At 29.5% G+C, this 72,089-nt stretch overlaps 5 protein-coding genes and 1 pseudogene across 5 annotated transcripts; 2 read left to right on the forward strand and 4 right to left on the reverse strand.

Annotated features, from left to right (window-relative positions):
• The first annotated feature begins 1,825 nt into the window (after positions 1 to 1,825).
• Positions 1,826 to 6,001, forward strand: LOC113849434 (isoprene synthase, chloroplastic-like). Its single transcript, XM_027479346.1, has 7 exons — positions 1,826 to 2,074; positions 2,523 to 2,781; positions 3,863 to 4,238; positions 4,337 to 4,555; positions 4,839 to 4,977; positions 5,331 to 5,579; positions 5,696 to 6,001. Exons 1-7 carry the CDS (start codon positions 1,826 to 1,828, stop codon positions 5,999 to 6,001), a joined length of 1,797 nt encoding a protein of 598 aa, XP_027335147.1.
• Positions 6,002 to 12,896: 6,895 nt separating this feature from the next.
• LOC113849435 (serine/threonine-protein kinase OXI1-like) lies at positions 12,897 to 14,929 on the reverse strand. Its single transcript, XM_027479347.1, has 2 exons — positions 14,397 to 14,929; positions 12,897 to 13,803 (listed from the first exon to the last, which is right to left on the reverse strand). Exons 1-2 carry the CDS (start codon positions 14,927 to 14,929, stop codon positions 12,897 to 12,899), a joined length of 1,440 nt encoding a protein of 479 aa, XP_027335148.1.
• Positions 14,930 to 19,039: 4,110 nt separating this feature from the next.
• On the reverse strand, positions 19,040 to 37,813 carry LOC113849436. Its single transcript, XM_027479348.1, is given in 5 exon segments — positions 19,040 to 19,086; positions 19,089 to 19,220; positions 19,223 to 19,332; positions 19,583 to 19,688; positions 37,606 to 37,813. Coding segments are annotated over 5 exon segments (603 nt in total).
• On the forward strand, positions 37,647 to 42,918 carry LOC113849549 (adenylylsulfatase HINT3). The gene is made up of 7 exons (XM_027479535.1): positions 37,647 to 38,035; positions 39,322 to 39,377; positions 40,627 to 40,684; positions 41,773 to 41,839; positions 42,219 to 42,274; positions 42,391 to 42,444; positions 42,514 to 42,918. The coding sequence occupies exons 1-7, from the start codon at positions 37,841 to 37,843 to the stop codon at positions 42,646 to 42,648; spliced, it is 621 nt and encodes a 206-aa protein (XP_027335336.1). The 5' UTR covers positions 37,647 to 37,840; the 3' UTR covers positions 42,649 to 42,918.
• A 3,238-nt stretch (positions 42,919 to 46,156) lies between these two features.
• Positions 46,157 to 47,316, reverse strand: LOC113849437 (annotated as a pseudogene).
• Positions 47,317 to 56,350: 9,034 nt separating this feature from the next.
• LOC113849438 (pentatricopeptide repeat-containing protein At1g74600, chloroplastic) lies at positions 56,351 to 58,843 on the reverse strand. The gene has a single exon (XM_027479349.1). It carries the CDS (start codon positions 58,841 to 58,843, stop codon positions 56,351 to 56,353), a length of 2,493 nt encoding a protein of 830 aa, XP_027335150.1.
• Between the last annotated feature and the right edge of the window lie 13,246 nt (positions 58,844 to 72,089).

The following is a 72,089-nucleotide window of genomic DNA, read 5'->3' on the forward strand; positions in this document are numbered from 1 at the left end:
GTTAATTTTTTGAGTTATTAATATTGTTTAGTTGTATTTAAAAGACTGTTGTTTAATTGTAGTTACCATTTTTTCTGTAAAAAAATATATAGATTAATAATTTTATCATTTAACAAAATCTAATGATTAATATTGTGTTTAGTTGTATTTAGAATACTATTGTTTAGTTGCAAATATATTATATGATATATTAATAGTGTGTAAATGTTAATTAAGTTTCGAAGCTATTATTAACAGTTATAAATTGAGACGTGGCAGAAATATGTAAAATAAGCAATAAGTTTAGGCACTTGTCCCTAGCCATTTACTTTGCTGTTTTTCTATAATAAGTTTTTATTCGGATAAGAGAACTTCTTCATATCTTAGACACGTGTTTTGTATTTCAAAAAATGTCAAATATTTTACGCAAAATTTAGACTTTGGGAAAAAGAGATCAATAAGCACGTTATCTCAATTAAAGTTGTAATTTCTTTTAATTAAAATTTATTTTATTAAAATTTTTTCTTAGCATTTTTTATTTTATTGGGATGTTCTTTGTAATTGTCTTTCCATTCAAATGTTAATCATTTCATTTTTATTAATTTTATTAGAAACATACTAATAAAAGTTTATTAAGATGATCTTTAATTTAATTATAATTTTTTTTGAATTTATTTATTTATTGAAAAAAAATTACTATAAACAGTAGCATCTCATCATAGCAAGTGAGAAAGTGAAGGTGAGGTAAAAATAACGGAGACGAGAGCATTAAAAGTTAAGAGAAATAAAAAAAATTCTAAATCTAAGACTAAGAGCATATTTAAATTTTTTTAAATAGTCTTTTATTTTAAAAATAAAGAAAAATATAATTTTAGTTTTAAAAACAATTTAAAAAAATCATATTCTAATAATGTTGTGAGAATGATGGTTTAAAAGTGGTAAAGCATTAACATTATTATAAACTTGAAGAGTCGCTAGGATGTTGTAAGGTAGCGAATTCTAACTCACTTTATTTGTATGTTTTATTTAATTTATAAAAATATTATTAATGAAAATTAAGTTTTCCGCATCTTGCAAATTTTGAGAAAAGAAATAAAAAAATTTTAAAATTAGTTTTTAAAATTTAAATTAACAAATAAGTTTTTAAATTTTTTAGTTTTAAAAACTGTAAACTATATTTAAAAAGAAAAATAAATACTCCTTTGACGTCTTAGTGAATTTTTTTTTTTGGAGTCCAAAAGTCCATCACATATGACAAAATAATTAAATAAATTGTATCCTCGGACGTCTTCTCTTATTTAAACAGACATTACGAATATAAACATAAATTCAATGCAATAATGCATTATATAACGTTAAAATAATGCATGAAGATGAATCTTTGAAATAATGTATTAGTGTTTAAAATTTTTTTAGAAAATAATTAATTTATTGTTAAGTTTTATGAATAACATTTAAGAAAATAGTGGTTTTAAAAATAAATTAAGAGTTTTGTTAACTTTTATTTTTAAGATTGAACTTAAGTATTTTAAATAAAAAATGTTTATTATATTAAAATTATAAAGTTATAATAAATATTTTTTGAGACTTAAATCTTACTAATTTTAACGTATAGTTACAACAAATTTCGCCGCCACCTGTATTAAGTCAATCAAATCAAACAGGACGTTGCGTTGGTTCAATTGCTGATTTAGATTTAAAATATTACGATTTTGTAAGGATATTCATGTTTCATTCAACGTTCCCGTATCAACCTTGATCCTCATTTCAATATAAAAGGAGAGGAGTTGTACTAATCTTAACTACAAAAGTTCAGTGATAAAGATCAGAAAATCATCGCAACACCATGGCGGCTCACTTTCTAGGCTTGCCAAGCCAATTGTCGTTTACCACACCAATAATAACAACAGCTTCATCACTTCCACCAAAGAGAAGCTCCATGCAAACACCTTCTCTTCTCAAATGCAAACCTTGGCGAGTCCCTTGCGCAGTTAGCACAGAACATACCCAAACAACAGAAAATAACAGACGTACCGCCAATTACCAGCCCAACCACTGGAATTTTGATGCCCTGTCTCTGAGAAATAACACTCAGGTGATTATAGATATGAGTTTTGTTATATATTTTTTTTACCTTTTCTTTTATTTTCTTATAAAATGATAAAAAATAATATTTTTATTTAATATTTAAGAAAATTTATAGATATAAAAAAAAATACAAAAATTAGATTTATTTTATCAATTTTGTCAATATCATACTTTAGAACTGAATTTAAACATTTAAAATTAACTAGTAATTTTTTATTAAAAAATATTCCATTCTTTAATAAAAGAATTATTAATTTTAGATTGTTAAAATCAATTCTAAGGCTAACAAAATCGTTGTTCGTATATACCCATGTTGATTTTGCATCTTTTTTTCTTTAATTTGCCGCTATCTTGTAAAATCTTCCACAAGGGCAAAAACAGACGCTATTATTGTTCTTATAACCTTCGGAACGATTTGGCTTTGCATTATCATAAACATAATAATCCAAGCACAGGTTGAAGCAGTGCAAGAGAGGGCTACAAAGCTTGAGGAGGAGGTACGAGGCATGATCAACAGCTTAGAGATAGAGCCACGAAGCTTACTCGATTTAGTTGACAAAGTCAAGCGCTTGGGATTGAATTACAAGTTTGAAGAAGACATTGAGAAAGCCCTTGAAATGATTGTTTCAGTGAATGATACACACAAAAGTGGGTTGCATTTTACTGCTCTTAGTTTCCGTCTACTTAGAGAACACGGCTTTCATGTGTCCCAAGGTATCTTATCTAGCTGTAGTTCTTGTTAGTGTCGGTCAAACTCAAAAGTCCAAAATTTCAATACACGTTAGGAAAGTATGCTATCTAACACCACTTAAAATTTTACTTGTGTAGCCATCATTTTTAGTGTGGATATTCACTTACACATACATTCCATTTTCTTTTAGTAGTAGTGTAACCACAGTTATAATAATCATAATTGAAAGTTACAAACCATACTCATAATATAAATACACTTCCGCCTAATAATTCTTTATAATTATTATATTTTATCCATATAGTTTATATTGAAAGTTTGAAAATGTATAAGATGTTAAAATAAAATCATCAATTAACTATTAATTAATTTTGATTTTTATTCTTTATATAAATTTTATTCACTTTAAAAGAAATTTTAATTTAATAGTTGGATTGATGAAACTTAATATTTATAAAATTATTAAATATAATATCAAGTTACTTTGCTTAATAATTCTTTGTAAACATTGAATTTTATTAATTGAATTATTATTTTTAAATATATAAGTGTACAAAAAATCATAAAAATAAAAAATTAATAAAAATTTTATTTTTCAATTTTATTTTAACATCTAATATATATTCTTAAAATACAAATAAATGTTGAATATAAAATTACATACCTAAATTAAAATATACTTACCCGTATGACTTTTTTAAAATGATTATATAACTATTAATTAATTTTTTCATATTCACCATATGGGTAAGAGAGAGAGATGGAGAGAAGGAATCAATGTGTAGGGCGAGTTATTAATTATTATACAGGCAATAACTACTTAATATATTTTTTATCAATTTAATTGTTAAATTATCATTATATATTATTTTTAATTATTTATATTAAACTTTATCAAAATTTATTAATCAGCCATAATAATTTAATAATAAAGTTTTATTTTCATATATCTTATATTCCACTAATTTTGATAATTAAATGAATAATATATCAAATTATTTAAAATTAATATAAAATTTAATAAAAATAATTTACATTGATAAAAAAACTTCTAATCCAACAATTAATATATCCGATCATATTGACGATATGTGTGAACTGCAGATGTGTTTGGGAGTTTCAAGGATAAAGAGGGAAGTTTCAAGGCTGAAATTAGCAATGATGTGCAGGGTTTGTTAAGTTTATACGATGCATCATATCTTGCCTTTGAGGGTGAAACTCTCTTGGATGAGGCAAGGGAATTTTCAAGAACTCATCTCAACAACAAACTAAAAGAAGCAACGGCGACCAAAATGGCAAAACAAGTGAGTCATGCATTGGAACTTCCTTATCATCGAAGATTGCAGAGACTAGAGGCTCGATGGTTCATTGACAATTATGAAGAAAAGACACCCCACGACCATTTACTACTAGAGCTTGCAAAATTGGATTTCAACATGGTACAATCATTAATGCAAAACGAACTGCAAGAACTGTCAAGGTGATAGAAATCGTTAACTTCAATCACCATATGAAATGTAACTGCGATAGGATACGATTATATGATCTATTTATCTTATATTAATTTTTTTGTCATAGGTGGTGGAGGGAGATTGGACTTGCTAGCAAACTGGACTTTGTTCGTGACCGATTAATGGAGGTGTACTTTTGGGCACTAGGAATGGCCCCTCATCCTCAATTAAGCAATTGTCGAAAAGTTGTCACTAAAATGTTTGGACTGGTCACCATCATTGATGATGTATATGATGTCTATGGTACTTTGGATGACCTACAACTCTTCACAGATGCTGTTGAGAGGTTTATTCTGCAGCACAATTTAACTTTGATTATTTGTTTTAAGTTTTTTGAAACTGATTAATTAATTGATAGTATATATAGAAGAAAAATGTTAGTTATGCACTACTTTTAACATTCTCTATTATCTGGTAAAACTCATAAGGATGAGGATCTAACTTTTTATATATGGTGTAATTTATTATATGAATCTTATCTAATTATAAAGAATAATTGCGATGTTATTTTTAAATATAAATGTTGCGTATCTCACAGTTACGTACTTTTTGTATGTACACGCTTACAGATGGGATGTGCATGTCATAAATGCACTTCCAGAATACATGAAGCTGTGCTTCTTAGCCCTATATAATACTGTTAATGACACGGCGTATACCATCCTTAAAGAGAAGGAAGAGAACAACCTTCCTTGTCTAGCAAAATCTGTAAGTACATTTAATTAGTTTTCTCTCATTCGTGTTTCATACAGTAAATAGAGAGCTCTAGGCCAATAAAATAGAAACACCTTACTAATAAAATTAATGATGTTATAATATTTTATTAACCATCAAATATTAATAAAATAATGAATTTAAAATTTTAACACCTTACTTTTCATATATACCTGCTTATATCTTTTTCTCTTCCCTCTTAAGATATGTATATACAACTCAAAGCGGGTAATTTTTTGTAATAAAATAAATATAACTTAATGATGTTTTATTATTTTACTAGTTGCCAAAGTTCAATAAAATTAAATTAGTAACTTTAATTGGATCACTTTCATGTTAATCCTCAGTGGTCTAACTTGTGCAAAGCATTCCTCCAAGAAGCAAAATGGTCGAACAACAAAATCATTCCGGCATTCGATGAGTACTTGGAAAATGCATTAGTTTCCTCTTCTGGTGGGGCATTACTTGCTCCTTCTTACTTCTTGGTCAGCCCAAACAACACAAACCAAGCACTTGATTCTTTAACTAATTGCTTTGGCCTTGTGCGCTCCTCATGCACCATATTTAGGCTGTGCAACGATTTGGCTACTTCGGAGGTAATCTCAACAATTCTAATTCTAAATTTGAACCAAGAAGAATTTTGGGCAGCACTTCCCCACCAAATTGGACACTTTGATCGATGTGTTCTGTTTTGTTGGAAAATACATTGCAGGCTGAGTTGGAGAGGGGTGAAACTACAAATTCTATCACATCTTACATGCATGAGACTTGGACTTCTGAGGAGCAAGCACGTCAAAATCTTAGAATTTTGATCGACACAGAGTGGAAGAAGATGAACGAAGAGCAGTTTTTGGATTCAAAATTTCCAAAAGCTTTTATGGAAATAGCTATTAACATGGCCCGGGTTTCCCATTGCACATACCAATTTGGAGATGGACTTGGAAGGCCTGATAATACAGCACAGAACAGAATCAAGTTGTTACTAATAGAACCCATTCCAATTAGTGTAACAACATGATGCTTCATAATTTGTTGTATACTGTTGAAGATTACCTTTTAGTACACTTGTAATCCATTAAATAATATTGTTAGAGTTGCTTTAAGTTACTTTGAGTTAATAAAGTCTATAAGGTTCTATGTAACTCCTTCTTCCAAGTGCTCATTAATCTATAATTTAATGTGTATGTGCTACTACTATTATGTGAGATAAATGATAAATTTCATGTCCAAAAGCTATTTTCCTTCCTTCAAATTCTACAAAATTATGTTGTACAATAGCATTACCTCAGATATGCTATATTTGCTTGAGTGATGTAGTTGAAACTTACCGCATCAAATACCACTATGTGTACCTTCCACGTGTGTGTCTATTTATTTTATTTAATTATTTTGTTTAAAATTAATTAAAATTAAATATATTTTAAATATAAAAATATTATAAATAAAAATCATAAATTTATTATTTATTAAATTATAATAAAATTTAATCATAAAAAATAATATTAAATGTAAACATTAGCAAACATATAAAATATTTCATTATGTTGTTAATTTAGCTTTTTTATTTATTCATTTTTAACTAAATTTAATATGATTTATTAATTCATTATGATTTTAATTAAAAATTAATAATAAAATATTTAGTTATACAACAATTAAATAATAAAATATCAACAATAATTAAATTTTAAACATAAGTAAGAAAAATGTATTATTTTACTATTGTCATAATTTTTTTAAAAAAAATACCAAATATTATCTAATATGAATAATAAAAAAATTATATGCTAAAAAGTACAAATAAAACAATTTATTTTTTAATTAAATATTATATATATTATAATAGATACAAATATGAGACATACTAAAGAAAGAAATATATATTTAAAATTGCATAAATCAACAATTAAAAGTCCAAAGAGAATTGCATTAAATTTGCGGACCATAACATATTTGTCTTTGTGAATTTTTTTGCAATCAATCTCATGTCATAGATGTACTATTCCATCTAGATAATATTCCAACAGTCACACGTAATAATGCTTTTAATTTGGAGCAGCCTATAACAAAAGAAGAGGTCTCACTAACTTTACATGCTATGCACCCTTACAAGGCTCCTAGGTCTGATATGTTCCAAGCAATCTTCTACCTATGTTATTGACGTGTAGTGAGTAGTCATATAAGCAAACTAGTTAGTGATATTTTTGAAAAAGACACTTTTGATAACAAGCTCTCGAAGACTTTTATCTCTCTCATTCCAAAAGTGAACCATCTTAGCAATTTCAAGAAATTATGGCCTATTAGCTTTTGTAATGTCTTGTACAAAATCATTATAAAGGTACTTGTTAATAGGTTGATACCTATTCTTAATAACTTTATTATTCTTCTCCAAAGTAGTTCCTTCTAGGTTGGGGTACTATAGACAACACAATTATTTTGCAAGAAATCTATTATATGATGCACAAGTCCAAGAGAAAAAAGAGGGATGTTGCCTTTAAATTAAACCTAGAAAAGACTTATGATCACATTGATTGGAAATTCTTAATGTGTACCTTCCTAAACTTTGGGTTTCTAAATAAAGTAGTGGCTCTTATTATGCATTGTGTTACTACCTCATCCATGAGTGTTTTATGGAATGAGAATAAACTTCCTTTACTTTCTCCAAATTACAGCTTCTGCAAAGTGATCCACTTTCTTCGTATCTTTTATTTTTGTGTATGTAGACGTTGACTCTTACTATATAAAATTCTATGAGGAATAATCAATTGCAACTAGTTAAGGTTAGCAAAAATGGCCCAACTATATCACATATACTTTTTACCGATGATGTGCTTTTATTTACCAAAACTAAAAACTTTCAAATCAGAATCATAAAGAAAATTCTCGATTGATTTAGTGTTGTATTTGGTTTAAAGGTTAACTTGATAAAATCTTGGGCTTATTCTTCAGTTGGTATTAATGGTTGGAAACAAGTCAAGTTCACCTCTATCTTAAGTATTCGCCTTACTCTTTCCCTTGATAAGTATCTTGGCTTTCCAACAATTTTAGGTAGAGTGAAAAAAAGACACTTTGACTCATTGTGAAGAAAATTCAACATAGATTTACTAATTAAAAATCTAGTTTTCTTAATAAATTAGGACATTTAACTCTAGCTAAATTAGTTATTACAACAATCCCAACAAACTACCTACAACTATATTGATTGCCTCAATCAATTTGTCACTTGATTGATAAGTTTGGGCATGATTTCCTTTGGAAGAATAATGATAGAAAAGAAATTAAACTGGTGAATTAGGACACAATCATTCGTGGAACTCAATATGGTGGGTTTGGTCTGAGAATAATGATGGAAGCTAATGTGGCCTTATTAGGTAAAAGAGTTTGGAATATAATGAATAAAAAAGATAAACTTTGAGTCCAACTTCTTAGAGAAAAATATGTTAAGGAAGATAATTTATTAGATCGTAATAAAGATGGAGGGTCTCACTCGTAGCAAGAAATCAAAAAGACTGAAAATATTATGAGAGATGACTTTTCGACTTAGTAAATGGCAAGTTTCCTTGTGGTATTATGACTATGTCAAGATTGGGTAAACTATGTGACTACACTTCCTATATCAACATTCAAGATATAGAGCTGCAAGTTAAAGATGTTTAGACCCAATAGGAGTGAAATTTTTCTCAAATTGCCACTTTGATACCAACATTAATTACTTCAGTCATTCATCAATTTAACTTGTCAATTAGTAGTTATGTTGAGGATAATTTTATTTGGTTTAGGAGAGAAGTTATACAACTGAATATTGTTTTTATTGGCTTGTTGGTATGATAACTTCATACAATTACTACGCCAAAAATGAGTTTTTGTAGCGCAATCTTAGATAGCGGTTAGTAAAAATCGCTTTGTATAAGAGACTAAGAGAGCGGTTAGCGCTCAATCACTCTCCAATTTAACCTTTTTAGAGCGGTTCTAGATGAACCACTCTCTAATGTACTCTTTTGAGAGCGGTTATAAACGAACCGCTCTGTAATATATACTTATCAGAGCGGTTCAGTTGTAACCGCTCTCCTAACTTAACTTGGATAACAGTTAAGAAGTAACTGCTCTTAAAACATCTAAATTTTGGAGAGAAGTTTTGAATAAACCACTCTCTTATATATACTTATAAGAGCGGTTCATTTGTAACTACTCTCTTAAGTTAGCTTGGAGAGCTATTAGAAGATCTATATTTCAGAGAGCGGTTGACACGTGGAACCGCTCTCTTAAAGATTACAAAGCAGTTGACACATGGAATTGTTGTAAGAAGTGTAAATTAGAGAGCGATTAAGTCTTAACTACTCTTGAAAGTTGATTTTCAAAAACAACCCTAACCCCCAAATTTCGTCATTACTGTCCTCGCGTCTACTCTGTACTTCTAAATTTCTCTGTGTTCCCAATGTTCACTGAGATACTTGCATTGCAGAAAACCACCGTTGACATTGCAGTGATACTCAGAAGGTATTTTCTTTATCGTTTCTGTGTTTCCTGAAGCAACGTATGTACTTTTGCACTGCAATTTTCTCTCTGTTGTTGAAGAAGATCTTAAAGATTATCCAAAGATATTTGAGAGGCTAAATAATGATGCGGAAACACCATTGTATAATGGATGCAGAAAGTTCACAAGATTAAGTTTTATGTTAAAGTTTTATAACCTCAAAGTTTCAAATGGATGAACTGATAAAAGCTTCACAGAGTTATTAACTTTATTAAATGAGATGCTACCAGAGGATAGTGTGCTACCTACGAGAACATATGATGTTAAACAAGTACTTGCTTCTATTAGATTAACCTATGAGAAGATACATGTCTGTCCTAATGATTGCATTTTGTTTCAAAAGAGTATGCATCACTAAGCTAATGTCCAAAGTGTAATGAGTCATGTTACTTAAAGAAAGAATCTACACCTGCAAAGGTCATGTGGTATTTTCCGGTAATTCCAAGATTAAGGCGCTTATTTCGCACTGCAGAAAATGCAAAGCAAATGACTTGGCATGCTGAAGGCAGAATTAAAGATGAGAAGCTTAGGCATCCAGTAGATTCTCCTCAATGAAAATAATTTGATGATGAATATAAAGACTTTGCAGTAAAAACAAGTAATATACGTTTTGCTTTGACAACCGATAGATTGAACCCCTATGGCATGCAAAGTAGCACCCATTGTACATGGCTGTGATTTTATTAATATATAACTTACCTCCATGGCATTGCATGTAGTGAAATATATGATGTTTTTTTTGTTAATCTCTAGTCCTAAACAACCTGGAAATGACATTGATGTCTACTTGTCTCCTCTAATTGAAGATTTGAAGTAGTTTTAGGAAATCGACATTGAAGTATATGATGAGTTTAGAGATGAATCTTTTACTCTTAAGCTAATATTGTATGGTACAATTAATGATTTTTCTGCTTATGAAAATCTTTTTTGTTATAGCATAAAGGGTCAATATGCATGCCTAATATGTTCTGAAAATACAAATTATATCAGACTTGAACATTGTCATAAGAATATTTTCATGGGGCATCGTAGGTAGTTGCTACGAAGTCATCCTTTCAGAAAAATGAAAAGCCTTTAATAGAAGTTGTGAAGAATGATGATGTCTATATTCAAAAAATGGAGAACAAATCTTTGAAGAGGTTAAAGACATCAAAACAACTTTTAAGAAACCATTTGCTAAAGACATTTCAAGTAGAGGTTGGAAAAAGAGGTCAATTTTTTTTGAGTTACCCTATTGGAAATGTTATACATAAGACACTTTGTTGATTCTTCTTTTGAACTACAAGAAGCTTATTTAGAAGGGACAATTAAGGCAAGTAGGTTTTCATTTATATCTCCCTATGAAATGGATGGAGACCTCAATTAGACCCCACAAAAACAAATAGATGACATGTTAAAGCGTCATAGGGTGAAGATCACTTGGTTTTCGCACCATATAATGTTGGGTAAGTCAATCTTATGACCATGCATATTTGTTTTATAATTTTCATTATCATATTTAATTATTGTAATCTTAAACATTTATTTTCACTATTTGGTAGGGAACATTGGATCCTAGTTGCCATCAACATCTCTAATGAGACAATGTATTATATGGATCCCCTCCGCAAACAGCTGAAGACCAAACCACATATGCAAAACGTATTTAATAAGTAAGTATACATGATTTTTCCTGCTAGCTGGTGTATCATATATGAATATGGTTTAATTGTAAATTTGTTCTTTCATCCACCATTGTTAGTGCTCTTGTCACATATCGAGTAGAGAGAGAAGTGCAGCCCTCTAGGACAAAGATGCATCAAACAAGATGGGTCACTATATAGGTATATATATGATACAAAAACTCTTTTTACTTGTAACTTATAACACTGTATAGTTTACACTCAATATTTTTCAATTATTAATCATGTTTTTTATGTTGTTTTCCTCCATGTACATAGTGTACTAAGCAATCAAATAATGATGACTATGCATATTATGTGTGTCTCTTCATTGGAGATGCTTTGCACCATGGACAAACTATATTCCTAGTTAATGTAAGAGGACTGCATATCCAAAATCTTGATATATCATTTCAATTTCTTCTAGGATAGTGTCTGATCATTTGGATTATATCTAATATAACTAAGATTTGTAACTTATTTTCTTTTCAGTATTTTCAAGAGTATCAATTACCAACCTTTCCTGACAATAGAACTCATCAAGTGCAAAGGGAGTGGTGTGCATATATGTACTGTAAATATTTAAAGGACACATTAAGTACAATTGATTCTTAGTACTTTTTTTTACAAGACTTAGTCATATTTGTAAATTCATTAGGCAAAAGTGTATAAATTGTTGAGCCTTTTTAATTGTGATTCTCTGTAATTGTATCTGTACATATTCATCATTTTTTATGTATTAATGTTTTGATACTTTGGAATGATAAATATTCATATGTTACAAAATTTATTTGATTTCTAATTGATAAAATGTAATGTGGATATGGTTTATTTTTGTGGTATATCAAGTTGTTGTAATCTATTTGCACTATTTTTGAATAATATGGTTTATTAGGTATGTGAAAAATTGGGATAATGTCAATTTTGTTAAAACCTAGACAAATTTTTTTCAAAACTTTAATTTTGAAAAATAAAAGTTTATAAATATAAAAAATACGTAATTACAAAAAAAATTATGATAATAAAGGAAAATTAAGTAATAGTTTTAATCTCTAAAATTTTAAATAAAATTTACATATTATTATGAGTCAATTTTAATCCTAAGATATACATGTGGTGAATTATAAAGGAGAATAACTTATTATTTTACTTTTTAAAGAAAGACTCTCGTTTATAATATACACATGTTGATATGATATGTATGTATATTTTTTGTGTGGGTGGATGTGTTTTTTTTTTTTTTCCAAAAGTTGAAAAAAACAACACAAGAATAGCATTTAAAATATAATTTAATTGGTTCATTTGAAAAACATTGAATATGTGTTTGAAAATAGCGTGTGAAAAAATATAAAAGATATAAATAGTAACAAAATTAAAATAATATTGTATCTAATTACATTTTAACGTAAAATCAACTGGGTTATGAATGGACAATTATACTTTTGATGCACTTGTGCTCCAATGATTAAATTCTTTTAATGTATTTTTAACGTTATGTTTTTATGCATTCAAGAAGGCATTCAAATTCAAAGCTCACAAGGTATGAATATTACATGTCTCTTTAACTATTCATACTTTAATTATGGGAATATTTACCCAAATTTGGTTTAATTAAATAATTTGGTTGGAAAGGGAAAAAAAAATGGGGGAAAACATGGCGAGATACAAGATTTACAAGTAGAAAGAACAAAAATATATGTAGAAGAAAAGCCATCAAATCAAAAAACTAAAAACTTTTCGTCCGTGGTGCGATTCGGATTCAACTTGTCAACCCACGCATCCTTATCTTTGTGATTATTATCGTCGTCTTTCTGCACCCCATCCTTCGTTTTCTCAGCTTCATTATTTTTCTCTTCGACACCTTTAGTCTTTGGGAAAAATATTCCATGAACAAAGGACTCCACATCTTTTTTTGAAAACCCTGTCGTGTCGTCAACGTCGTTCTGAGGAATATACGGTGGACGCGCAATTTGCAAGACCGTGTCCCATTGCACACCCTTGAAGAAATCGTGACCCTTGATTTCATCCACTTCGATCCTACATTCTGGATCTTTATTAAGCAGCTTCTGAATCAAGTCCCTCAACGGCGTCGTTTCACCCGTAAAATCAGGGTTCTTGGTTAAAATCCGGTGAAACGTTTCTTTCCTATTTGCGCCCTTATACGGCGTCGTACCATAGAGCATTTCATACAAAACAACGCCTAATGACCACCAATCAACCCCGAAGTTGTGCCCTTCGCCAGATATAACTTCCGGTGCCACGTAATCCTCTGTTCCCACGAACGAGTTGGACTTTTCCACTGAGTTTGCCCTGCTTCGATGCGCCGAGTTCCGGTCGGATTGATTCTCCAACTCATCCGAGGGTATGAATGATTGACTATAACAGTTGAACAGCGAGAACCATCGCTTCCTTCGCTCTTTCTCTGATCCTGAGTCAGAAACGAGTGACGAGTTGCAACTCAGTGAGTTTGGGGACTTTGTGTTTAACTTCTTGGAGAGGTCGAAATCCACGAGCATTATGTGACCTGTTTCTTGGATCATGATGTTCTCTGGCTTCAAATCCCTGTACACTACTCCGAAACTGTGCAAATACTCCAATGCCAGCACCAATTCCACTGCATAAAACCTTCACAAGGAAAACGAAATTGCATCAGATCATTGACGACAAAAATGAAGGAAAAATTCAACATTTCAAAGAGGGAAATCAAAACTCAGTTCTAATCATGACAAAGTTTTCCATTTTTTATTTTATTTTCATTTACTTGATACAAAAAGAAAGAATTTTTTTTTGAAAAAAATTCTAATCACGCAGAACAGAACAATAAAAGAAAGAAATGTTACTCATATAATAAAATCTAATAAAAGTTCTTATGATTTAAAAAAACTAAAAAAATTAAGATAAAATTGATAATGTGATAACAAACTATTAAAAAAATATGATTTACATATCTCATTCCTCTTCCTCAAACACTGTTTGTCACTTCAAAATCACCGAACAGAACAAAAAACAATTCCATTTTTAAATTTCCCCTCACGTTAGAGAAAGCGAGGAAAATTTTCAAAATTTTCCATTGATCTGAATCTTAATTAGTCGTGTGCATGCATTTTCCAGAATCATTTTCTTCTACTAAAAAAATTGAAAAAACAACAAAATACAACAATATTTTCCGATTTTAATTTCCCCACTGGAAAGGAGAAAGGAAATTAAAAATGAGGTACCTTATGGTTTCTTCAGCGAACGTTTTCTCAGATTGCTTTTTCCTAAGAGAATGCAGATTTCCACCGTGGCAAAAATCAATAGCGAACCCAGTGATTTGTTCTGTTTCAAATGCCCCATGGAACTTGGGCAACAATGGGTGATCGAAATGACGCAGTATGTGTCTCTCAAACGACACCCTTTTGCACTCGCCGTTGTTTTTGTTCTTCTTCTGAAGCAACGCCTTCGACACCACTTTCAACGCCAACCATCTCCCGCTACGCGCGCCATACGTCCTCGCCAAGAACACCACGCCCTTGGCGCCGCGTCCCACGGCAGATAAAATCTTAAGGTTTTGAAAGTCCAAGGTTTCACTGCGGCGGAGATTCTTACTATCGCCGTCTCTGTGGCCGCCGTTCATGGTGGAGGTTACTGGGTACCTCGAGAGAGCCCCAACGGTGTTGGTTGACTCGGGGTACGTTTCAGCTGTGCTTTGTTGTTTGGAGAGGGTTTTATAGGGTTGCGTAGGTGTGGTTCTATGCGAAATATTTCCCATGCATATTTCATGTGTTCTTTGTGTTTCGTTGATTGTTGTACACGTGGCAAAATTTTATTGGGAATAGTGTTTTAAAATGGGATTGTCAGGGCGGTAGAGAAACTTTGCCCAATGACAACTTGATGGAAGATAGAGGATTACGTGTGCTTCTAGTAGGGACGTTCAAACTTCAAAATCAGAAGTGGCTATAATAAGAAAATGGTTTACCCAAAACAAGGAAGAAAATGCAAAAAGTAACATTGGATCATCGCGACAGTACTTGAAATACGTTCTAGAAGGATAATTACAATTTTCTCTAGAAATTTTGAAATTTTAAAATTCTCTTTTTAATTTTAAAAATTTTATTTTTATTAATAAAGGATAAAAATGTATTGAATGTAAATAAATCTCTTAATAATAACGAGCTACAATGAATAAATTTTTATAACTATTTTTCATTTTTTTTGTGTTGTCAGTAACTAATTTCCTGCACTATTAGCCTATTAAGGAAAGGGATGGAGTCGGGGAAGCACGTTACAAATGAAATTGTCCATTCTTAGAAGATATCATTTAAGTTACTTTTATGTTCTAAACGAGATCTCATCATCATCAAAACTCAATTGATGCATATCCGTCCATGGTCAACAATGTCAACGAAATCTACAACAATGACATCAACATATTCAATAACCTGATCTTGTATCCTCGCACTCTTTTCTTCCTCAAAATCATTTCTTAATCTACCTGTTTAGAGTAATCAAAATTTTTTAAATTAAAAATTATGTTGAAGAAAGCTACATTTTGACAAAATTTTGAGGATCATGAAGGAATTTAAAAATAGGTCTAAACTTAAGAAGTATTAGAAAGTTGTCTAAGATTTTTTAGTTTTCATATAAAAAAGGACACATCTTGAGCTATTTTAGAGGTTTTTGTTATCTCGTTTATTTTTCTCTAAAACTGCTCGAAAAAATAGGACTGACAAGAAAATATTTTAAGTCCACAAAATTGATGACTTTTTCGAGGAGTTTCTAAGTTCCTAACACCCAAAACTGTTCAAAAAACAAGAAGTGGTCAGAAAATATTCTAAGTCCACAAACCTGATTGAGATCTAGAGTCCCTCCAGAATTGCTCGAAAAATAGGAATGAGCAAAGAAAATATTTCAAGTTCACGAGACTAAGACAAGCTCTCAAAATTCCAAAATTAGTTGAAAAGAGAAGTCAAAGGGAAATTATTATAAGGCTATAACACTAAATGAGCCCTCTTAGGTTTCTCCCAGAAATACTCGAAAAGATAGAAAAAAACAAAAGCCTTAATAATCAAGTCATTGTAAAAATCTAAAAGCGGTCACTAGCAGTCATCAACATATTTACCACTAGGCAAAAGAGATCGTGGGTGATAGCGGTTCTGAAAGAAGCCTCAACCAACAGTACGATCACAAACAATCATGGATAATGGGCATCAATAGTTGAAGGTAGTTACTAAGAAGTGCCCGCAAAAGGAGGAGAATAGTGGTGGTCATCCTGCCTATAAATACTCCAAAGCATCATTTTACAGGGGACGATTTTTTACACACTAACACTGCACCTAAATTCTCTGAAGTGCTGAAACCTTGCACCACGCCAGACACCAGCTACCAGAAGATTCACGGTGGCCGTTGTTCGCTGTTGTAAGGAGTTGTACATTTGCATTCCACATATTTACATTCTTATACTTTAATTCCAGTTTCTTTGTTTGTTTGCTTTTGTTCCTATTTCTACAATTTGGTTCCTGTTGTAGTACATTTTTGAAAAAACATCTACTTTTGATTAAATTCTGTTTGATTATTAGTTGCTATTTCCGTTTAATCTTCTACTTTATAACGCTAATTTTACTGTTACATTAACAACACACTTAAAAGAATCCGAAGAGGACCTAATCTAGTCCCTAGATTGCTCTTTGATTATTTGTTTACAAAATTGTTATTTTTTTACCATAAACAGTAAAAAAAAATAAAAATTCAAGCACCATTTAATTAAGCTACATGTGTCTCACTGGAAATCATGGTTGGAGAACCAAAAGAGGTTATGAATGGTATGGCTAATGGTGACTTTTACGGTGAAACAATAAACTATGTCGTATACCATATACTATAATTAAAAAAATTTAATTAAATTTAAGATTAGTAAACAATTAAAGTGTTTGAATGTGAGATGATAATTACTGGTAATGACACAGTAATTTATTTACAATAATTAAATAAGTCATGACCTACCAATAATTAATGATAAGTTTACCATCAATAATTAAATAATATGAACTTAATCATGTACATATATAATTTATAACTATCATACAATAATAATACAAAAAGTAAACATCTTAGTAAAATAATCATAAAAAAAGAAATAGAATAAATTACAAAAATATCGTAATAAATAAATAATACTATAAAAAGAGGAAATAATATAATAGCCCTTTAATATTTCATATAGTTTTATTTTTTAATTTTTTTATAAAAAGACAAAAAAATTAAAAAATTTATAGAAATAGTTTTTATTTTTAAAATAAAATTTTATACAATAAATATTGGATCAATAAACTTCATATTAAGTAAACGGTGGTTTGATTATATAAATTAATTTAATTTTCTTTAACAAAATTTTAATACAGTATTTAATAAATATATAATAATTAATGTATACATACATGCATGTATATTTACACTAGGTAGCTATCATTTAATTTTGATGTATTAAAAAATTTAACTATTAAAATTTATTGAAAGAAAAACTTTATTACTTATTTAATCAATACGAAATTTATGTGATGGAAATTTTTATATTCACATACTTTTAATGTAAAATAATATATAACAAATTATATTTATCATTTAAAAATATTAAAAATATTTATGTATTTTAAATAAAAACTTATTAATTTCTTAAAAATATTTAATTATCAATGTCTATTTAGTATTTCAAATACTGAAAAAAATTAATTGAGTATGTAAGTCTTAAAAACGAACATTCTTATTTTCTTTTTAATTTTAAAATTTTTATTTCCTATTAATAAAGGATAAAAGAGTATTTCATTTTAGTACGTAAATAAATCTCTTAATAACAATGAAAAACTATAACAAAAAAATTATAATTATTTTTTATTCCATTTTCTTTGTACAATTTTCGAGCTGTCGGCAACTAATTTTGAACACTATTATTAATTTTAAAAACAAGTTAAAACATAAGAACAAACTTTAAGGCTATTTGAACACCATTTATTAAAAAGAATTCAACATTAAAATATTTTTATTTTTATTTAAAGAAGACAAAGAACCTATTTGATAGTATATGTTTTCATTCAATATTATATATTTATATTATTTTGAAAAAGTAAGAAATATTTTTCTTAAAACTATATACCGTTGAATAATTATTACTTTTTATATTCTTAAAACATATTACAATAATAATAATAATAATAATAATAATAATAATAATAATATCAACACTAATTATAAAATTTGCTAAAAATTTTATTCCTAAAATCAATATATAGATATTTTGAGAATTTGAAGATTATTAATAATAAAGATTTATTATATTATCTTTATTTATTTATGTTTAATTAATTTATATATTAATAAAAATTTTAAGTAATATTTTAGTCTTTATACTTAATACAAAATTGTAAATAAATTTATTTACATAAATTTTTTTAAGTGTCAATTTAATCTTTTTGTTTTTACTTTCTATTCTATCATTTATAGAATTTGTAACGTCAATGTTGACATGGTTTTTGTCGTAGACTTCTGCGTGTTAAGTTGCCTAGGCTAATACATCAGAGAGTAGCAGTGCCTAGCCATCACTCTTCTAGGCTAGGCAAAGGTTACAAAGTCACCTAGCTTGACTTTAAGAGAGTCAAGGAGAAGGTCATACACTCATACCTACATAAAAGAACAGAAGAAAGGGCACAACTAGTTTGCACCACTAATAAACTACTAAAGATCCAATTCATTCAAACCTTACTTAGTTTCCCAAACCTTTGTAATGACCCTTGCAAATCCGTAAATCTAAGCATGCCGCAACACAACTAAAGGATGGTCCCCTATGCATTTCATTCTTTCCAAAAGGAAAAACAAATAAGTACCCCCATCATGGTGAACCTTTCCTTCTGATCGGGATAAGGTAGATGCCTCCCAGTTGGGGGCGGATTGAATCAAAGTTTCCTTAGGTAGCTACTGACTTAAGGGTGTCCTTGAACTTCCATGCTTGGTAGAGGAGAAGCGAACAAAGGTACACTCGCTTGCTGTATTATTCTTTGCAGCTAACAGAATTGCTCGCCAACTAGGTCAAATTGGAGCAAGAATTTTTTAGAACATATTACCCATATTCAGGGACAAGAGGCGAAATGACCTCTTTATCTGCTTACTGCAACCTAAGAATAAAAATGTCATCTCCTTGACGCCTAAGACATTGTCTAGGCCAAAAGCCATGGTTAATTAATTATTATTTCTATTTGGTTGTTTTTTCTCTTATTATTGATACTGACAAGACTTGGTTGGTAGTGAGAGGACTCATAGTACTTGTATACCTAAAGAAAAGGAGGCCCAGATTAAATTAAAAAATAATCATTTGATTGATTTTCATTCTTACTCTCCCTTAGCAGTGGGAAAGGAGTCTATCTATCTGCCTAACTTTGGTAGATTTTCCCAACACAATCCATAGTAATTCCACGAATCCCTTGGTGGATAAGTTGGACGACTTAGCGGTAGTGCATAATTTACTTTCTTATCTGGTGGATCTAATCTTTAGGGGGCCATACATACCAAAAGTGCTTTAGTGATTTTTAATGGTCTGAAAACTGTGTTGAATATTTTATGTGAGACTAAAATAAATCAATTTTTGTTATAATTTTAATTTAATTTCAAATTAAATTAGGTGTCAAAATATTGAATCATGCTTTTAGCCTATGTTATAAATAATTGTTGTTATTGGACTTATTTATAATAACTTTTTAATTATTAGTGAATATAATTTTATGGTTATTATTATTGAGCCATAATGGATAGACTTGACTCACTCTATTATGACCCTTGCTCCTAACCAAAATAATTACAGTCTCATTGAGACAGTGTATGTAAAACATTTGAAAGAGTGATAGGAGGAGTTCTCTCTCCGTTTTCTGGTTTCCTCACATTGATTAAAGAAGCACTCAGTCATGGACTCATCAATTTCTAATGTTCTGAATAATTCTAACACCTAATCCTATTATAGCATATGTGTATCATTTGTCATATTGAGAATTAGATTTTAATTTTTTCCTTCAAGTGATATCAGAGCTTGTCTAATTCTGATATGTCAAGGATATTAATATTGTTAAAAATGTATATTCATACAACGAGGTCTAATAGATTAATTTAGGATTTTAAGTTTTCTTTTGATTAATTTAAAAATTAATTTGAGACTTTTATTATTAGTAATGTTCTGAATAAATCAACATAAAAATTGTGTGAAACAAATTAGTGTATAAAGATAATTTTAGTTTTGAAATTCCAAACCCTTAATTTTTATTATATATATAATTGGAATTATCATCGGAGGATGGTGCTTAATTTGTGTTAATTCTATTGTGTTCTTGTGCATTAAGTGGTTTGTGAATCTAACATTTATCCTTTTGTTTATTACATTATTCTTCGTGAATCCAATATTATGTTATTCTTCGTGAATCTAATATTCTTGTGCATTAAGTGCACTTCTTGTGATGAAGACATTTTATGATTGAGAATTTCTACATTCTAAGGTTCAATTTATATTGTTCATAATATTTTGCTCTATTTATACTTAATAAGAAAAGCAGTTTAGTGCATAACCCATTTACAATTTAAGTAAATTAGAAGTTTCTTACATTAGTATTTTATTGACTAATTTTTGTATATTATGTTTTGGCATACTCCCAAATTTGGTGTTGTTTAATTGATTGAATAATTTTATGCTAAATTATATGCTTATTTTAATTATGTTATATTGCTATTATAGAATTTGGTGACATATTTTTATGAAGTGTGTTGTTTTAGACCATTTCATAATGTTGTTGGATATTTTTCACAATTGTGAGCTTGCCTTCATGGGATGGATTGTGATAAAATACTATTATATAAAAATTATTGTTATTATTGTGGCATTGAGAATTACTTTAAACAATGCACCTACCTGATAAGTCTATATTTAGGTTCTCTTTTACAGCCAATATATTTATGTTTAACCTTTATTTTATTTGGATTTTACATTGATTTATATGTTATTTGTGCATTTTAGTATAAAGAGGTCACAAGTGGATTTTGGGTATATTTTGGGCCTAAATTGATGAAAAATCAGAACTTTGCAGCAGTCAGGACGCCTAAACTCTTTCAACAAGCATAGGGGTACTTTGAGCCATAAATACGTCCGTACTCATCTGCGGCAAGTCCAATATGAATAACTTTTAGAGTTTTAAAATCTTATAAAAAAGGGACCTCAGGCATTGAATTTTAGATCATGTTTTCTGACCCTTGATACATCTTTTATCTCATCTCCCTTGCACGGGATCTTTAGCATACTCTTAGCAGGACTTGGAGCTTCGAGTGACTATACTTGAAGACCAAGAACTCATCTCATATCTAGTTTTGCTTTTCTCTATGACTTTGTTTATGATTGTTTTAATTCTTTTCTTTAGCATGAGTAACTAAGTTCATAGCTAGGGCTACGAGAATTATTGTTCATGAATTTATGAAATTTTAAAGTTTGAATCTATGTTTGATTTATGTATGTGATTAATATTTATCCTATTACGCATAATTGTATAATCTTGATTAATTATATCACCATGCAACCGTACCTGGATTAGTTAATGGATCTATAGGATAAAACAAGACAAAGGATTAGGTAAACCAAACCAATCTTTCTCTTCCAATAATTATTAAATTAACAAGTTCATAAGTGTTTTATGCTTTCTTAAATTAATATCTTGTATAACCATTGTGGATGTTAATTTAAAACATAAGTTAATATTTTATGACCATTGGATATTGATAATATTTGTATGAATGATTGGTAATCACAAGAAAATTAGATTTAGAGTTAAACGGGAGACTAATATAAATGATTGAATGAGAAAACCCATATGCCATAAGTTTTTCTCTTATAAGTTCAATCAAGACGTGTATTGTGTTACTTATTTTTATTAATAATTAATTTTATAATTAAATTCTTATTTTTATTTAATTCTACATCATTTAGGCTCAAACAATTAAATTAATAAATTCTTAATAATTGAAAACAATCCTTGTGAGATGATAAATCGAGAACTTAATTTTAGAACCTTTTTATTACTTTTTGACAGGTATACTTGACTATGAACAAGTATAAACTTCTTTCTTTTTTCCCAATTTGGTAATTTTAGGTGCATATTTAATTTTGTTCCTTTTCCAAGAGGGATAATTCATCTTGAGACCATTGGAACTCCATTTGTCAGTTTATGATGTACGTGGTCCTTAATTGGTTGACTCTTAGTACAATGATTTACTGAGACTCTATTACTATCAAGAATTGGGTCTTGCCTCAAGTTTTGGGTTAAGTCATTTAGCATATCAAATCTAGAACCTAAAAAGGTTTCTTTCTTTTTACCATTTGTCCCAAAACATCCCATAGGCTGATAGGAACCAGGTTTTTTTCTGAACTATTTTTTTTGCTAACAACCAAGGACCAAATTGGTCATTCTCATGAGCAAACTCATCCCCTATTTCATCTATAGCCATATTCTTTCCAGATTGCTAATAATACCTTCTTCCTTATCTATTGAACTATTATATGGAGGGACCCTTACTTTAAATCCATATAACTAGTCCTAATAATATATTTACAATGTTCTTGCCTATGCCTATTTACCACATTTCAAACATATTAAGTGCAGACCTTCATATTGCACTTTAAATTCCCGACCAAGAGCTTTAAATGTTGAGATCAGTTTCTTTCTTAAGTATATTTCAATAAATATTCTAGCAAATTTCTCCCTAGATAATAAGGAAGGATAGGGGTTAACTTTCAGCATAGACCTCAAGTAAGCTCTTACCTACCACAAGAATTTGTTATTGTATAGTTTAAGAGGGAGATTGAGAATCCTAACCCTGCTAACTTTCTCAATTTGTAATCCTTAGTCTTAAACATAAGCCTGAGGTAATGGTCTAAGATTAACTAGGGTCCTTCAAAAAAGGCATGCTTATAGTCCTCCTTAATTCTCAAACTTAACTAGAAAGAAATCATTATTAAGATCAAGAATTTTTAACTACCTATTTTTTTTCTCAAATATTACTTAGTTTCTAATTTAGATAACTAAAGCTAATGGATTTATCTAGGAGTTTGAGTATAAGGGTGGTCCAAGGGGAACACCACACCTCATAATCCTCTAGAGGGATTCTAAGTTCAAGACAAAGATTCTAACTTTTATTAGTTATTTTTTCGTTATCCTCAGTTTTAGGCGCAATATTCAAATCATCTATCACAAATTTTACAACATCTTCATCATTTAGAATAAGATCTAAGTCTTTTGACTCTAACAATTTATCCTTATAAGAAAAGGTCTCAGAACACAAGGGTTAGAAAACACCTAGTTTGGCTTCAGATCTCCAATCCATTTGGTCTAACTCCTCTGTTTTTCTGCCTTATGTCATTCCATCCCTTGAGAGCCCTTTGGGTCAAGGGCTAAGACTAAGAAACTCTCAGTCTTGACGAGCCTTAGTTGCCCCCAAATCGCAATAGCCTCCAAGATTAGTAGTGCTCAAATGATTTTACACCCATCCAAAACTAGTATCATCATTGCAATAAAGTTGGCTGAACATCAAGTCAAATTTGATATTGGGTTTTCTCGAGTGAAAGTGACACTTATGAATGGATATAAGAGGTCAGTTTCGGGTCAAGAATATAAAATTTGTCAGTACCCGAAATTGATCAAAATTAACTATGCTTTGTATTTATATAATAATAAGTTTGGGTTGGGCTTAATAAAAGTAATACAATACCACAGATAACAAGACATATCACACCAAAATTTATTAATTATCTAGCTGGGCCTAAATTTTTTAATATAGACCTCATACTAAAAATCCTAAAAGTGTTATTCTTTCTCTTTTTCCTTATTGTTGTACCGCTACTTCTGTGTTGCTAAAGTGTTTAGCTAGGATTTTTAATTTTCTTCATCTTCCTCTTCAAGGTTAGCTTTTAATCACACTTTTGAAACATCTTTTTCTATTTCTCTTTGTTTCTCTCTATATTCCCTTGTGACAGAAATTTATTTTTTCCTTAATGTAACACCTTAGATTTAATTTCAATAAATAACGAATTTTTCAAATTTTTGGAATAATAAAACTTCCATTTTTAATCCAAGTTTCATAAAATATTTCAAATAAAGAAAAAAGGGTTACAAATTACATCAAACAGTTGCTATAGGACTTATTCAAATACAATAGTTTTCCAAAATAATATCCTAAGTCCTATAACAGTTTCATCCACCCCTTCACAGAGTCCGGTGCTGATTGTCTTTATTACCTAAAAAATGAATGTAAGGGTGAGTACTCTACACTACCAAACCACAATTAAGCATAAAGTCTCATCTCTAACTCATTTCCAATATATTAAACAAACACAATTACAAGTAGCATTATCACACAGCTCATGTCAATTTAATACCGATGCACTCACGGCATTGGTAGTATTTCACATCCATAAGTACAATTTACACCACGAATGATCGCCGGTTACCCCCGCCTCACGGATACCATGTGGGCACTCACGAGTCACTCAGCAAAGGTAGTGGTCAGAGGTCTAGTTAGGAAGAGAGTGTGTGTGGCTCGTGATGCACCCGTTCCACAGTCGGTGTCACCACTGCTCCCTCTTTCCCAAGGTATTTCTACTGTCCTCATCTTCCACATCTCCAATGTATCGTTGAACCATTCACAGCACATTACAACGACGCTACACGCCCCATTCGCATACATTTCATTCACACACGCAATAGTCATGCTTGCACACGACACATAGCCAATATTCAATTCACAGTACTCGACACATAGCCCATATTTTATCTACAATATACAACATATAGCCTTCATTCATTCACAATAACATTAATTTTACCAATCAATAACATTCTATCACACACAATCACCCCACGGGGCCTAACTATTCCAGCATACATCCCATTGCACACCAATTTTCATCAAACACACAATTCATACTCTCTATCTCAGCCACATTGCATTAATTAACAAAACACATAAGAATTACAACACATTTGAGATAGGTAGAGTCTCCCCTTACCTTGGATCGAAGACTCACACGCTAAATCCACCAAGAAATGCTATCCCGCACGGATTGCGGCCTAAACACATGGAAGAATTCCATGAGAACCCAAGGAAACCACAAAAACAGAGAATGGGGTTGAAAAACAGAAACCCTAGTCATTAAAACTCACCTCCAAACGTTCCCCGTACAGATATAACCTTTAATCAAGCTTCCAAACGGCTTTGGAGGCAATATAATCGGTAGAAAAGGGTTTGGGAATGAGAGGATCGAAGGGAATTCGAAGGGAGAGGGAGAAATAACCCTCCCTGAACCCTAATCCCCTTTTAATCCTTTTCTGGTCACGACACTCGCTACAACGAGATATTCTCGCTGCAGCGACACGCCCTCACGCTACAACGAAAATATCAAACAGAATTGCACCCTGATTTCTATAGAATCTTGCTACAGCGAGACTGCACCCAGAAATGCACCCCAAATTGTCGCTCTCTCACTACAGCAAGAAGGTGACAGTTTCAGTCCTTCCTTCAAGGGTCCTCTCGCTACAGCGAGAACAACTCAGTATTACATTCTGCATTTAGGCACTTAGCCTATTTCAGCCTATCCAATCATGCATACTATATATACACACATCCACAACGTATATCCAAAATACACACACACACACACACACATATATATATATATATATATTTATTTATATTTATATAAATAACAAAAATTAATATTACAAAATTAGGGGCGTTACACGTAAAACTCCATACTCATCAAAGAAGAAATGGAAGGACTATAATATTATCAAGACAAACTACAAATGTTAGTTTTCTAGTTGTTATTTTTTTAAAACTATTTTGTTATTGATCTATCAATGAAATATTCTTATTTATTATTAATTTTTTATTATCTTTTTTATTGTTTAGAAGTTGGTTTAACATTATCTTGATTCTTTATTTTATGATTAGTGATTTGCATTTGTCTTTGTGTCTTACTATTGTTAGATCTTTTTATTATGATTTACTTTTCACTTCAAGTAACTATACTTATATTTATAAAATTTTAATTTATTTATCCTTTTTATAACTTTGTAATACTGCATCATCATTGTATTAAAAGAAGAGCACGAGAAATATTATAATTTGTTATATATTTTGAGTAGCTTATATATAAGAGTTCATCATTGATATATTTTAATTTGTTTAGGACTTTTTTAGGTTTCTAAGTACTTTGCTGGTTGCATCATTTGCATAACAAACTTTTAGTTGGAAACCATAATATGCATTTAAATTTCTAATAGTATTAATCAAAGACTATAACAATTCTTTTTTGTTCTATTGTTTTTAAAATTTTGGATGATTATGTAGTCATAATTTTGGTTTAACAAGTTTTAGTTGTACTTATGACAACCATCATCATGAATTAAAATTGTCACTGAAAATGTAAACTGAGAAAACCTTTTGTGGATTTAAGTTAACAAGTAATAGGTGATGGTTCATGTTTATTTCGATGTCAGTTATTATAGTATTGACATTGGATGTATATTTACAAGTTTTTCTTCATGTTTTTAAATACACAAATCGTCTATATATTTGTTCATGTTTTTTCTAATATATTATTATTAGAAGTAATTTCTAGAAATTAAAATGCATGTCATCTCAAGTAGAAAGATGCATAATTCCTAAAATAAGTATTTTTTTACTTGAAAGTGAATAAAAAAGAAGAAGAATAAGCTATTACAATGAAGAAGAATTGAACAGGCAACTCAAGCAGAGTAATAAATAAAAGTTTTGTAATATCTACATTATTTATAATTATATATTGGATTTTCATAATTATGATTTTGTTCTACTAAACTTGTTTTGCTTAATAATTTTAGCTATGTATACATTTTAAAAATATAATAAGTTATATTTTAATGCATGTTGTTTTATTATTTATTTTGATAATATGTGAAAATAGTAATATCATTGCTTTCATTTGTAATATTACTTTTTAATAAGTTTTTTCTTTTCCTTTATTCTAGCTGTTTTTACATGTAATAATTATTGTCACATCTAACAAACAAAAATGACCTTTGTAATTTTGATTTATGTTAGTTAATATATTAATCATTCATAAGTTAAATTAATCTATTGATTCTTATAGCTTATTTTTAAATTTTTAATTAAGTTTTCATAGTTTATAACTTTTTAAATTAAAATTTTAATAATTAACATCATAGTGTCTTTATTAAATAATGATAACCCAATTAAAAATATATTAATTTAAGTTCATTCATATAATTAAACTATAAAGTAATATCTAAATTTATTTTAAAATATAATTACTTAACATTAAGTACTACTTTAAGCATATTAATTTTATAAAAAATTTATACAATAGGTAGAGATTAATTAATAATGACTTATTTATTGAAGCAGTAATGAAGTAATCAAGTTACAACTTGCCTGATATCCAAACACCAATTGTACCTACAACATGTCAAATTGAAGGAGTTGCAAAAATAATAATAAATAAAAAAATGTAGCGAGATAATAAAAGAATATGCTCTCACAGTGTTCTATCACGGTTCTTAAAATTCTAATCTAATGATTTAGGACATGCATTCTTACCTTGGGTAGTTTGTAAGCCTAAAAATAAAATGTCACTAGAGTTAAAATTTATTCTATAAAGTTATCCTCAATCAGTAAGTAGTCTACTAGATGTAAGGACTTATATATATAGATAAAATAAGCTCTAGCTGAAATTCTCGTGATAGATAAACAAAACATTCATCTAAATTACTATCACTACACAACTCATCTAAAACTAAAATTTACTCAGACCTGGGTATAGGACCTCACTCATGTTATGAATGATTAGTGGTGTGTGAGGGAACAAACAAATCTTATACGAATCAAATAATAAAAATATGCAAGGAATAAAAATAAAAATAAAATAAAAATTAATTAAATAAATTACAATAGAAAATGAAATAAAAAAATATAAATTGAAATTATTTTAATTTATTATTGTTTAATATTTTTAAAAAAATATTAATTAAATTTTATTTATTTTAAATAAATAAAAATTTCAAAATTTAAATTTAAATTAGCAAATTGGTTAGATAATTTTTTTTTTCAAAATTTAGATTTAAAACTAATCTATCTAAAAAAAAAAGCCAATCCTATCTTTAAACTAAAAAGAAACTAAATCAAATCTAATTAAATCTTAACAATAATTTAAAATTCAAATTTAAAAATAATTTAAAATTTAAATTTAAATTTTTTTTAAATCTAATCTAAACTAAATCTGATCGATCCTTATTCGATGTTCCTCATCTCTATAAAAATTTATGCAAAATCTCTGCAAATCACGCAATTCTACAACAATACACTATTAATCCAATATTTAAAAATATAAAATCTTAATCTAAAATTCAAATTTCAAATTTCAAAATTGAAAAAAATAATCTAAAATTCAAAATTCAAAATGCACTAAAACAACTAAATTTAACGAAACAAAAACAAATTGATGAAAATTGAAATTAAACACACCCTATAAAACGAACAAATAAGAATATCGAGTCGTGGCAACAGAGGTAGAAACAAAATAAAGATGAAAACAAAATTACAAATTAGAAAGTGAAAACGCAATACTAAACTCTAAATAGAATCAAAACCGACAACGGCGACAATTTGATAGACAATGCCGAGTCTTTATCAAAACAACAAAGTTTTCTAAAGGTTTTGTAGTATAAAGTCAAACCTAAGTCAATTCACGAAGACACAGTTTCAGTCAAATTCAATTTTCAGTTTTGTTTTAAAGAATGCAAATAAAGTTTTTTGGGTTTTTAAAAATTATAAATTAATTAAATTAAATTACAAACAAAATTAAAGTGAGTAAAAATGAATTAAGAAACATCAATCTGTAGAATATCAATTGTATGTAACTCTGACTATGACATTATCTAAAGATTTAAATCCGCATTTGAACAATCATCCAATTCAATTATTAATTCAATCAAATATCTTAATTAAATAGAGTTATGAATTAAATCAAATAATCATTTAACTTAATCCGCATTAATTATCAAATCAGAGCATCAGTCGAGTCCTAATTTGAATTCTAACAACAGAAAAGTCAATTACGATCACAATACACAATTCTGATATTAGAGAGAAGAGAGAACAAACTTGGAGCAATTTAACACAGAACTCAAGTCGGAATTACAACATTTGGATTCCATAAATTAAACGAGAGGTTTAGCCTTCCATCGAAATGATTACCCCACACAAGAATGAGAAAAGAACAAGAGAGTTTGAGAGAAAATGAAAACAAAGATTCTTATTTCGACCAAGTTTCAAAATCTCAAAGTGTCTAATTACTTTTCCAAATTCAGAACTTTATTAGTCTATTTATAGCTTCTGATTAGAGTAAATTAAGTGGCCAAAATGCAGGCCTCAATAATATCTAAAAGTTCAAATAAAATTATTAAATAATAAGGGTGCAAATGCAATCCTGCAGCAATATTCAACAAGTCTACCTCAACTTCAAAAAATCATAAAAAATTGAAAACAACTCCAAATCCAGCAATCCATATATGCATTTTGAAGTCCTAAATGTGTAGAATCCAATGCAACTAAAATTAGTCAAATCATATTTGTAGAAAAATTTATAGCCAAAAGAGTAGTCAGAGGTTAGAATAATCGAAAATACGAAATTAAAGCATTTATTTGTAATAAGCCCAATTTATTCAAATAACTAGAAAATGATAAAAACTCTAAAAATAAAGCATATGAAAAGTGTTTATTAATCAAAATAAAACTATAAATATAAACCTAAAATATGTCACATCAAAGATCTTAATTTAAGTGATTAGTTGCAGTTATAAGAGAATATTATAAAAGGTAAATATTTATTACTACTTTTAGTACATAATTATTTTTTATAGCATGTGTTTCATTTATAAGTTAGTAAAACAACTTTTTTGTTTCAATTTTTCAAGAATTTCAAGTTATACCAACAAGAGTTAGTACACATGATGGAGCTGGTCCATCATTTTAGTCATAAATAGTGAGTAACTGGTTGCTTAGAATTTAAATTTTGTTATTAAATTATTGAATATTACTTATGCGTTTCTGTTTATGTTGTGTACTAATTGAGTCTTTGTTATGCTATTGTTAAAGCGACACACTTTTTTTGTCTTTTTAGAGTCATTTGTTGTTATTGAATTATGGTAAATCTATTTTTTGAACTAACTATCTATTGTAGACCAACTATGATCTTTATGTAAGTTAGTCATTTTTTTATATAGTTTAGTGTTAGTTTTTTCTAATATAATTTACATGCAATTTAGTTATTTATTTATTTTGTGAGATAGTTATATACCTTTTGTTGTTATCTTTTCAGGTTTATTTATCTCATCTATTTTGAATTTTGTAATTGGTATGTTCACTTCGCATGTAGGTTTTTTTATAATCATTTATATCTTTTTAATATTATTTTTCAGCTCATTGGATTGATTGACATATATATGTAATTATTATTATAAGCTTATTGAAGTAAGCTTTCTATTAGGAGTAATGATATTTTGCATATTTGGAGTAAGCATAACTTGTAGACATAACTTTTTACTTGCACCAACAGGTTATGAATGTGATATTGATGTTTATAATATTTTATATGTTATTACACTAAACTTTTTTTTATTTTGTACTTAAACTTCAACACTTACTTTTTTTTTTTTTTACAGTGTTGTTGCTTGATATGGGAAACATTATGTTTTTGCTTTTCAATAAAACCTTGTATCGTTTAAAATTCAAGGTGAACTACAAGAGTACAAAATAAAATATGTTTAATTTGTATAAACTATAAATATTGTAGCAAAAAGATTGAAATGATTTAGTAAAATTATTTTGCAAGTCCACTGAACACATGAAACTAATGGAAAAAAGGTTTTAAAATTTACTTTAGATTAGAAGATAATAACTTTTAGTTTGTATTGGTTATTTGTGTTTCTTTTTTCATATCTTATATTTTTTTTATATTACTTTTTTTTATGATTTAATGTTGACGATTTAGTATGCTAGAATTGATTTGGAAGTGATATCAGACAAGTTGCTTCATTATTATTTGTCTTATAGTTCTACTGATGTTATTTTTAACTTATTTTTTAATATAACTTCTTTTATCATGTGATTATTGTTGTGGTTGAAAACTCTGAACAAATTATATAGAATTTAATTATTAACTTATTATATGAACTACAATTCAAGAACCTAAGCATCAACGTGGATTAAAAATTGAAAATAGAACATAATGTAAATTTTTTATTAGTAAGTTAGGTGTTTTTTTTTTTTTTTTACATAGAGATTTAATATTTCAATACTATTCTTTTTTAGGAATTTATTAAATATGTATGCATGTTATATTAGATGTATACTTTTTTTTTTTTGCTAAAATTTAATTTATATGTTTAAAGATTTGTAAATAAGTTATTGAGAAGTTTAATTTTAAAAGTTGTTTTAAAATTAAGATCTCATTCTATATTCATTATAATTATAATTTAAAAAAGTTCAATAAATAATTTTATTGCATGTTTTTAAATAATAGTTTACACAAATAAATTTAGCCCAATTTGTACCCAGGTCAAATAACTAATCATAACCGAATCAAACTCCTTAACTAATTAAAAATCATACTAAATCAAAATCAAGCTTACTCAATAATTATTTTAGACGAAACCGATCCTCATTAACATATGTTTAGCTTTTAGTGGTTCTTGATTACTGAGACCAAACTCAACTAGTGTTCAGTCCTACTCAAATCTCCCAAGCAACTAGGATAGAGAACCCTAACAGCACCTCTCTCACCCTCTTTCTTAAAAGTAAAGAAAGTTTATTGGAATGGTGAAAATTTATTATTATTATTATTATTATTATTATTATTATTATTATCACTTTTTTTAATCAGTGTAATTTTATTTTACTATGGTATTAGTATTTTATTAATTTTTACTATATTAATAATTTTGTGTATATAAAATTTTTAGGACTTAAAGAACTTGTTAATTAACAATAAAAGATTATGAAATTTAACATTTATAAAGAGTAATATTTTTTTACATAAGTTAATTTTTTTAAGAACTTAATCACACACAATTTTAAATAATATTTTTACTAATATTTTATATATTTATAAACTACAAGCATCATTTAAAGGAGATTATCTTTCTCAAATTGAAAGCAAATATTCACATTAATAAGTTATTATTAAAAATTATTGATTAATTATTATATAATTACTAATAGCATATCAAAGTTACTATAAAAATTAAATTATTTATACAATCAATATAATTTTTACGTAATATTATATAATTTAATTTAAAATAAAAAATTATTTTTCATTTTTAATTTTTAAATATTTTACTTACTGTTATAAAAAAAAAATCAACAAAACTAATATAAGATATTAAAGTATTAGTATTGACTTTGAATATGATAGTGTGTATTTATTTTATTTTATTATTATTTCTTCTTTTTATAGTATTATTTAATAATTATATAATTCTCTTATCTTTTATTTTATTTTATGTTTTGGTAGATTATTTGAATTTTATAATGTTTGATGTTATTTTAATAAGAAATCTATTTTTTCTTTAGTATTTTACTATATCCATGAAATACATATGTATATAATTAAATTCATATTATTTAATTACTTGAAAATAAATTTATACTTTTTTTGCCATTAAATAAATTTATACTTCAATTATTTATTATCTATTGCTTATTTTTAGTATTGAGAACTATATTGTAAATAAATTATTGAGTCAACATAATATAATCACTAATTATCATTTTTCACTCAAATATTTTCTCATTTATCAATCATAAAGTTTAATCTTATGATGTTTAATTATGATATATTGATAAATCAAATAATTTAATGGTTTAAGAAAAAAATACTCTTGATTAATAGGTGAAGTATACCTTAAACAATTCTATCTTTTTTATTTAGATTAGGTTGAGTTGACCTGCCTAACTCGTCAAATTTTTAAAAATAAATTGGTGATAAATGAGTTGATATGTCAGGTTAAATGTTTTTAAAAATATAAAACCAAAAATTTTCTTATACGTCATGCATTTTTATATATTTAAACTTAATAAATTTTAAAAGTAAAACTTTAATTTTAATAAAAATAGTCATTTAATTAATTTATAATTTAATTATACATATATATGTATGATTTTTATTACTTCTTATGATTTTTGTCTAATTTATATTATTTTAATTTTTTTATTCTTTAAATGGATCAACTTATTTCAAAAGTAGGGTGGATTAATACTTTTAACTCGCCTAAAAAACCAGACTGAGTTAAACATCCATTTTTTGGCATGTTTAAAAAGACAAAGTAGGACAAAATCATGTTTTACTATCCTATTCTTATTTAAGAATTTTTTTATATAAAATACTTCTAGTATAAATATAATTATAAGTAAGAAAAAATAATATTTTAAATAAAAATTACTTAAATAAAAATAAAAATAAAAATAAACACTTAAATGAGATAATAAACACACATTTTAAGTGCATATCGGTCAAAACATTTTACCTTCTACGTAGGTTCTTGCTGTCTTTAATTTATTAAATTTATTATTTAATCATTTATAAAGTCATTATTTTTAAACAGCTCTCATGTTGTTCCTGTCACCATCTTAATTAGGTGAAGTTTGTCACCTTGTTAGATACCACAAAACTTGGGTTATCACCATTGAGTCAAAGCCCACCACGAGGAAGGGAAACTTGATATACATTTTTTTTTAATTTTAACTCTTAATATTAAGATTAAACAATTAATTATACTAAAATTTAGTTAAAATAATTTTTTTATAACTTTAATACATTGCATGTATATATATTTTTAATAAAAATATTCTATTTTTAAATGTTTTAACTCAACTTTAAAAAATAAAATTAACAATTTTATAAAATAAAATAAACACAAGATCAACATAATTCAACTCTAAGAGGTGGAATTAATTTTTTTTATCTTTTATTTTACTTTTAAATAAATGAATAAAGTATTAGCATGATATTTTTATTATAATTTTATTGTATATTAGTTTTATAAAATATTAAAAATATATTTTTTAAATTATAATCTTAAATATGAAATCATATTAAATAAGTTTGTTTAAAAATATAAATTTTTTATTTATAATTAAAGTACATTTGATATTTAAAATTAACATTCGTTTACAAATTAGACTCTATAGTTAACATTTATGTTTTAATTTTTTTAATTTAACACAGTCAGCACGTTAAAACTAACAAAAGAAATTGTTTACTTATATAAAACTAAATTATAACCCTTTTAAAAAAATCTATAACGAATAAAAACTAAATTTATAATTTAATTTTTACATTTATTTATTTACTGTCGTAGTTCTTTCGTGTTCAATAGGTAACTTTTTCATATATCTATCTTTGGTTGACATAGAATTTATAAGGGGTGTGTACGAACATTGAATTGAGTTCATTTTTGAAAAAGAAAAAAAAAAGGCATTTGTTTTAACTGTAAAAATTATCTTAATTTAATTTTGATTAATTAAAAAAAATAATTCGATCCAATTAAAAGTGTTCCTGTTGAGGAATCATTGATCTTCCCGTCTCTTCTGGATTGAAATGACGTCCTTCCTAACACTGTTGACACGACATGGGAGAATATACCTGTAAAAAGCACTCTGATGATAAAGTCAGGTATTGATTTAGGCAATAAATATTATTTATTAATCAGAAGTCAACCTTTTACTTGTATCTCTTACTTTTTTTTTATAGGCATTATTATGGGCTAATGAGCTTTATGAGTTAGTGGTACTCGGTTTTATTTTTCTACAAGTAAAACTGAGTGGTGCCTTATCTAGTACAAAAAGTAATTTGAATTGAATAATTTAGTTTTTATAGTTTTATTTTTAATTTAATTAAATAGAACTGAATAAATTATTTATATTTTTTTACAATACTTTTAATTCAAAGTAAACATATGACATACAAGAATAATTTTAAATCATTGTAAAATAAATACATTAAAATACTAAAGTAAATCTATAACAATGATAAAAAATAATTTTGAAAAGAAAATAAGAAAAAAGTTAAGTATTATAATTTTATAAATATATAATTATATAAATATAAGTGAGAAGTTAATTTCATAAATAAAATTATATATGCAAATATAAGCTCGGTTGGAATATTGGATACAGTCTATTTGGTGTCGTCTGTTGGTTCTTCTGAAAACAAAGAAATGAGTTGGTCTTCAATTCCAATATATAGTAATTATTCTAATCTAGTTTTGAGGTAGATTTTAAACCATGCTAAACTATCTGTTTTTTAAATCTGATTCTGCAGTTAATATTTTGAATTAGAGTGAAAGTCTTTTTGTGCCGGAAGCCTCCTATGAAAATTTATTTCAAGCTAAATGTGAATGAATGGTTCTTTTCATTGATATCCATTGTTAAACACTATTTATGATTGCGGTTCTTAGAACGATTATCCAATGTTAAATTTTATTAAAAAATTATAAAAGAAAATTGTAAGTGAAATGCGATGAAGACAATTCTCAAGAAAAATGATAAAATTATAATATGATGACATCTAAAGAATGACTTGAAAGATGATTGAAAGTAAAAGTTTCAGTTTGATTAATGTGTTTGTTAAATTTTCTACGATTTGCTATATAATTAATATTTATAAGCTTAAATTAGTTTTTAACTTTCACTAAATCTATTTTCCACATTTCTAACCTTTTAACCATGTTTACATGCTTGTAAGATCATGGTCCATAGCCATAGTAGTGGTACTATTGCACTAACTTAAAATACATTGTTTAGTTAGTCCACTAACAAGCTGTTTTTTTTTTTTTAATGACTACGTCAACTATAGTAGTGTTTTTAAGGAAATCAGTTATCCTCATCTTTATTTAATCTCTCTTTGACAAGCACACTATTTCATATTTATATTTTCTTTATTAAAAAAAGACTAAGAATATATTCTCTAACATATTTTTTTAATATACTTTTAATTATTAGTTAAAATTTATTAAAAGATATAAAAATATGATAAAATAATTAAATTAAATTAAAAATGAATAAATAAAACATGTATATTTTTTTAATAAATTTTAATTAATAATTAAGATTGTGGTAGAAAGAGTATCTTTGAGAATATATTGTTAAGATTTTTTTTTTAAATTATTGATAACAAAGCAATTTTTATGTTCAACTTTAATGTGACCCTAAAATGTAAAAAAATGATTATATAATTATTTCTTTATACTTTATAAAAAAGTCTTTTTTTAAAAAAAAATTCTATGTAATAACTAAGTGATTTAGAGTTAAGCATAATTCCAGTAAACTAATACAGACTTTTTAGTGTGTTTGCTTAATTTTAAAATTTTTAAGTGATAGGCTAACAAAAAGTAAATGTATTGTGTTAGTATAACTAGTATTAATCAATTTCTTTTAAATTATCTTTAATTTTATAATCTCATCTCTATCTAGTTTTAGGATCTCTCTCATTTCTATATATGTTCGATTCATTCATGTGTTTTTTTCTTGGTTGAAAGCTTGTCAAGAGCTGCTCATTGTTTATGCCTCATTACATTGAAGATCACTCTTCACCTTCATCAACATCTAAGATACAATAGATCCAGCCAGAAACCTCCTCCTTCACTAATTCTTGAAATGTCACAATACCTCCTTGAGCATGTCCATAATTGCAACTTACCTCAATTGATTAAAAACTTTGGTTACTTACTATCTAGTTTTTTATGTAAAAATCTCATTAATTGTCAAAAGCTAAATTGATTGACTTATTAATAATTTAGAGTTGTGAAATTTTCCTACCCATTTCTTATGCTGTACTATCTAAGGCTCTTAGATAATATTGGCACCATGATATAACAACTCTACAAATAAGTGTGATGCATACAATATAAGCAATACAAAGAAGAGAAGAAAAAAAAAATTTGTCTGCAAATAGTATGAATACACCCATCTTAAAATTAGATAAACTAGTGATATATTTTTAAATTTAAGTAAATTTAAAAAATATAAATAAAAATAAAAGTGAAAGCCATTCAAAATTATAAAAAAATGAATAATAAATTAATGTCAAAACTCAAATATGACAATATGTATTAAAAACAAAAATATTTAAAATCATTAAAATAATGCATACTTAATTTAAAAATTCAATTTAAAAAAAAATATAAAAATGTAATAAAATTTCATTTAGAAAAAAATTAAAAATTAAAAAAACTAATACTTAACGTGTGTTCACTCTAATATATTTTATTTCAATTTGTTTATTTATTTTACTTTAGCTTCAAAAACGAAATATACCAACAAAAGCGGAGCAAGCAATGGTTGACCATCGCATACCCACTCCACATCCCTCATTCCCCGCGAGTGGATAAGCCAAGCCTCGCGTGCACACCAACTCAAACAAAACTACAAAAACAAATGAAGCATAGTCGTTGCATTTTCCTCTCTCTAATTTCAAACACCATGCAATGCTCCTTCGCTCCCAACCATTGATAGATAGATTCATAGCGTTTTGATTTAGACGGCAACTACGATGTCCGTGGAGGCAAGGAGGCTTGCCGTTTTGTGCGCCCATCTCAACCCGAACCCGACCCTTTGGTATTCGGATCCTCCCTCGTCACACCTATCGGCTTTGCTTTGTGCTTCTGCTTCCGATACTCAAAACGACAATTTTCAAGAGGATTGCGTTTTCTGCAAGATTATTCGTGGTCAATCACCTGCTCTGAAAGTACGCTTCTTAGTTTTCTTCCGTTATTTGTATCGCTCTTTGTTTGTATTGTATGTCTGATTTAGATTTTGGTGGTTAAATTTGCTTTTATTTTTGGGAGAAAACTTGGAAAAGTTGCACTAAAGGTTTTTGGAGCCTACGAAGATTGTTGCCTCAATTTGATCCCCGAATTATGATGTTTTTATATAAAACGGTCCAAAAGTTGCTGTTTCATTGGATTACGTTGGTTTCATCTGGTGACAAAACAATCGCTTACGGTGTAATTTTGGTGTTGAGGAATGTTAGCAAGACACTCTTTTGAATGCGCTCTAAAAATCTCAAGTGCTTTGACTTTTTTTAAATAAGGACTACTCATCTAGTTTGTTGCTAGCATTTTCATTTGGTGTTACTAATCTTTTGGGAACCAAATTGATATTCCTGAAGAGACGTTGACCGTCAACATGCCATTTACAACTACATGAGTATAGAACTAAGACATGATAGATGTCTTCCTTGGTGGAATGAAATAATATGTTTCTAAATTGGAAACCATGTAGTTTCAAAAATGTAGTTCCGAATTTGGTTGATCAGAGAATGGAGGGTTGTCATCGATTGGAGTTTCATCTTGAAATTGAAACTACATTTTGCTCATTACATCAATCTAAGAGAGAGAGAGAATGGGGGGGGGGGGTAATTGAATTAGTATTGACATTTGACACCTTGTTTATACAACTTGAAAATTTTACAGCTGTTGGTTTGGAGGTTTACAGATTTTTCTTTCATTCATTTTTTTTTATGCATATGTTTTGAGATGGAATTTCCTAGTTTTGAAGTATAAACAACTGAAATACTTCAAGAAAAATTTTCTGTGAACACTAAACAATACAACAACAATTAACAAGAACCAAGGCTTATCTCAGTAGGTAAATTGTGAACACTAAATAATCAACTATAAATTTCATTGTTAGCTTCATGCTTTGACTAACGGGAGCCATGTCACCATGTGACCTAGAGGTTCGGTTTGAGTTGTGGGATCAGCCTCTTGCAAATGCATGGTAGGGATTCATACCTAGTTACCTACATATGGTGGTAGCTTTATAAGACCAGGATACCCTTAGCTTTAATGCTTTGACATAAGGGACTATTTGAAATTGTTAATCATGCTCTGTTTAATTCTTCTAAACATGTTTACATTTTTAATCATCGTATTTGTTTGTTGTTGTTTCCGATAATTGATATTCAATCCAACCAAGTTTCTCATAAGTGACCTTGACTCTGCTTTTCTTAATGTTTTGTCAAACTAACAGCTTTATGAAGATGACATGTGCCTATGCATATTGGATACAAATCCGCTGAGTCTTGGGTAAGGTATCATATGTCCAAGGTGCAATTCCTTATAGTTTTATTATGAGGCATAGTTGTGTTTTGTGTTATTTGACAAATTTATGTACTTGTACATATGGCCTTGCATGGAGTAAATAAGAATCATGTATTTGCAGTTTTTTATATGTGAATTGTTACTTTAAATGAATAGTGCTTCTATCAGTTAATATTTGATGCCAGTAACTTTTCCCCCTTACATTCACTTAATGTCACAACTCAATTTGAAGCCATGACTGGTAGTTTGGTACAAAAACAGTTAACATGAACATCACTTAGCCTAGTAAATTTACGTGTCATAATAATAAATTAAGCAAAATAATATCTGAAAAATATGTCAAAATTTCGATAGTTTCCCCTCTAATTTTAACATTCCAAAAATGCTAAACGCATGCTCAAACACATACGCACAACACTTACTAGCAACAACAAGAAAGAAAATATAATGTCTCCAGTATTAAAAGGTCCAGTACAATCCAAAACTAATCTTCTACAGCTGCAGTGTCAAAGTCCCAAGAAAAAAAGGGCCACCTTTATAACAGGATACCAAAAAAAATGTTAATGGAGAGAACTGCAAGTCTGCAACTCCAATCAACCTTGTACTCAGTTATATGGTAATCTGATTAAAAATACATGAAAGAGGTAGAACAAAATTAATGAAGTTACGAAATTTGTAATTTAATAAATTAATATGTAAAGGTGATGATGAAATATAACTATTTGTAAAATAGCTACTTTGTGGGTTTTAACATTATGAAGGTCACACATGATAAAACCAAATTTGGACAATTCCATCTCATTGATAGCCCCATCTTCCAAGGGGGTGACCCCTCCTCTAAGAGTGACAATATCTAATGGGTAACCCTTTCCTCTCATCTTAATCACATCAGCCCAAGAACGGCCATGGGATTCAAACTTTGATTCCCCATAAGTATATAAATCTTAAAATTATACTTGTTTCCAACAAGATGAATAAAATGAGATTATGTTGTCCACAAACAAATTGATAAATCAAGTTTTCCCTTTTTTGGGTGTTACACTTCAAAACAAATATTCTTTACAGTGCAATTTAATTTGAAAGAAAAGTGAAAAGAAAGTGATGTAAAGTTTTGTGGTTTTGATGAATTCTGAAATATTCATTTGGAATACCATCCAATTCCATTTACTTTTTCAACTATTCTGCATGACATTGTTTGTTTCTCTACCACTCACTTCTACATTGTGTTCACTAGGCACTCTCTCATTATCCCAAAATCTCATTTTCCTTCACTGGATGCTACTCCTTCATCAGTAAGTAATTTTCAATAGGAACAAAATTGAATTTATTTTTTTTACTTCTTTACTGACTTCACACTATTATTTTAAGTTGATGATAAATTCTTTCTCCATAACGAAAAGTCCTTTACGAAGGTTGTTACAACCCAGAATCAAGATATGTGTCAAGTTCTGGATCATGCAGAGAAAAAACCTAAAATGTGGCTTGTTTACTCAAGGAGAAATAAGAAAATAGCAGGCTAAAATTAATAATAGGCAAGTTATATTGTAGGGCTATTATTTGATAGAGTAATAGGGCAGTAATGTCGGTTACTTATTTGTATAGTTATAGGAAGGGCTATGGTAGTTTCTGCAGTACGTATTTTTCTGTTTTGTAAGGCTGAGAACTATTTCTCAGAGGAGAGCCTTGGCTCTAAGGCTGGTAGGGATATTTATCTACCAGATTTCTATTTTCGTGTACTCTGTGTGTAATTTTATAAAGCTTTTGTTTAAAATCCTTTCAGTTCTTGTGATAGATGATACTGGTGTTATCAATAATTAGGCAATTTAAATGAAAATAGCTTTATTTGTTATTGTTTAAGGCTAAGAAACAACATGCATATGTGCTGGTATCTCTACTTAATCAGTGAAAGAACTTGTTTAAGCCTTTGTACCAACCCCTAGGGTAGTGACTGAGAATTGAGGTGGCTTCCTATTGAAAATAATTGAGAACTTTGTGGCATGTTGTGTTATGCATCAACAGGAGCTTCTTCATTTGTCTCTGATTTCTGGTTTTTAACATAAGATCCTAGTTATGAGACAGAAAATGCATAAATAGGGCAAGATGACAGTGGATGACCAAATAAACAACATAATGGAGGCTCGCATCTTAATAATCTTATGAATATTTCAGTTAATATCTCTTCTGAGTCTCCTTTCTTCTTTCATTTTTTTCAATTTCATCAAGCTTGTAAACTCTGCTAAACTTGTTACTCTGTAAAGTGCAATAGTAAGATACTAAGATCTTCATAATGGTGTACATTTGTGTTTAACCAGTTTAAATATTTTGTAAATGTGAAACAATGGTTCTGTTTATTTACGTAGCCTGATTGGCTTATGTACAGGTGGTAGCAGCCATGTGTTCAAAAGTGCCCTTCATTAGCAATGCAATCATGAAGGCTACTGGCTGCAGTATGTACTTCAAAATTTGTACATTTATCTAAATTTTGCTATGTTTAGCCCTCTTATATGGCTTAGATTTCAAAACTTAATAGAAACCCTACTAGCATATATCCTTATGGATACCCCGATTACCTGCTATGGCTTTTCTGGCAACAATGAGGAAAAGTCATTAACTTATATAATGTGGCTTCTATGGATCTTTCGTAGTTTTAACCATTTTCGGTGCAGGATATCAAACTTCTGTTAGTGTTGCTTATTTGGAGAAAATTATTATTACCCTTCAAGTTGTCATTTTCATATAAGCTTTGCCGATCATCTACTCTTTTGATACTTCTGTATGACATTATATTTCATGCCAGAGTTTAATAGGATGTTTGGAATTCTGCAGATTCATTCAACCTGTTGGTCAACAGTGGTGCAGCTGCTGGCCAAGTAATATACCATGTGAGATTTTAGCTCTTCCATACGCTTGCACTTTCATGGAATCGTATATTTATTTTGCTCTCTACATTCTGCAAAATTGAAATGTGGCTTATTTTGCTATAAAACGTGCATTTCAGACTCATATCCACATAATTCCACGTAAAGCATCCGATTGCTTATGGGCTTCTGAGGTAATATTTCATCTCCTCTTAAAAGTTTGATATGATATTCATATAATCAATAAAGTTCCTTGTTTATAGAGTTTGCTAAGGCGGCCCCTTAATTTAGACGATGAGAAAGTTTCTCAGCTTGCAACTCGTATTCAGAAGCAGTTGTTGCTATCCGACGTGTGCCGCAACTGCAAGAATGAAAATTTTTGTTCAAGTAAAAGTTAGTTGGATTATTGATATGTTGTAACTTAAAAGTTCTTATTTTCATTTAGAGGAATATATGCGCATAAATTTTTTTAACATAATCCTCAAATTCAAATATTGAAGTTATTGACCACATGGATCAACTTATGTGGGGTTGCTCTAACTTAATTAGTGATTGTTTTGAGTCTGTAGAAATGTAGTTGTGTTAAATATTCAAAAGAAAAGACTTTATTGTTTACTTAGTTTGAACATGATCGTTTTTCATAGAAAATATCCATTGTTTATACTAGCAAAGTTAAAGAAAATTGAGTAGTTCAGAATTTGTAACCATTGAATGATGGTTATGCATGTTTTTTTTATATGTACATGTACTATTTCTCTTTCATGCATGTGCCAAAATGTACATTCAATTTTATGATTTAGTTGTTATGTTTCTAAGGATTTACTAGAAGATATTTACATAATGTTATGTTAATCTAAGCTCAAATTTATGATATCAAAATCTCCATATCATGCTTTCCTCTGCACAAACACGAGTATCAATCAATTTCACTCCGGTTAAAAAACTAATTTTTTGAAGTATATTTTCAAAGAAATGAGTGAGATAAGATATACTGGATGAAAAGTTGCATGATTCAATTACTAGTACGTGTTTGAACCACTTCACCCTTAAAATTGAATCGAGTAAATGAAAAAAAAATTCATGAAAAGATGTCGTTACTCGTTAGTCTTACATAATTTCTGCAGCCCGGAAATTGCTATAAAGTTCTGTAATTAACAGTAAATAAACAGTCTTGGACACATTTTTTTATACAAACTCAATCAAATACCAGATAAGACAGTAAACAGATAGTGATGAGAAAATACTATTATTGGAAAGAAACGATTCAGTAGGGAAAACAACCACTGTCCAGAGCTAAGCTCCTACAAAGAGCTATTGCTCTCCATTCATACTAACTGAAAGATTCTCCAAGATACTCTCTCTCCGCTAACAAAAACACCTTTATGGACATGCTCCACTCCACCCCTCAGCAAATAACAATTTCTCACACTGCCTCCCCACCCTATGCAACTCCTTTCTGGTTTCTTCTAGTATAAACCCTCCAAACATTGGGCCCATGGAACAATTGCCGACCACATTAGGGCCCTAACACTAATGGTGAGAACAGGGGCTGTTATTAAATTCTCTTTCAATAGATTTAAGGCCCTTTGTACCTTGGGATTCCAGTTGAACCCATCCTTCTTTGTGAGGTCGGTTGATGGGCGAGCTATCTTCCAATAGCCATAGTCTTCAACAAATTTTCTGGAATAGCCAGTAAGTCCTAAAAATCCCCTTACTCCCTTGGCATTCTTCGGAACTGGCCATTATCTTCAATTGACAGTTTGGGCATTGTTAAAGTGGATGAAATTTCCCACCATACTTGGAGCATAAGCCCATTTGTTGACGATCCAACAACTCTTGGTATATAATAGGTGTCTAATTCCCTTGTCCTTTTGGTTGGAGGTGTGTTATAAAGGGATACGAATCCTCTCATGTTCTCGCCAGAACATGACCCTTCTGTCGCCATTCGCTTAAACAAATTTAGATCGGCTTAAGCGAATTTAAGTAAATTTTTGCTTGAATGGTGATTTATGGCTTAAGCGGCACAATTATGGGATTCAGGCTTCAAAGCGAGTCCAAGCGAGGTTGGTGAATCCTCGCTTAAGCGACAATTAATGGCTTAAGCGAATATAAAATTACTCCGCTTAACCCAAACGAATATATTTAATCTTAAGCGAATTTTGGACAGAGGATCAGGAATTTTAGGGTAGTTTATCGCTTAAGCCATTTTAAAATCGCTCAAGCGAAATGTTATTGGCTTGAAACGGAAGCAAGTGAATTTATTTAAAATGAAGTGAATTTGGGACAGAAAGCACTGATGCACAGGCCTCTAAACCGAATTGTGAATGGCTTAAGCCTATTTTTGAATGGTTAAGCGAAATGTGAATGACTTAAGCAAAAATAAGGGCTTAAGCGAATTATGCAAAAAAAGAGTAAATTATACAGAAACTGACACCATGTTATCAGAGGGTAAAATTTTGTAAAATTTATTATCAATGTCAATTCCAGTCATCCAAAAACAGTTAAATATGACACCAAAAGATGGATAGTAGACCATTCTATTCTATTTCAATAATGGTACACAATTGTTCACAATGATGCATAACTAAAAATAATTCATTAATATATAGACAAGTCAATAACAAAAGAAGCCATTCCATTCCATTCCAATCCAATCAAATATCATCCAAAAATATATCATTGGTATCGTGAAGTTGTTCCTACAAAATAAGAAGAGATATTAGGAACCAACATTAATGATTAGACAATGTAAAGTTAAGTTAAAAATTATTATTCTCAACAAATCTGTGAAACTTAATTGATTAAGTAATGTGTGAGGAGGATCATAACATGGAGGTGCCGAACAATGTACTTCAACCAGATCACAAACCATTGGTTGACATTCCTATAAGATATGAACACCTACATTGTTACATTATATGATTATAATATGGAAGTTAACTGAATTGTATTTACTGGTATTCAAAATCACTATATAAATGAACCTGAGATGCTGATTGATTTAAAAATGGTGTTCTACTCTTTTTTCTCTTTGCTTGTAGCTCAACCTAACTTTTGAAACGTTTATTCCTTTTTCTCTTAGTGCTTGGTCGTCGCTTGAATCCCTTAGGTTATGTACCATCATTATTGGCCATAATTTTTGCATCATCTTTGTCTTTATCCATAACACTGTTTGTTTGCAACCGAAACTTTGTGATTTGCCAATTAAGTTGTTAATATTGCCATCAACTAGCTGACAATATTCTTCTGAACTGGAAACATCAGAGGCCAACCTAATCATTTTACATGCTAGGTTACGGTATCGGCGTGTGGCACTAAGTTTAGAATCTTCTTCTACCTTTGTTCTTTTGACATTGTGAATAATCCCACTACGACCTTGTGTTGTCCATCTCTTAAGTATGTATTTATCAGGGACAACCTTCCCATCATTGGCTTCAAACACTTTTAATGCATGACAGCAAAGTATGCCAAATGTTTGAAACTTCTTACAAGAGCAATATATAGTGCTTGAAGAAGGTTCAAAAACTGTCCATGATCTTTGTTGATGGACTTTAGTAATCACGTATTCAATTAGAGGAGGAGTTTCAATCCTTTGGGATATCCTACAAGCTAAGAATTGAGCAAATTGTTGTTGGAATAAGTTAAATATTGTATTTGTGTAAACCTTTGCCATTTGTATTAAGATTAGTGACACCTCATACTGCAACATAGGTAGCTTATGGTGGGAGTCATACTCATGCTTCAGTTCATTGTAAGGCTTTTCTTCAACAAATCGTTCAAAATGAGCAAAGAATTATTTGATGTCAACACCACTTTCATACATGCCTTGAAATCAGAGTTTAAACTTTCACTTAATTGAGTACTTCGCATTCGAAGGGTGAACACATCCTTGAGATAACATGATGCCTATTTCTCCTTTATGGAATAAAGTGAAGTAATCCAAGAATTTTGTTCAACATTGTATTCTGTTATAAACTTTTTCCAAGCCTCCTCAAACTCAATTGAAGAATCAAAGTCATACATGCATTTTTTCAATTCTCTTAAAAAATGACTTTCTTTTTTCATCAAATTGCCAAGGTGTTTTATGCCATTTTGTATTAAATGCCATGTGCATAAAGCATGATGTGTGTGAGGCATTACTTGAACAATTGCCTTTGCTATTGCTTGATCTTGGTCTGTAAAAATGGTTTGAAGTTGTTTTTGATTGTGTGCTTCTAAAAAGGTCTCAAACAACTACTTAAATGATTATGTTGTTTCATCATACAACAATGTTGTCCTGAAAATAACAACACCTCGATAATGATTAAAACCTGAAAATAAGGCTAGAGGCCTATTAGCACGATTGGTGCAATATGTAGTGTTTAGTGATATGACTTCACCAAAATACCCGTAATCAATTACCATCTTTGCTTCTGCCCAAAAGATATTTGTAATTTGTTCCTCAGCATCCATTTGGTATGCATGAAAAAATGATGGGTTCTCGATTAACTGTCCTTGAAAGTATTCCATTAAGCAACCAACTTCTCCATATAACATTCCCTTTTGTCTCTTACCCTTCAAATAATTTTTTACATCCAATGGAGTATAGCCAACATTAGCTCGATGTCCTGCAAGTGTGCTCATTAGCTGAAATGATTATTTCTGTTGCAATCTTGAGGACTCGGCCAAATCAATTTATGAGCTTGAACTTCAATTATCTTATGATGCGAAGCAAGCATGTGTGTTGTTTCTGAAAGTTGTAATGGATGATTAAGCTCTTCAACAAACTCATGTACAACATATTTGTTGTTGCTTCCCAAAAACAATGTTATTCTTGCAAGACAATCAATTCTAGTTTCTGCCCTGTGCTTTGTAACTATTGCATTTCTTTTATCCTCCTTTCGACGTCTCTCTTTACGACAAACGTACCAACAAGATGAAATTACACCATCAACTTTTCTCCTATTATAATATTGTTTCCTCACACCAAATCCTGCTATCCTTCCATATTCATACCAATATTTCCATGCTTCTTCAAGAGTGTCAAACTGTAACCCAACATGCGGCTTCCATGCAATGCATTCCATTTCCTTTTTAACACAAAAAATACAAAGGAAGAACATAAGCTGTGATTCCTCAAAAAGAAGATGGTAAATGAAAACACAATGTGAAATAAATGTTTACCTCAAAAAGAAGATGGTAGGAACTTCCTTAGAACAACTCTAGGGAAATGGTAGATTTAGATGAGTCTATTCCATTCTTTATGATGTCTTCAGACAAGAGAAATGATGCAGAGTGTTTCAAGGAAGGCTTTATCTTTATTACTTCCTCACTACATCATCCCATTGATCTTTGGCGCCACTTTAAAAAGTCATCCGCTTAAGCGAACAAAAATCGCTTAAGTGAATTTTCACTTAAGATATCCGCTTAAGCAAAAAATATGAATGTTGTAATTCGCTTAAGCGAATAATATTGGCTTAAGCGAATTTTGCAACTGTTAGACTCTTTACAGTTCAAAACACCAAGTCATTCTCATTCTCATTGCACTCTTCCTTTCTTCTAAAATTTCTCCTTCCTTCTCCCACCCTAAAACCCTAAACCCAACATCCTTTATTCTACCTTCCAACTCAGGTACTTTCTCTTTAACCTAACTGGTGAATATGTGTTGTTTTTCAAATGAAAGTTTCCAATAGCAAAAATAGTTTACTTTCATATTGTCTCTTATTTGTGATACATGCAAAATACTCTGTGCTAGGTCCATGCTGCTTATCTTCACTTTGATGTTTTGATTTCTTCTTCTTGACTTTATCTTTGGGTCCATGCTAGTTATTTGCGCTGTTAAAATCGCTTAAGCGATTTGGTTGGCATACATGCAACTGACAAAAACTCATCGCCGCTTTAGCAGAGTTATATAGCTTAAGCAAATTACAATATATAGCTTGAGTGTATATTTAGGATATCCACTGAACTGTTTTTATTTTATAATAAATTATTTTAATTCTTATTTTTATTTCAACATGGGACCTAAGAAGTCAATTCCTCAAAGGAAAAGGTAAGGACCCGAGGTTGGGCAAAGTTCACAGCAAAATGAAGAAGTTGTGGATGACCAAGAACCACTACAAACACAGCCACATACACCAGTCTTATCATGGGATAGATTTAGGTTCAGAACTAGGGCAAAGGCTCAAAGATACATTCAATTGGAGCAAAGGGAATTACTCCTAAGAGGAAAGTAGTATTAGACCAAGGAGAGTATGATGAATTTATGCACGAAATTGTCAGAAGGAAATGAGAATACTTGGTAAATCTACCCAACCAAATTCATGAAGTCATTGTAAAAAAATTTTACGCAAATGCATGGCTGTTGATACCAGACAAGTCAGAGAGGATGTCCTAGGTTCGAAGGTAAACTGTTGCTTATGACAGAGAAGTTATTTCTGCACTTTTAGGCAACCCTATGACCTTACAAGAAAGAGAGCTTTATCAATACCAACAACGTCGAAAGAGATTTTTAGGTATTGTAGACCAGGAAGTGGCTAAGATCTTATGCATCCCCGGGAAATCCTTTGAGACAAATACTGCTGGAAAGGCAGTGAGGTTCAAGAGGCAAAGTTTAAACACTTTGGCTCAGATCTGGACTTCGTTTCTCTTTGCAAACATAGCCCCTACCACACACACCTCAGATGTTCGCATGCCTCGAGCATATATGATTTATAGCTTTATGGAGAACTTAACTGTGGACATAGCAGCAATTATTTCAGATGAAATTCACCAATTTGTCATGTCCAACACCTCTACTACTGCATCAATGACGAAGCCTTTGGGTTTCCCTGCTCTGATCACTGGTCTATGTGCTTCACAAGGTGTTAGCATTCCCGACTGCTCCAACTAAACAATTAAATTGAGGAAACCTATAAATTCTCACTTCATCAGAAATTACTGCACGAATCCATTAGAGCATCCTATTCCAACTTCTTCTCAGCCGACCTCATCTGTAGCACCTAGATTGACACCACCACCAACTGCACCATTCATGCCTCACATATCACATACAGATTCTGCTGTCATACGCCATTTGACTCATATAGAACAACAAAATGCAACAAACAACTGAGCGTACACACAGCTGAATGAGGCCTTTTACGAGTAAACTTTATTTAAAGAATTTCTTGTACATACTATTTGGAAATTATCAATTTGTTTAACATAACCCTCATTTTGTCAATTCATAGGTTTACATTACACCAACATCATGGAGAAACTTCTGCTTTCCCTTGGCCTACTCCTGAAGCTTTTGCAACTATTATATCCTGGCCTGGAGACAACCCAACTTTCCCACCTGACCACCAAAATGCAAAGGATGATATGGTCCAGCTAGAGGAAGGAGCTAACGAAGATATTCAGGGAAATGAACCACTGGTTGAGGACGAAGCATAAGAACAAGTTGGAGAGGATGAGGATAATGCTGCAAACAATAACGAACAACATAATCAAGACTTTAATGAGCAGGACTATGAGGCAGACATGATAAATCCATAGTCCTAAAATCATTTATTAATGTATTTATTTTGAAATATTTCCTGTTTTGTCATGGATTTCATTTGGTGTATATTTTCATTTTGAACAATTACATTTCATTAATGAAATGGACTTAAGTATTTATCCATGTTATGTTGAGAGGATCAATTGATATTTCAAGTCTAGTGAACAATTATATTTTCACAATTTTGGATGATATTTGATTAGATTGGAATGGAATGGAATGACTTCTTTTGTTATTGACTTGTCTATGTATTAATGAATTATTTTTGGTTATGCATAATTGTGAACAATTGTATACCATTATTGGAATGGAATAGAATGGTCTATTATCCATCTTTTGCTGCCATATTTAACTATTTTTAGATGACTGGAATTGACATTGATAACAAATTTTGCAAAATTTTACCCTTTGATAACATGCTGTCAGTTTCTGCATAATTCGCTTAAGCCCTTATTTTTACTTAAGTCATTCACATTTCGCTTAACCATCCAAAAATAGGCTCAAGCCATTCACAATTCGCTTAAGCGAATACATATTAGCTTAAGTGAATTAGAGGCCTGTGCATCAATGCTCTCTGTCCCAAATTTGCTTCATTTTAAATAAATTTGCTTGCTTCTGCTTCAAGCCAATAACATTTTGCTTGAGCGATTTTAAAATGGCTTAAGCAATAAACTACCCTGAAGTTCTTGATCCTCTGTCCAAAATTCGCTTAAGATTAAATATATTTGCTTCGGCTATGCAGAGCGATTTTATATTCGCTTAAGCAATGAATTGTCGCTTAAGCGAGGATTCACCAACCTCGCTTAGACTCGCTTTGAAGCCTAGATCCCATAATTATGCCGCTTAAGTCATAAATCACTGCTCAAGCGAAAATTCACTTAAATTCTGTTAAGCAAATGACGACAGGAGGGTCATGTTCTTGCCAAAACATGAGAAGATCCGTATCGATTATTAAGTGATCTCCAGGTTAAACATCAACCCATTCTATTTTCTTTTTTATTCTCCTTGATGTTTCGAAATATTACCCAATCACACCCATAGTGTCGATTAACATGATTTGGGCCATTTTGGATAGGGGAACCTGACCCAAAATCCATTTTCATTAATGTACTCCTTGCTCTCTTCATATTTGGACTTTACCCCTGTAGTTCATTCTCCACCGCGCTCGTGAAATTCATCAAACGCATGCCTTTCAACTTCCTTCGGTTCTCGTCCACTTTCGGCTGCATTGCAACAAGGGTGGCCCGTAGATTAGCTACTTCATTCTCCAAGGCTGCTACTTTGTTCTCCATCTTCTTTGGTGGCATTGGTAAGCTTTCTTCTCTAAATGGCGCTGCTCTCTTCCTTTTTCGTATTCGGCAGGTCGGACCAGTTTGATACAAACTCAATACCAGAAAATTAAGACTGTAAACAGAGATAGGAAAGAGAAAATAGTATGCCTGTTATTTGAAAGAAACGATTCAGCAGGGGAACACAACCCACCACTGCCCAAAGCAAAGCTTCTACAGAGAGCAGCTCTCCATTCATACTAACAGAAAGATTATCCAAGTAAACCTCTCTTCGCTAACAAAACCACCTTTATGGACACACCCCTCAGCAACTCGCCACCCTTTGCAACTTTGGGCTCATGGGACAATTGATGAACACATTCTCCTTTTACAGCCCAACAATCATTTTGGGTCCTTACATTTTCCTACAATTTTTCAGTAAATTAACCATGTTGTAACATAGACAAGTCTGTTTTGGAATTGGAGATACATATTCATTAATAATGACAAGAAGGAATGACCTATGGATACAAAAGTAATGGGTTACTTGTTATCTCTTGTAACTTCCACATGTTAGGAAGAATTAAGTCTATAACAAAGAGGGGACAAGAATAATAGTATTTTAATTCTTTAATTTATTTTAAGTTTTAATTTTGTCTTTGAACTTTTTTTTTTGTTTAATTTATTCTTCTAATTTGTGTTTTTGTGTCAGATTTTTTGTATATCACATTAAATTTCTGCATCAGTTTGCCTAAATCTTGCTAAAAATTGGGTCGTCTTACTAAAAATTGATGGTTTAAACCTTTCAAGCACTCATTTATTTCCTTTTTCATTTCACAGTTATTAAAACTGATTGAAGAGTTCCCATAATGTTATGACTAACTTTAACATCAGGAACCATTTTTGTCAAATTTAATTTTGAACATTCATTTTTTTCTTCTATCAACAATTATTGAAAATGATTACGAGATTACTTTAAATGTTAGATTGCAATCAACATATGCAATTTTGTACAATTTAGTGGACAAAATGAGAGATCAAAATGTACCCATCTCGGTCACCTCTTCTATTGTCATTTTGCTTCAAACACGTGATCTTTATTTTTTAACAATGATAAATTAGTTTTAGGACTTCTTGTTATTGATGCGCAACCTTCACCCTGACATGAGATCTCTTTTTTTGTCATGCTGTCCCATTGTTATTCTACGAGAAAAGTTTAATTTTTGACAAGATTTAGTGAACTAAAGATGATATTTAACGTAGTTACAACGAAAGGACAAATTTGACAACAACATCAAAGTTCTTCTTAATAAATGAAACCATTTACATGGATCAAACAATTTCATTAGAAAAATATTAAATAATTTTTAAAAAATAATTATTTATCATAAAATTTCTTTTTATGATTTCGTCCAATGTTTTTCTTTCTCCCTCTACTGTTTTCTTGGAGTTAATAACCATACAATCAACTCTCTTAGTGGCCTTCCTCGTTAGTGCATACATTTAAATAACAATCTTTTGTTTACTTTCAATCAGTTCCAAGAATAGGTTATTAAACTTTTTGAAGTAAACTTATTGTTATATAAAAGTTTTTATTCATCTAATTGAGAATTTGTAAATTTGTAGTTAGTTTATCATACATGTTTTGTAGAACCCGTATATAAATCATACAAATACTTTTCTTATTCAAAGTCACATTTCTTTTAGTATGTCATCACATGCTTTTTTTTAAGTTAATAAAAATTATAAATAAATATTTTCCTTTGCTCCAGTACCTTTCTATCAACTTTCTTAGAATAACTTCTGTTATAAACCTTACTTGCATAAAATTAAATTGATTCTCTGCAATTCTAATTTCTCTTAATCTAAGCTAAATTAATTTTTCTGATAATTTTATAATATAATTCATAAGTTTTACCCTTTATAATTAACACAATTTTAACATCTCCTTTGTCCTTTTATATAGGAATCAAAGTACTCATTTAACTTTTTTTATGTTCTGTATATTTTAAAACCTCGTTTCTAAGGCTGAAGCATGCAGCCAATATTAAAAAACTTAAAGAAAATTTAGATATACAGCAGCAAAAGTCATTTATGAAATATTTAAATTGAAGCTCCTCGCAAACTCCTTACTGTAGACTATCATGCCCTTGATTTTAGGTCGAAACAAGACCAAGCTCTTTTTAGTGATTATATACTATGGTTAATGTCAATTCTTAGCCTTTTATAATCATAGAATAACAACTAAGCAACTAATGCACTTAGGCAGTTTCTACTCTGTCTTTAATATCTCACTTGAGTACTTATTGTATGTTAAAGGATAAATTATACTTTATTTTGAAGTTTTACATTCTTAACTTACTCCATTGTATTTTACTTTTTTCTAATCAATGCTATAAGGGGTAAATAATACCAAAAATAACACCAGAAGTGTTTTAAGTGATATGAAAAGAAAAAGTGTGGTGACCAAAATAAAAATCAAGGAGATGATTTTTGAAAGTATGAAACTATAAGAGTAAAGTGTAATTTATCCTATTTTTAGGCTCATTTTTTTAACAAATTAATGGCATATATATATATATATATATATATATATAAAAGAGCATAATCTTCTTACATTAGTGTAATAATAAAAACTCTTACACTTGATCTGAGTCTTTTATTTAACTTACATTTAACAATCAGTGAAATAATAAATTATTACCCGTTAAATGTAAGTTAAATGAAAGACTTAAATCTAAGTGTAAGAGTTTTTAGACTTCACTAATATAAGAAGATCATTCTCCATCTATATATATATATACACACATATTTTGTCATAATATTAAATTGTTAATGGGATTTTTCTTAGCTAGGCTGGAGATGTTTTATGATTGGTTTTACACATTCAACCATTCTTCCTCCAGACATTATGGCAACCAAAGGTCCCTTGAATACATTTGGGAACCTTACTACAAAATATAGGGCTTTGGTCCTTTATGTTTGTTTTAAGAGTAGTAAATAGAGAATTCGACATGTTAGTATTTCAAGAATTAAGCAGTAGCTATTTAAAAGTGGAAAACTTGGACTTTCAGAAATAATTAGTAGAAGAGGGTAATTGGTCGACACAAGGTTATGCTAGCATCATTTGGGACAATATTGCTACGAAGGTCATGAAAGTTGCCAAGAAAATTTTAGGTGAATTTAGAGATTTTGGACCAAAAGACAAAGAATTATGGTGGTGAAATGAAAGTGTGTAAGAGAAAATAAGAGAGAAGAGGTTGTGTTTTAAAACTTTGCATACATGTAAATAATGCTGAAAATTGAACAAGATATTGGAAGGCAAGAAATGATATAAGAAAGTAGTGAGTGAAGCATGTTCTAAGGCTTTTTGAAGGGTTTTATCAAGACCTTGGGATAAAGTATGGTAAAAAGAGAATTTATAAACTTAGCAAAAGTAGAGAAAAAAAATCTAAAGATTTGGATCAAGTTAGATGTGCTAAGGATGAAGAAGAAAAAATTTAGTTTCAAATCAAGACATCAAAAACTGATGAGAAAAATATTTCTATAAACTTTTTAATGAGACAATAAGCAAGTCAAAATTTAACAAAATTAGAAGTGTAAGCGAATGATCTAAATTTGACATATTATCATAGGATTTGAGTTGGAGAATTAAAAGAAACTCTTAAGAGGAATGGTAAAGCGGTTGACCCCAATAATATCCCTATAGAAGTTTAGGAAAGTTTGGGAAAACAAGGATTAGAGTGACTCATTAAGTTTTTTAATGAGATTTTGAGATTAAGAATATGTCAGATGAATGGAAAAAGTGTACTTTGGTTCCTATATTCAAGAACAATAGTGACATCCAAAATTGTACAAATTATAGAGGGATTAAACTCATGACTCACACAATGAAGTTGTGGGAAAAGGTGATTAAACATAGAATACGAGAAAAAATTAAAATTGTAGATAATCAATTTGATTTTATGCTAGGAAGGTCTACGCAGCAGCTATATAACCTTTATGAAAGATGATGGAAAAATATCACTACAAAGAAAAAAACTTATACATGGTTTTTATTGACTTAGAAAAGGCATATGATCGGGTACTAAGAGAAGTGTTATAGAAGACTTAAGAAAAAAAAAAAAAAAGAGCACATGTAGCATATTTTCAAGCTATACAAGACATGTATGAAGAGATAACTACATATGTGAGAATTTCTAAAAGCATATTTAATGACTTCCTAATTGGAATAAATTTATGTCAAAACTCTACTTTGAATTCTTGTTTAATCTAATCTTAGATGTGCTTATAAATAACATAAAAGATAATCTTTCATTGCATATTCTTTGTAGATGATATAATGTTAGTTGAAGACTTTAATGCAAAACTTGAGTTATAGAGGGAGATTTTAGAATATGAGGATTTTCACTTGTGTAGAAATAATACAGAATATATGCATGGTAAGTTTAGCAAAAAACACAATAAAGATCATGCTTTGAAAGTTAAAATTAGAAATGATATTATACCACAAGTTTCCAGTTTCAGATACTTGGAATTGATTATACAAAATGATAGAAAAATTAATGAAGATGTTATTCATAGAATACAAGTTGAGTAATTAAAGTTGAGAAAAATATTAAAAGTTATTTGTGACTGTAAAGTATTTATCGAGCTGAAAGAAATTTTTTATCATATTGCAATATTACATGGTAGTGAATGTTGGACTTTAAAAGAAAAACACGAGAAAAAAGTGAGAATGAAAAAAATGAGAATACTAAGGTAGATGAGTGGACACACGAAAAAGAATAAGATATAAAATGATAGTATACGAAAGAATATTGAAATAGCACCTATTGTAGAAAAGATGATTAAAAATCATTTAAGATAATTTAATCATGTACAAAGAAGACCTGACTCTTCTTAAGTCCGATAAAGAGGAATTGAGGGAGACCCAAAAAAACTTTAGACAAAATTATTAAAAAAGATCTTTTGATTAATTAAATTTTTGAAAATTTGGTTCTTAATTAAGTTCAATGGCATTGTGTGGTCTATGTAGCCGACCTCACCTAAGGAAATAAGACTTGGTTGTTGTTGTTAATTGTGCAATTACTTTCAATTTAAGATTCTGTTATGGCTATATTTGTATATCTTCTTGACATTTAAGTTGACAGTTGTGCATCTAACATCATCCAGAATGATGGTTGTGTTGCTGCAAGAATCTAGTCTTCAGATGTCAAACTCTGATTATTTTTCCTTATATTTATGCAAGGAATCAAAGAGATAAAATTAGTAGCTTTTAAGATTCACCAATAATGACATCATAGCTCTTCATAAAAGGCTCCAACCAGGCTCTTTCTTCATCCTAATTCCCTTCAACGAGCTTCTAATCTTTGAGACTTCTTCCCACAGTCCTACATCTGCACAGATGTTTGAAAAGGACACATACACTCCAGCATCACTTGCCCCCAATTCCATTACCTTTTTGGCTGCTAACTTGCCAAGCTCAAAATCACCATGGACCTTGCAAGCAGCAAGCAAAATTCCCCATATTAGAGAATCTGCCTTAACAGGCATCTTTTTAATGAAACTTTCAGCCTCTCTCAGTCTACCTGATCGACCGAGAAGATCAACAATACAAGCATAATGACGAGGACCTGGCTTAATGTTATAGTCTTTGAACATTGAATCAAGATAGAAGAAGGCTTCTTCAATTAGCCCACTATGACTACATGCCAATAGAATACCAACAAAAGTTATTGCATCAGGTTGGATGCCTTCTTTTCTCATCAATTCATAAGCAGCTAAGGCCTCTTTTCCTTTACCATGTTGTGCATAGCTCACTATGATGGATGTCCAACCTATCAAATCAGGGTTCTCGGCATCATCAAATGCTTTACGGCAATCCTCAATACTTCCACATTTTGAGTACATTGTCACTAGTGAACTACCAACAGATACATCTGCTTGTAACCCTGATTTTTCAATGTAGGCATGCAGTTGTGTTCCAATGTCTGACTGATACAAATGTGCAGCAGCCCCAAGAATGGATGAAATTGTAAAGGCATCAACTGTTACACCAGTCAGGAGCATATCATGGAACAACAAAAATGACTCTTCAATTAGACCCTTTTGGGCATATCCTGAGACCAAGGAAGAGCAAGCAAATGCGTCCTTTTGGGGCAGCATATCAAACACCGTCCTTGCCAAATTCAAGCTTTCACATTTTGAATACATGTTTACAAGTGCACTACCAACAACTGTGTCTGTTCCTACTCCTAAACAAAGCGCATACCCATGAATTTCTTTACCCATCTTTAAGAAACAAAGATCAGAACATGCAGTTAGAGTTGAAATTAAGGTAATGTTATCAGGTACAATATCTTGATAGAGCATTTCTTTAAATAGCTGAAGAGCTCGATCTGCACACCCATGCTCTGCAAAACCAGAAATCATGGAGGTCCATGAGATATTGTCCTTGACAGGAACTAACTGAAAAACTTTATAAGATTCCTCTAAACAACCACACTTAGAGTACATTGTTAAAAGTGAACAGCCTACAGAAATATTGGTGAGTAACCCAGACTTCAAAATGTAACCATGTATCTGGGACCCTAGATTTAAGCTCATAATACTTAACACACTACTAATACAATACTCGTCAGGTTTCATTCCTTCTCCTAACATTTCACAGAATAATTCAAATGCCCTTCCAGAATTTTGGTTCTGACCAAAACATGACAACATGGCTGCCCATACACTCTGATCCTTTACATTTTTCATCTCGCCAAAGGCTAATTCAGATAGTCCAAGTTCTCCTATTTTTGCGTACATGTTGACTAAAGCAGCCCCAACCTTAGCGTCCAAATTCAGCCCTAGTCTTAATACCAAGGAATGAATTTCACCTGCCTCCTTAATCATCCCAGGTTTAGCACATGCAGAAAGTACACTTGTAACAGTATAGCTATTTATCTCCTGCCCTATTTCTCTCATATCTTTGAAAAGTTTTAGAGCAAAAATAATATCATCCTCTTGCACAAACCCAGAAATTATAGCAGTCCAGGAGACCACATTATGGACTTGCATCCCAGTGAATTGTCTAAAAGCTTCTCTCATACATCCAAATTTTGCATATAAATCAACAATAGCAGTCTCCACAAAGACATCTGTTGCACCACATTTGATCACCCACCCATGAACTGATTTCCCAATATGCATCTCCTTAAGCACACAACATGCTGTTAATATGCTTGGAAATGTATAACTATTTGGCTGTAGAGATTCACAACACATTTGACAAAACAGATTCAAAGCAACCCAGTTTTCTTGGCTCTTAACTGCCAAAGAAATAATAGCATTCCAACACGCCACATTATCACATGAAGCATCATGGAAAAACCTGAGCGCCACCTTGAAGTTGCAAAGTTTGGAAAACAAATCCATCATTCGAGTCTGAACATAACCACTGGAAAGAAAACCATCTTTCATCACAAGTGAATAAATTTGCTTGCCAAATATTGGAGCTTGCAAAGCACTACAGGCCGAAAGAACACTCCCATAACTAAATTCATCAGGCTTAACGCCAATCAAACGCATCCTACAAAACATTTCCAATGACTTCTCAAACATCAAATCACGGTCATAACCGGATATCATGATGTTCCAAGAAACAAGATTTGGAAGAGTAATTGTATCAAACAGCTTGCAGGCAACAGCCATGTCAGCAGATTTACAGTACCAATGGAGCAAAGAGTTCATTAAGAAGATATCAGATTGTAAATCACGGGTTTTAAGCAAATGGGCATGCAAGATTTTTGTGTTCATAGCACAGTGATGCCATGAAAACTTGGAATCACGTAAGAACTCAAAAGGATTGGAAAAGGTGGAGTTTTGTTCATGTTTAACACACGAAACAAGTGGGTTTTGTACAAAAGCGAGGGAAGAAGAGAATCTGCAAGCAAGTCGTGAACTTTTCAATTTTTTATTGATCAGGGAAGTCATAACAATGATAGGAAAGTGACACAATGTCACAATCATATTCAGTATAATGGCAGAGTATTCTCTACAAACTGAATGCCTTTTTATCTGATAAATTTCCGTTCTCCATAGGTACGTAGCAACTAACGAATCGACAACCCAAAGTCTAAACGCAATTGATCAAGGCTAGGAATGGAATGGCCTAAGTGATTTGTTGAATATGAAATCCATATATAATTCATAAAAGCTCCCAAAGTGACATTTCCCCCTCAAAATTCGGCTTTCACGTTAGCATCCTTCAATGCTCGAATCTGTAAGTTGTTTTTTTAGAAGTACATAAGGAGTTGGATTTTGAAATCAGAAGGAAAGGACAATGCAAGTACAATCCACGGAATTTTATAAAATTAAATTTTAAAATTTTAATTACTAAGAAAATATAAAATAAATTTAAGCTATTTAATAATTAAATTAATAAATTATTTTAAATTATATTAAATTTAAAAAATTATATTAATATTACTAATATTTAAAAATTAATATTATCATTAATTTTACTTTATTATAAAATTATTATGATTATTAAAGTAAGTATTATTATTTTATTATAAAAAAATAGTTAATAATATAAATATATCAACTGTTTTTTAAATGGCTTATGATTCTTTAGATAAATTTGATATATAATATAATAATAAATATTTTATCGATAATTTTAACTTAAATTATATATATATATATATATATAATAATTTACCATATAAATATATAAAAGATTTATTATATAAAATTAATGGTTATCTGATATAAATTTAATAATATTATTATTAATATAAATGTAGTTATTTTTCCATTCTCTAATAAAGAAATTAATTAATAATATAAATATATCAATTATTTTTATTATTTAAATAAAGTATATTTTGATTATATTTAAATATAGTATTATTTTATATAATATAAATTAAATAAATTTAAAATTAGACATAATTATAGTAAATAAATTCTCTTTATTTTTTTTCTTCCAATTGGTCATTAATCAGTATAAAAAATATTTTGATTATTAAAATACATTTTGTTGTTTTTTAGTTTTTATGTAAAAAATAATTTAATTAGATAAATATATTCACTATTTTAATAAATATAACTTGAATAATACATAAAAAAATATTAATATATAATTGCTTAATTCAAGTTAAAAAAATATTTTAAAATAGTAATTATTTTCATATATTAAAACATAAAAATATGTAAGAAATTTAGTAAACAAAATTTGAATAACATTAAGTAATATTTAAATATTTTATTACATCTTTTTAAAAATTTCTTTGAATACTATCCTTGATGTAAATCAGGTTGACTTTATTTTTATCAAAAATTAATATTTTTAATTCATTTTTTTTTGTCTCTTAAAAGCCCTATTTTACACCCCATATATTTATATTTGACCTTTATTTTATTTAGATTTTACACTAATTTATATATTAATTATGTAGTTTGGTATAAAAAGGCCGCAAGTGGATTTTGGGCCCAAATTGATAGAAGATTAGAGTTTCGCAGCAGTCAGCACGCCTAGACCAATTCAATAAGTAAGGGGGTGCTTCGAGCTCATGTACGATCGTGCTTAAGGCCTTGCACGGCCGTGCTCATTTGCAGGAAGCCCAATTATTAAGAGTTTCTAGGATTTTCAAATCCTATAAAAGGGGAAATCTCAAGCATCGTAAGGAGACCATTTTTACATCTTAGTTTTGGCTCTAGAATACATCTGATCTCGTCTCTCATGCATGGGATTCTTGGCACATGCTTGGCGAGACTTGGAGCTTCAAGCGATCGTACTTGAAGACCGGGGAACACATCTCACACTCTAGTTTGCTATTTCTTTTGATTATGACTTTGTTTATGATTGTTTTAGTTCTTTTCTTTAGCATGAGTAACTAAGTCCATAGTTAGGGCTATGAGAACTATTATTCATGAATTTATGGAAATTTGATATTTGAATTTAAATTTAATTTCTGTTTTATGATTAGATTTTATCCTATTGCGCTTCTTTCTTAATCCTAATTAATTATATTGTCAGACAATTGTACCTCGGTTAATTAATAGATTTATAGGGTAAAACGAGACAAAAGATTATGTGGACCAAACCAATCTTTCTCTTCTAATCGTTATTAAATTAACAAGTTCATAGGTTCCTTAAGCTTTCTTAAATTGATGTCTTGCATGACTATTGGAGATGTTAATTTAGAGAAAAGAATATTAATAATATTCGTATGAATGATTGGTAATCACAAGGAAATCGAATTTAGAGTTAAATAGAAAAATAACATAAAGGATTGAATGAGAAAACCCATATGCCCTAGGTTCCTCTCCGATAAGTTCAACCAAGACGTGCATTTGTATTCCTTGCTCTTAGTTCTTAGTTTTATAATTGATTTTATAAATTCTTGTTTTTAATTAATCTCGTATCTTTGAAGCTTAAACAATTGAATTAGAAAATTCTTAGTAATTGGAAAACAATCCTTGTGGGACGATATTTCAGAAACTTAATTTAAGAAACCTGTATTACTTCTCAATGGGTACACTTGCCTTCCGAACAAGTTTTTGGTGCTATTGTCGAGGATTGCTTTTTCAATATTAAGAAAATCTCAAATTTAATTGATTTAAACAATTTGTGTTTTATTTTATTTTATTTTGTTTATGGTTAAATTTTTCTTTTACATTTTATAATTTTCGTTTTTATTTTATTTTAATTTTTTTTATCATTTCACAATTTCTTTTAATATATGCCCACTCGTTCTAAGTGCTCTACAGCGTGTTTATGATTAGTTATTTAATTTATCAAAATTATAAATATGATTCAACAAATTTTAAAATATGAAATTAATTTTATTTAATAAAAATAAATTTATTTTAACTGATTAAAGAAGATACTTATTTAATAAAAAGATTAAATATTCTATTTTTTAGATTTATATTATATAAAACCTAAGATAACATTGGTACACCTAGGTTTCTGACAATTTATAATGCATAAAGGAAGAGTTGTTACATATTAGCATTATAAATTGTTTTGTTAATAAAATAATTTAGATTTAAATTAGTTGATTGATTCACAAGTTAGTGATTAAAAGGAAAATATATATTAATTTATTATTAAAGTAATTAACTAATTAATTAAAGATAATATATGATAAATTAATATTACATAAAGTCTTTGTAACGGAGATATACATAAACTTTATCAATTTATAATACATGATAATAGAGAAGCTATAAGTTAGTGTTATAAATTGATGTAATCATATTATTTTTTAATTATTTAATAAAAAATTCAACAATTATGCAATTAAATTACATCAACATTATGAGATTATACAATACAACAAAATCATAAATAAATAATAAAAATGAAAACTAAAACAAATTATATAAAAATAAATAATTAAGAAAAACTAAATACATTATAACAATTAAAAAAAAAAATTTATGCTAGATGAATCAAATTTGATCATTCACTGTTATTATCACTATCCCTTAGGTTAATCAATAAATGATTTCAAAATGATTAAACTAAAATAAAATAATAAAAAATTATAAATAAATTATAAATAAATAAAAATAATAAGTAAGATCCATATAAATATATATATATATATATATAAATGTAACAAATAATAATAATAATAATAATGATGATAAAATGACACAAATTACATAACAGAATAAAATAAATAAAAAATAAATAAAATGAAACAAAAATTAATTATATTTTTAGATCAAAGTGTAAAGAAAAAAATAAATAAAATTAAAATGGCTCAGATTTTGTTTGTGTATTGTAAGTTTTGAATGATTTTTGTGAAGCAAAATAATTAAAAAATTATAAAGAAGTAAAAAAACTAAAAAAAAGGGAATGAAATGTGATTGATGCACGACAGCTTTTTAAAACAATAAAATAATTAAATAAAAAAATAAAAAATGGTTATGTAATAGCAGAAGTTGATCCACGAATTTGTATTTCTTTCATTCGAGAAGTCTCATACTTTTTATTGTAGCATTTTAAACTAGCAGGACAAGCAAAAATAAGAGCTTTGTCTCTGAAAAAAATATATCTTGCAGTTTCATTCCCTATGAAGATATAACTTTGAGTCTGAAGAAGAATAGAGGATGAAGATTTTATTCAGGGTGTAACTTCTCTTCTTTTATCTCTGATTTTCTTGGTATTCTCCTTCTTCTTTTTGATTTTTTTTCTCTTTTTGCAGAACTAAACTTTGTGCCTCCTTTTCTTCGTCTCTGAAAGCTCTTTTTTTTTTCCTTTAAGATTTTGCCGCTCTTAAAATTTTTTGTTTCTGAAAGCCCCCTTTTTAGATTTCTTCTTTGTGTTTTTATACTAGTCATTTTTAGGGTTTCACATGGAGACAAATTTCTGAACTTTCCCTTTCTCATGTATGGATTCGGTTTTGATTTTGGAGCATAAGCCTGCACGGTGCAGGGCTTCCATTTCCATGAACCAGTCTCTCTTTTTTTTCAAAATTTTCTATTTTTTATGTAAAACAATTTTTATATATATATTTTAAAAAATTTAGAGGCAATCCCTTGGAGGCAAAAAATTGGCATTCACACTTAATAAAGCACTTCTAGACTAAATTTACGACACAATTTATTTCCAGAGTATATTGTCATATCAAAACTGCAAAACATCCATTAATAACATTTTATCATATCCAAATTTTCAAACATACATCATCAATTTTTCTTTACAATCACATATTATTCAATCATAATATCATATTTCATACAACTACATTATAGCCACTCATACCAACCAAAAACATACATCATTATTTGTTATCCATCTAGAATATCATATTTTTCATAACACCCCACACTGGGTACTCATTATATATTTCATGTACACATAACATAATCACTTAAGCCAAACAATCAAATATGCATATCATTAGCTTTTCCTTGCAAGTACTATTATTCAAACATATATTTTCATATAATAATTATGTAATAATGCTCCCACGAGTACAAAATATACACTTTAATAAAATGATAAAATAGAGCTCTCCTTACCTTAAAATGAGTATTTGGAGAGATTGATAAAGGTTACTATTCAATAACAGAAGTTTTCTTGGATATCATGAGATACCCTTAAGAAATGAAAAATGAAGAGAAACGAACAAAGAATCTTAAAAAAAAAAAAAAAAAAAACTCAGAGAAATTTACTTGGAATCGCTTAGATTTGACATCCAAGTTTGAATTCGAGGAACGATCAAAGTTTGAAGGAGGTTTTTCTAAGGAAAGAAAGTGAGAGTTTAGAGAAAGTTGAGAGAGAACATAAGACTTAGAGTGAAAATGAAATTTTTATGCTAGAAATCTCTTAAATAACTTAGCCCCGCACACTCTCGCTTGATGGAGACATATCTCGTCTGGGTGAGAATACCAGACAATGGTCATTCTAGGCTTTTTCTGATATTTTAACTTGAGCAAGGTCATTTTTGCCTGACCGAGAATACGTCCAAAGAGTTGACCATTTTTCCTGTGAATCTTTACCTGAACGACTAATCTCACCTGGGCGAGATCTCTGCTTGCTTGAGCGAGATCACCTCCTGCTTGGGCAAAAGGACAGTTGGGCCAAGTCTATCCTGTCTCACTTTAGCGAGATTACTCTGAAATCATGTGGTTTTGGACGCTTAGTCTCGCTTGAGTGAGATCTATCTCACCTGAGTGAGACCTCTGTACCAAAACTCTATTAAATACTCATCAATTCAATCAAAACATATTCCATCATTACCCAATACTAAAATAATTTATCAAATAATAAATAAATAAAAAAAGGGTGTGTCACATTATACTTTATGGTATCAATGAGCTGAAGAAACTTATTCAAATGGAGGTTGGGGTCTTCATTGAGTAAACTTCTAAACTGGATAAAATTTTGAACAATACTGATTAGAGCTAGCTTTAACTTGAAGTTGTTAGTCTCCACATTGGGGGCCAGAGTACTTCTAACAACACCCTTAGTAGTAGGTATAAAGTAATCTTGCAAAGTTCTTTGTTGTGTCATCTTTTGTTCTTTTGAACTCTTTCTTTTGTCTGAATACAATCTTTTCAATCTTTGAATCAAATGCAAAAGTTGTAAGAGACTTGGAATGAGTGCTCAGACAACAAAGGAAATTCACAAAAGAAAAAGAGATGAAAAGCAAAAATTAAAGACTTAAAAAATTAAATAAAAGGAAAACAAATGTTCAAATCAATTAAATGCTGAATTTTCTCTATATTGCAAAACAATCCCTAACAACAACCCAAAAAACTTGTTCAATGGAGAATGTAGCTGTCGAAAAGTAATAAAGAGATTCTCGAATTGAGTTTCTAGAATATCGTCTCACAAAGATTATTTTCAATTACCAAGATTATTGTAATTTAATTGCTTGAATTTAAACAATGTGTAAGAGAAATTTATAAAAGACTTAAATCAAGAAGAGTAATCAAATGTGTAACGCCCTGAATTTTGGTAATATTAATTATTATTATTCTTATATATATATATATATATATATATATATTTATATGTGTGTTGATTTATTTGAAAATGATGTTTTATGTGTATTAAGTACATGAATATGTGTATATATGTGTATGTATGACTGGATAGGCTGAAAATGGGCTAAGTGCCTAAGTACGGGACGTAACACTGGGCTATTCTCGCTGTAGCGAGAGGATTCTCGCTATAACGAGAGGGCCCTAGGAGGAAGGACCAGAATTGTCGCCTTCTCGCTGTAGCGAGAGACGTCTCGTTATAGCGACAGAGCTACAGTTTAGGGTCCAATTCTTGGTGTAATCTCGCTGTAGTGAGATTCTGCAGAAACCAGAGTGCAGTTTTCTCTGATTTTTTCGCTGCAACGAGAATATCTTGCTATAGCGAGAATGTCGCGATCAGAAAAGGATTTAACGGGGATTAGGGTTTGGGGAGAGTTATTTCTCTTTCTTCCTTCGAAATTCCTTTGATCCTCTTGTTCCCAAAGCCCTATTCCGTAGATTAATTGCCTCCAAAGTCGTTCGGGAGCTTGATTGAAGGTTGAATTCGTGTGGGAAACACTTGGAGGTAAGTTTTAATGGTTAGGGTTTTGATTTTTCATCCCCTTTCTCTGTTTTCATGGTTCCTCTGGGTTCTTATGGAGTTTCTCCATGTGTTTAGGACGAAAGTCGTGAGGGGAAGCACTTCTTGGTGATTTAGCGCGTGGGACGTCAATCCAAGGTAACGGGGGACTCTATCCTACTCTTTTGTGCATGAATTATTGTTATTTTGCTGAATATTGTGTTGTGGTTGAGTTAGTGGGTAGGAAATTGCTGAGAAATGTAACGTGGGTCATGTGCCGTGATATGTGAACATGATGTGTGTTGATCCAAAATTGATGGATGTGGATTGTATGTAAATGTTGTGTGATAGAATGAGTATGGGCACTTGTGCCGTATATTTGAATGAATATTGTGAAAATGTGGACCCAAAGGCTGTGTAATGTGAACGATAATTGTGGGCTGTGTGTCGTGTGTAAGCATGATTACTGCATGCATGAATGGAATATATGTGAATGGGCGTTTTAGCGCTGTTGTAATGTGTTGTGAATAGTTCAGCGATACACTAGAGATGTGAGAGATGAGGACGGTAGAAATACCTTGGGGAAGAGGGAATGGTGGTGACACCGACTGCGGAACAGGTGCACCACAAGCCACACACTCTCTTCCTAACTAGACCTTTGATCGCTATCTTTGCTGAGCGACCCATGATTGCCCACGTGGTATCCGTGAGGCGGGGGTAACCAGTGACCATTCATGGTGTAAATTTATGATCACAGTGCCACAGTGAATGTGGTTGGTATGTGTGTATACACAAGTTTTGTGTACTGTCTATGAATATGGAATGTTGCCTGTGATTGTGTTTGTTTAATGTATTGAAAATGTGTTGGAAGTGAGACTCTACGTTGATTGTGTGTTTTTAGGTAGTGTAAAGTACTCACCCTTACATTCATTTTTCAAATAATCAAGACGATTAGCACCAGACTCAGTGAAGGGGTGGATGGAATTGCTATAAGACTTAGGATATTATTTTGGAAAACTGTTGTATTTGAATAAGTCTTATAGCAACTATTTGATATAATTTGTAACTCCTTCCTTTATTTGAAATGGTTAATGAAACTTGAATTAAAAATGAAAATTTTATTATCTCAAAAATTTGTGAAATTTCTTATTTATGGAAATTAAATTTAAAGTGTTACAAAATGAAAACAAAATAGCACAACTATTAACACGAAACTATTTGAGTTGAATCTATGGCTTTTAGTTTCATCTTTATACCTCTTTATATTCACTTTTAGTTTAACATTAATCCTGATTTGTACTAAAGCTACTGACACTCAATGTTAATATTATTTTCCCTAAACTATTATCCCTAATGGTCATGCAAGGCAAAAAGAGATAAAAAGAATAAAGAGCTTGAGTTTTTTAATTTAATAATTGATTGAAAGAGAAAAATTAAGTTTGGTCTACTTAATTCTTTATTCTATTTTACCCTATAATTTCATTAACTACATGTGGTATGGTTGCCTACAATATAATCAATTATGATATGTTAAGAGTAATCAATTTCAACATATAAATATAAATGCAGTAGAGTAAAATCAATATAAAAAGGAAATGATAATTGTCATTAAACATAAAAACTACATAAACTATATAAAGGATGCACCATAACCCTAATTATGAATTTAGCTACCTATAATGAAATAAGAAGGGAAAACATTTGTACAGAAATTCACATTTATTCAAAAATTAATGCAAATTAAAAGAATCTCAATGGTAAGAGATAAGAAGAGTTTTTGTCTCCAAAAAAGGCTCCCGATCACTTGCTCAAACCCCAGAAATGTATCCTTCATTTTTATTAATGATCTCCACTTCAAAAAATATATTTTATCTCTAACAAATATATGACTTATCAATACAAAAAGATAAGATTTTTTATTGTCAAATTTAAAGTTCATTCCCTCTCGAGGGTTCTTTGAAAACCTCTAAATCAGTTACACCATGAGAGAAGTGCAGTCATGCATACCCTCTAGCATGATCACAAAGTACTAAGGTTGATTGTTAAGCAAAGTCACGCTTCTTGTTGTGCGTGACACTGTTTTCTATCAAATTTCTTCTAATCATGACAAAAATGCTTCCATAATTTGTTAGTGATAAATTCATTCTAAACTGCAACAATTAATAAATAAATCAATTATAAAAACACACAAATAAGGGCCAAAGTTATAAAAATATGTTATAAAAACATATAAAAATATAGGCTAATTAAGTTGAACTTCTCATTTTGTGCCATAACTTTTCTATTTACACTTAAGGTATTAAAAATCTCTCTAGAGTACTTAAAAGCTAATAAAAATATGGAAATCACTTTGCTATCACTTAATCCATGGTCATGGTGATTCCTACAACATATCCATAAACTTGGAAAACTTTGAATTTGATCAGCCAACATAATCCATAGTTATGTGGACTCCACAACTTACTAATTGATTTCTATAGACCTTAGTTTTGATTTTATTTCTTCATAGGCTTCCACCATAATAATGGATGACTTCATTGGCACCTAGTGAACTCTTATGTGGGTCCAAGTTTCTATCTTTTAAGCTTTAAGTTACTTTCAAATTCTTTTTTATTTCTTTATCTATACATAAAAACACACAATGAAGTAGTTATTTAAACTAATTAAAGAAAATAAATATTAAATCTAAATAAATTGCATAATTAACAAACATTTAAGTGTTGATTTTTGCTTAAAAATGATGTAAGCTATTATTATATTTCTAGATACCTATTTTACATTTGCAAGTTTATATTTTCTATTTTTCATTAATTAATCATGTTTTGGTCTATATTTGAATATTCTAAAATGTTAATAATGAAATATGTATTTGTATGTTGCTAGAATTTGATAAAAAATAAAATAAAAATCAATCACATAGCTGAAACAATTCTATCAAATTGGATTTATAAACTTCAAATTTATTATGAAGTCAAAGTTTTTATGTAGTTCTAAGTTGCTAAGTCTATATTTTTGGGTGCTTATTTAGCTTAGTTTCGTATGTTTGACCCTTATTTGATGATAAATTTATACTAACTTATTTATTAATTATTGCAGTTTAGCATGAATCAATCACTAGCAAATTACATAAACATTTTGGACGTCACAATTGGAGGAAATTTGATGAAAATCAAGACCAGCTTAGCATGAAGCACAACCTTGCTTAACAACCCATATAGGGGTGCTTCGTGATCATGCACAACAATGCTTGAGGGTATACATGGTCATGCTTCTCTCTTGGTGATTTAAATTAAGAGATTTTCAAAGACTTTGGGAACCCTATTTAAGGAATAATTAAGGCCTAGGAGTGGGCAACTCTTCTTGGCCAACTTTTAACAACTTTTGGATGTGTTTGGGAGTAAAGATCATGGAAATTAGGGCCTGAGCAAGTGACCAAAAGCACATTTTAGCAACAAAAATTCTTTTCATCTATTTTCCTTTGGTATTCCTCTAGTTTGTCTTTCCTTTTTGAATGAATATGATTTTATTTTATTTTTACATTTGTTTTCTTTGCCTATTTCAATATGTGTAGTTAAATTCATAGTTAGAATTATAGTAAATACTTTGCATTCTTTATATGATCTTTTTGTTTAGTGAAAATTTTAGTTTTTTTTAATGATTGGTGTTTGCCCTAGTGTGTATATTTTAATGTTGAGAATTGACTATTCTTAACATCTTATAGTTGATTGCATGATAGATGACTGTACCATATGTAGTTAATGGATTTATAAGGTAAAATGAGATAAGAAATTAAGTAGACCAAACTTAGTTTTTATCTTCAAATTGATTATTAAATTAACAAACTAATAGGTTCTTTATATTTTTCCTTTATTTCTACCTTGAATGACCATTAGGAGTGATAAATTAGGAAAAAAAAAATCCATGCATAACTATTGAGTATTAGTAGCTTTAGTATGAGTGATTGACAACCATAGAGAAACTGAAGTTGGGGTTTAAATTAAAGATGTATATAAAGAGGTAAAAAAGTGAAATCATATGCCCTAAGTTCATTTTGAATGGTTTTCTTGTCAAAAGTTGAGAAGTGTTTTTTTCTCTTTTAATCATTCTCTTTAGTTTAAATCGTTCATCAACTTCTCTTATTTTATTACGCATTGTCTTAGTTTAAGTAATCATATCATGGTATTCTCGATAATTGAAAAAATATCTTTATAACGATATTCTAAAAACTTAATTTGAAAACTATTTTTATTACTTTTCAATTGGTATGCTTCTCAACAAACACAAGTTTAATACCATGTCTACTTATTTATCTAGCTCAATGAATCGTAAGTCAACTAAATTGTTCAAATTATACTATCTTTCATAATTTTTTAAATATAAATGCTGGATAAATTATACATTAATCATATGAATATAATATGTTTGTGAGTTAACTTTTGATGGAGAAGTAAAAGAAAAACTAAGCATAGTTTTTAATCAACATTTTTAATTTTATATTCTTAAAGGTGATTTTTTTCTTAATAACTTTTTTCATTATATATATATATAATAAACACACATACATATATTACGAAAAAAATCACCTTTAAGAAGATCATCCATATTAAAACAAATAAAAATTCAATACATATGAAAATCATAAAAAATAAGGTGGCATAATTTTACAAAATAAAAATAACTATAATTTAATCATTTTACCAAAAAAATTAATTATATTTATAAGCTTTTACTTAAAATAATATAATATTTTTATTCTATTTATAGTTTATTTATTTGCTCTACCCATGAAAAAAGATTGAATAACAAGTTTGATAGAAGTAAAAATTTCTTTCATTTATTTGTGCAATAGTGAAAATTTTTTAAATTATACAAGGTAACAATATCTTTAACTACAGATGATTTTAGTTAGTTATACTTACAAAGTACAACTATAATTTTTATGTTGTAACGGGAGATAAAGAATGATTTTATGGTATAAAATCTCACAATTACTTAACTAGTAAAATCTAAATTCTCTCCCATTATAGCAAACAATAGATATGTCCAGTTTCATTTTCACTTAAACATAAATGAATTTATTTAAGTAAAAATATAAAAATTTAAAAAAATATATACAAAATTTGTTTAAACAAATTCTCTTTTTCCCACCCTTTTGCTTCCTAACCTCAAGTATATAGTTGTTATAATCTCAATTAAAATAAAAAAAGTAAATAATTTTAACAAACAGTTTAATGAGACATGAAGACGTGAGTTAACTTTTAAAACTCATTTAATAAACTTTTAGTTATACCCTTGAAGAAAACAAGGTGCTTCAACATCAATAATAATAATAATAATAATAATAATAATGACAAGTGGATAAAGTTTTATTGAAAAATTATTAAATAAATAACTAAACAATTTTATTAGAAAAGAGCCAAGATGCTTCAACAAATGTTTTATCAAATTTCATGTTGGCATCTCAATCTAATACACTTTGACCTTTAGATCATGCACTGTTGTGAAAGAACAAGTTTTTCAGAAAATTTAATATCTTAATATTTTAACACACATTTAAAAGAAGCGAACAGATTACACATTTCAATTCATATTATTTTTAGTTGAATACATGATAATATAAGAATTACTTTGGTTTATATTAACTATTGCTTTTTAATTTCTAAGAACAAATCACGTTATTTAAAAATGTAATATGTAAATTCTCAATGGTTAAATAACAAAACACACCATCAGTTCTAATTATAGGGAATGATTTCCCAAGTTACTCCTAACAAATCACGCCAAACGATATGCTAGTCACATGTGAATATTGAGGATAAGGGATAACGACAAATGGCATTTAAGTTATAGAATTCCACGTTTCAAAATTAACTAAAATTTGGACGTAGTTTATCAACGAGAAGTACTATTGTAAACTATATACTTTGCATATTATGAAGCTTGTGACCACTATATAATAGTATTAATGGAAAGAAGAATGTCACTCTTGCA

This window comes from Abrus precatorius, unplaced genomic scaffold, assembly GCF_003935025.1.
Source record: "Abrus precatorius isolate BTA unplaced genomic scaffold, Abrus_2018 Scaffold9, whole genome shotgun sequence".
NCBI lineage: Eukaryota > Viridiplantae > Streptophyta > Magnoliopsida > Fabales > Fabaceae > Abrus > Abrus precatorius.

Excerpts from the sequence above, each read along its gene's own strand:
- LOC113849434 (XM_027479346.1), top strand. The coding sequence starts at position 1,826 with ATGGCGGCTCACTTTCTAGGCTTGCCAAGCCAATTGTCGTTTACCACA. Across the intron at positions 4,239-4,336 it reads GAACTGCAAGAACTGTCAAG|GTGGTGGAGGGAGATTGGAC; the intron begins GTGATAGAAATC and ends TTTTTGTCATAG. Across the intron at positions 4,978-5,330 it reads TTCCTTGTCTAGCAAAATCT|TGGTCTAACTTGTGCAAAGC; the intron begins GTAAGTACATTT and ends GTTAATCCTCAG.
- LOC113849435 (XM_027479347.1), bottom strand. The coding sequence starts at position 14,929 with ATGGGAAATATTTCGCATAGAACCACACCTACGCAACCCTATAAAACC. Across the intron at positions 13,804-14,396 it reads TTCGCTGAAGAAACCATAAG|GTTTTATGCAGTGGAATTGG; the intron begins GTACCTCATTTT and ends TTCCTTGTGAAG.
- LOC113849549 (XM_027479535.1), top strand. The coding sequence starts at position 37,841 with ATGTCCGTGGAGGCAAGGAGGCTTGCCGTTTTGTGCGCCCATCTCAAC. Across the intron at positions 39,378-40,626 it reads ACAAATCCGCTGAGTCTTGG|GCACTCTCTCATTATCCCAA; the intron begins GTAAGGTATCAT and ends TGTGTTCACTAG. Across the intron at positions 42,275-42,390 it reads CTGGCCAAGTAATATACCAT|ACTCATATCCACATAATTCC; the intron begins GTGAGATTTTAG and ends CGTGCATTTCAG.
- LOC113849438 (XM_027479349.1), bottom strand. The coding sequence starts at position 58,843 with ATGAACACAAAAATCTTGCATGCCCATTTGCTTAAAACCCGTGATTTA.